Consider the following 72,089-nt stretch of genomic DNA (forward strand, 5'->3'; position numbering starts at 1 on the left):
TGGCTATAAGTTTGATCAAAGTGATAGATTATTTTCAAGGAGAAAGATCAAGTTTGTAATAGTTAGTTATTGGATTATTGTTTAGATTATTTGGTAATTTTTAGCCTTAGCATTTGGGTATAAGAAATATACCTGAGCGTGGCGGTAACACCCAGTTCTTTTTTGTTAGTAAATGCTTCCGCTAGAGTATTAATGAAATTTTAATTGAGAAAAAGTATTATTGTAAAGGAAATTTGGAAATGAAAATTTTGGGGTGTTACAAATTGGTATCAAAGCCGTTCGAACCCTTGGGAGACTAGGCTATTAAAATTTGGATATGGGAAGTATAAGAGCCTAGGTTGTTAAGTTTTGAGGATATAAGAAAATAGAATTGAATAGGAATTTAAGATTGTGGATATTTTGCATAAGGATTTGTGGTGTTGTATAATTGTTTCATGTCTATCTTGTATGATTGCTAATACTTGCAGATGGTGTTATATGACTCGGTGAGAATTGAAAAATTTGGAAGTAATACTTTATGTTATAGTTGAAATAAAATATTTGAAATTGATGATTTTATGGACGTGATTTATTATGGTAAAAGTTGATGATGTTAGCGCGTAATTACTTATTCTTGAGCTATTCTAATAAAGTATTCTTTTAAGTTACGAGGACGTAACTGTATTTTTAAGGAGGGTAGAGTTGAACACCGTGTTTTCTTAGCAAAGTGTGCTAACTTTGTTTGTTATTTTTGTATATCTTGATAATTATATGTATACAGGTAAATGATTTTGGATGATGAAGAAAGAGAGCTTGGCTATAAGTTTGATCAAAGTGATAGATTATTTTCAAGGAGAAAGATCAAGTTTGTAATAGTTAGTTATTGGATTATTGTTTAGATTATTTGGTAATTTTTAGCCTTAGCATTTGGGTATAAGAAAAATACCTGAGCGTGGCGGTAACACCCAGTTCTTTTTTGTTAGTAAATGCTTCCGCTAGAGTATTAATGAAATTTTAATTGAGAAAAAGTATTATTGTAAAGGAAATTTGGAAATGAAAATTTTGGGGTGTTACAAATTGGTATCAAAGCCGTTCGAACCCTTGGGAGACTAGGCTATTAAAATTTGGATATGGGAAGTATAAGAGCCTAGGTTGTTAAGTTTTGAGGATATAAGAAAATAGAATTGAATAGGAATTTAAGATTGTGGATATATTCCATAAGGATTTGTGGTGTTGTATAATTGTTTCATGTCTATCTTGTATGATTGCTAATACTTGCAGATGGTGTTATATGACTCGGGTGAGAATTGAAAAATTTGGAAGTAATACTTTATGTTATAGTTGAAATAACATATTTGAAATTGGTGATTTTATGGACGTGATTTATTATGGTAAAAGTTGATGATGTTAGCGCGTAATTACTTATTCTGGAGCTATTTTAATAAGGTATTCTTTTAAGTTACGAGGACGTAACTGTATTTTTAAGGAGGGTAGAGTTGAACACCGTGTTTTCTTAGCAAAGTGTGCTAACTTTGTTTGTTATTTTTGTATATCTTGAAAATTATATGTATATAGGTAAATGATTTTGGATGATGAAGAAAGAGAGCTTGGCTATAAGTTTGATCAAAATGATAGATTATTTTCAAGGAGAAAGGTCATGTTTGTAATAGTTAGTTATTGGATTATTGTTTAGATTATTTGGTAATTTTTAGCCTTAGCATTTGGGTATAAGAAAAATAGCTGAGCGTGGCGGTAACACCCAGTTCTTTTTGGTTAGTAATTGCTTCCGCTAGAGTATTAATGAAATTTTAATTGAGAAAAAGTATTATTGTAAAGGAAATTTGGAAATGAAAATTTTGGGGTGTTACAAATTGGTATCAAAGCCGTTCGAACCCTTGGGAGACTAGGCTATTAAAATTTGGATATGGGAAGTATAAGAGCCTAGGTTGTTAAGTTTTGAGGATATAAGAAAATAGAATTGAATAGGAATTTAAGATTGTGGATATATTGCATAAGGATTTGTGGTGTTGTATAATTGTTTCATGTCTATCTTGTATGATTGCTAATACTTGCAGATGGTGTTATATGACTCGGTGAGAATTGAAAAATTTGGAAGTAATACTTTATGTTATAGTTGAAATAAAATATTTGAAATTGGTGATTTTATGGACGTGATTTATTATGGTAAAAGTTGATGATGTTAGCGCGTAATTACTTATTTTGGAGCTATTTTAATAAGGTATTCTTTTAAGTTACGAGGACGTAACTGTATTTTTAAGGAGGGTAGAGTTGAACACCGTGTTTTCTTAGCAAAGTGTGCTAACTTTGTTTGTTATTTTTGTATATCTTGAAAATTATATGTATACAGGTAAATGATTTTGGATGATGAAGAAAGAGAGCTTGGCTATAAGTTTGCTAAAAATGATAGATTATTTTCAAGGAGAAAGGTCAAGTTTGTAATCGTTAGTTATTGGATTATTGTTTAGATTATTTGGTAATTTTTAGCCTTAGCGTTTGGGTATAAGAAAAATACCAGAGCGTGGCGGTAACACCCAGTTATTTTTGGTTAGTAAATGCTTCCGCTAGAGTATTAATGAAATTTTAATTGAGAAAAAGTATTATTGTAAAGGAAATTTGAAAATGAAAATTTTGGGGTGTTACAAATTGGTATCAAAGCAGTTCGAACCCTTGGGAGATTAGGCTACTAAAATTTGGATATGGGAAGTATAAGAGCCAAGGTTGTTAAGTTTTGAGGATATAAGAAAATAGAATTGAATAGGAATTTAAAATTCTGGAAATATTGCAATAAAGATTTGTGGTGTTGTATAATTGTTTCATGTCTATCTTGTATGATTGCTAATACTTGCAAATGGTGTTACATGACTCGGTGAGAATTGAAAAATTTGGAGGTAATAATTTATGTTATAGTTGAAATAAAATATTTGAAATTGGTGATTTTATGGACGTGATTTATTATGGTAAAAGTTGATGATGTTAGCGCGTAATTACTTATTCTGGAGCTATTTTAATTAGGTATTCTTTTAAGTTACGAGGACGTAACTGTATTTTTAAGGAGGGTAGAGTTGAACACCGTGTTTTCTTAGCAAAGTGCGCTAACATTGTTTGTTATTTTTGTATATCTTGAAAATTATATCTATACAGGTAAATGATTTTGGATGATGAAGAAAGAGAGCTTGGCTATAAGTTTGATCAAAATGATAGATTATTTTCAAGGAGAAAGATCAAGTTTGTAATAGTTAGTTATTGGATTATTGTTTAGATTATTTGGTAATTTTTAGCCTTAGCATTTGGGTATAAGAAAAATACCTGAGCGTGGCGGTAACACCCAGTTCTTTTTGGTTAGTAAATGCTTCCGCTAGAGTATTAATGAAATTTTAATTGAGAAAAAGTATTATTTTAAAGGAAATTTGGAAATGAAAATTTTGGGGTGTTACAAATTGGTATCAAAGCAGTTCGAAACCTTGGGAGACTAGGCTATTAAAATTTGGATATGGGAAGTATAAGAGCCTAGGTTGTTAAGTTTTGAGGATATAAGAAAATAGAATTGAATAGGAATTTAAAATTCTGGAAAATTGCAATAAGGATTTGTGGTGTTGTATAATTGTTTCATGTCTATCTTGTATGATTGCTAATACTTGCAGATGGTGTTATATGACTCGGTGAGAATTGAAAAATTTGGAAGTAATACTTTATGTTATAGTTGAAATAAAATATTTGAAATTGGTGATTTTATGGACGTGATTTATTATGGTAAAAGTTGATGATGTTAGCGCGTAATTACTTATTCTTGAGCTATTTTAATAAGGTATTCTTTTAAGTTACGAGGACGTAACTGTATTTTTAAGGAGGGTAGAGTTTAACACCGTGTTTTCTTAGCAAAGTGTGCTAACTTTGTTTGTTATTTTTGTATATCTTGAAAATTATATGTATACAGGTAAATGATTTTGGATGATGAAGAAAGAGAGCTTGACTATAAGTTTGATCAAAGTGATAGATTATTTTCAAGGAGAAAGATCAAGTTTGTAATAGTTAGTTATTGGATTATTGTTTAGATTATTTGGTAATTTTTAGCTTTAGCATTTGGGTATAAGAAAAATACCTGAGCGTGGCGGTAACACCCAGTTCTTTTTTGTTAGTAAATGCTTCCGCTAGATTATTAATGAAATTTTAATTGAGAAAAAGTATTATTGTAAAGGAAATTTGGAAATGAAAATTTTGGGGTGTTACGTTTAAATATTATATTGAGCCTAATATTTTTCTAGTCCTAATATAACATGTGCACGAGTATATTTCTCCTAATCATAATATATTATTATATAGGCATTTTTCTAATCCTCCTAATATTTATATCTTCTTAATTATATTATATATGTACGTACTGTATATATATGTAAATGTCTCTAAACACATTAAAAATTTTATATCGGTAAAATAGTAGAATTAAGTTCCTAACTTAAAAAATAAAGAATTCTCTCCCTGTTATCTTGGGTTTTTTCTCTCTCTCCCTGGTATCTAGGGTTTATCAATTTTCAGCTTGATTTTTCGTACGTTTTTGCTCGTTAGATCACCTTTGCGATATACTTGATCGCCATAGACGTCCAGTACGTAGCATCCTGTGCCTGAATCATGGATGTTCGTGATATTGTGCAGAGTTGTGTGGAGATAACGCTAGAAGACGAAGAGACTGGGTTTGTTTCGAGGAGGACCCAAGCTCGGCAGTGGCAGTCGATGTTGAGCAGCAATATTGGCAATTGGTTGGCCGTTTCCTAACCGATCGTAATGTAAAGTTTGATGTGATGAGACAGGTAATGGCGCCCGTTTGGAGGCCGTTAATGGGGATACAGGTTACCGAGGTGCAACCGAATCTTTACTTGTTCACGTTCTATCATGACACGGACATGGCTTATGTTTTGGAGAATGGCCCTTGGGCGTTTGAGAACGCCACCTTAGTATGTCAACCTTTGCGGCCTGGTGAGCATCCTACGCAGGTAACGTTGAATACGATTGATTATTGGATACAGGTTCATGACTTGCTGGTCGGTTACCGAACGGATAAAGTTTTGGAGAAAGTGGGGGATTTTTTAGGGCTGTTTGTCCGTTTAGATGAAAGGAATTTTGTGAGGCCTTGGACTAAATTTTACAGGGTGAAGGTTACGGTTGAGGTAACGGCACCATTGAAAAGGCGCATGAAGATGATTTTGCGAGATAATTCATGGACATGGGTGAATTTTCGGTACGAGCGTTTTCATATGTTTTGCTACTTTTGTGGAAAATTAGGGCACACGGATAAGTTTTGTCTTGATGCTCGTGTATCTGGCCTGAAACCTGAGCAATATGCTTTTAGTGCGAGTTTGAAGGCTGGGGGCAATTTACCGACGAAGGCGATAGGAGAGAGTTGGCTGCAAAAAGGGGAACAGAGACACCGAGAGTTGGGTCTCGGTAGTGGGGAGGGGGGCGCTGTCCACAGTTCACGGACGCAAGTTGTCCACCCGGGTCGCGTGTCGGCTTTACCGGCAGAATGGCGCCATGGCATGCCGGGCGCAGGAGATGGTTCGGCCAGTGTGTCCAGGCCGGTATCGGCAGTGTTTAGGGAGGGGTTTCAGGATGAGGGGGAGGAGGAGGGGGTGTGGGTTGATCCGAAGCGGAGACGGGGTGTGGTGAGGGAGGTCACGGGGAGAGTGGAGGCGGAAGAGGGTGTGATGTTGGTTGATTCTGTTTCTTCTATTCTGGTGGGACCTGTTGATCAGGCCCGCCCTTCCCAATGAGTATTCTAAGTTGGAACTGCCGTGGCTTGGGCAATCCACGGACAGTTCGAGAAATTGTGGACCTAGTGTCCAAAAGGAAGCCGGATTTTGTGTATTTGATGGAGACGATGGTGGATAGGAGTCATGTGGAGAGGCTCCGAGTGAAGATTGGGTTTGAGGGAGGTTTTGGGGTGGATAGTGTGAGGCAGAAAGGTGGCATGGGTTTTCTATGGGCAAAGAATAATAGCGCTCGGTTAATCAAGTATTCTCATAATCATACTGATCTAGTGGTGTCATTACCAAATCGTCATCATTAGAGACTCACTTGCTATTATGGTTTTGCTCAAAGTACAAGGAGAAGGGAGTCGTGGGATCTTCTACGATCGCTTAAGGATGCATCTGATCTTCCTTGGGTGGTAATAGGGGATTTCAACGATCTTCTTTATCAATCTGAGAAGAGGGGTAGACGGCCGCATCCAGCTGGTTTGTTAGAGGGGTTTAGGGATGCTCTTGCTGATTGCGGTTTGACGACTATTCCCATGATCAGGTACCCTTTCACCTGGGAACGAAGTAAGGGGACACCGAATTGGGTAGAGGAGAGGTTGGATAGGGCGGTGGGGGATGCAGCTTGGTTGGAAATTCATAATAGAGCCAAACTATACAATATTCAGACATTAATGTCGGATCATACGGCCCTTTATCCGGATATTAATGGCTCAGCTACAACACGGAGGCCACGTAGTTTTCGCTTTGAGAATGCGTTGTTGGAGGATGAGGGATGTAGGGGGTGATGGAGAATCAGTGGTTGAACACGCAGGGTATGGGGTTGCAAGAGAGGTTGTGGACGTGTGGCCATGGTTTGAAGAAATGGGGAGGGGACCATTTTCAAAAATTTGGTTCCAGGATTGATGCTATAAGGCGGGATATGAATGCTTTGAGAGGTCGTATGGACCCGGATTCTTTGGGGCAGTTTAGACAGTTGGATGGGCATCCTGTCGCAGGAGGAGACTTTCTGGAAACAAAGGGCCAAACAACACTGGCTGCAGGGTGCGGATCGAAATACAAAGTTTTTCCATCAGTACGCCACGTACCGGAAGAGGAAGAATTTTGTTATGAAGCTTAAAGATGAGAATGGGGTTTGGAAGGAGGGGGATGGCCTTGGTTTGCTGGTCACGAGTTATTATGAACAGATATTTCAGTCCAGTGGCGGGGCCGGTGTGTTTCACGTGGATACCCTCACACCACGTGTCACACGTGAGCAAAACGATGATCTTCTTCGTCCATTTGAACCTGAGGAGGTGAAGCGCGCCTTGTTTTCCATGGGGAAGGATAAGTCACCAAGACCGGATGGCATGAATCCGGGCTTCTACCAGGCTTTTTAGGATCTCGTTGGTAAGGATGTTACTGATTTTGTGCTTAATTGTTTATCTCAATCATCCTTCCCCCCTAGAGTTGAATGATGCGAATATTGTTTTAATACCTAAAAAGGCAGCCCCTGAGTTTGTTGCGGATCTCAAGCCTATTGCTTTGTGTAATGTGGTATATAAACTAATGGCCAAGATGATTGCTAATCGTATGAAACCTCTGCTTGATAATATTATTTCGGAGTCGCAGAGTGCCTTTCTGCCAGGTAGGCTCATCTCAGACAATATCCTTATTGCGTCTGAGGTTGGCCATTATCTACGAAGAAAACAGCTAGGGCAGGTAGGGTGGGCGGCCCTCAAATTGGATATGGCTAAGGCCTATGACCGGATGGAGTGGTCTTTTGTGGAACGTATGTTGTTGGGGCTGGGGTTTGATGAAAAATGGGTCAGACTAATCATGCTCTGTGTACGGACAGTCAGGTACAGGGTGCTGGTGAATGGGAGGCCGAGTAAGGAAATAATCCCGTCTAGGGGTTTAAGGCAGGGGGATCCACTCTCTCCGTATCTTTTTATTATATGTGCAGAAGGTTTGTCTCTGTTGTTGCAGGATGCTCAGGCTAAAGGAAGAATACATGGTTGTAGGGTAGCTCGTGGAGCACCACCTATTTCGCATCTTTTCTTTGCGGATGACAGCCTGTTTTTCTTTAAAGCTAACATGCAGGAAACTTTGGAGGTGAAACATTGTTTAGAGATTTATGAAGAATTTTCAGGGCAATCTGTTAATTTTCATAAATCCAATATTTCCTTTAGCCGTAATACTGGTTTGGGGGACAGGAACGACATTGCTAATGGGTTCGGAGTTGAGCAAGCTGAGGATTTTGGGAAGTACCTGGGTCTCCCCTCAGTTATTGGTAGAAAAAGGAAAGTGGTTTTCTCTTATGTTGAGCAAAAATTGAAATAGAGGTTTGGCTCCTGGAATAAGAGACTGCTATCTATGGCAGGTAAAGATGTGTTACTGAAAAGTGTTGCACAGGCAATGCCAACTTATACTATGAGTATCTACCTGTTGCCTATGACTTTATGTGTCTCACTGGAAAGACTGATGAATAGATACTGGTGGGGTAAAAGCAATGTGGTGGATGGCATTCACTGGATGGCCTGGGACAGGATGTGTGTACCCAAGAAGCATGGAGGCATGGGCTTTAAGAGGCTGCATGAGTTTAATTTGGCTCTTCTAGGGAAGCAAGGGTGGAGAATGTTGACTTGCCCGGAGTCCTTAGTGGCCAGGATCTTTAAAGCAAGGTATTTTCCTAACACTACTTTTTATGAGGCCACGCTTGCCCCTGGTTGCCTGACTCCCAAGACCCGTTTGTTCACTCAGATCAGCCTGCGCAACATCCTGATTTGATGGTGGCAGACTTGATAAATTATGATCATGGAATTTGGAATCAGGAATTAATATCGCAAATTTTTATTCCCAGGGATGCTGGCTTGATTTTACAGACCCCGGTGTGTGTGGAGTTTAAAGATGATTGGTACTGGATGGGTGATATTAAGGGAGTATATACGGTCAAGAACGGTTATAGGCGGCTTGGGGAGATTAATGCCCCATGTGATGCAGTGTGGAATAACATTTGGAAATTACAGGTTCCCCCCAAATGGAGAATTTTTCTTTGGAGAGCTATCACAAATATTTTGCGAACAATTACTAACCTGGTTAGAAGAAGAGTGGAGATCCCAAATGTGTGCCCTGCTTGTGGTGTGCTTGAAGAAGATGTTATGCACATTTTATGCAATTGTGTTTATGCTAGACGTGTGTGGTATATTTCACAACTCCAAATCCCTAACTTTGGTGATCATGATTTTATGCAGTGGGTGGAGCTTTAGTTAGGGAACTCAGCAATATCTGCTGGTTTTCTAAAAGATCAAATATGTGGAATACTCTACGAAATATGGAGGGCCCGGAACATGGCGGTTTGGGATCTCGCATTGCCATCCTCGTTGCATCTTTGTGTCTCGTTTCAGCGTACCTGGGCCGCCTGGATCAAGAGTACTGCCCACGGCAGTGCTGCTGCTTTGCCGCCACCAACGCCCGACATGCAGCTCGCCACGCATCATGAAGCCGCCGCATCACTCCCCCATGATGCCGTATTATGCACTACGGACGTCGGTTTCTACGAATCCCAACACGCCCCAACTTTCGGTTTCTATGTGCGCAGCCAGGAAGGTGTTTTTATAGCAGCGATAAATGGCCCTCTCTCTTGCCCGTATGATCCACTTTTAGCCGAAGCTATGGCAATACGTGAGGCTCTTTCATGGATACAGGACCACAATTACCACAATATTGTTATTTTGACAGACTGCGCGGTTCTCGTGGATAGCTTTCGGGACGTCAGTTCATATCGTTCGTATCTTGGCACTATTTTAGATTCCTGTTCACATTTATTTAATTCATTCTCAGCTTATTCCATCAAGTTTGTACGCAGAGGAACCAACTTGGTTGCTCATGCCTTAGCTAAACATGTAGGAGCGGTTCATGCACAATCAGTCTGGAGGGAGTCCCTCCCATCTTTTATTCCTTCTGAGTTAAGTTAATGCAATATATGATGTTTTTGGTTTTCAAAAAAAAAAATGTAAAATGTCTCTAATTCCATGTCACAATATATATTTCCTTAGATAAATCCGGCATACATGGATATATATATATATATATATATATACATATATATATATATATATATATATATATATATATATGTATATATATATATATATATATATTTATATATATATATATATATGTATATATATATATATGTATATATATATGTATATATATATGTACACATATATATATGTACATATATATATATACATATATATATACATATACATATATATATATATACATATATATATATATATATATATATATATATATATATATATATTGTGACATGGAATTAGAGACATTTACATTTTTTTTTTTTTGAAAACCAAAAACTTCATATATATATATATATATATATATATATATATATATATATATAGGAGTGATCACATGTGGCCATGTTGTTAGGTGTGGTCATATAGTCAATTATAGGCCATTAGATTAGATAGATCCAATGAATCATATTAATCAAGATTTTTCTATTATTTTCGCGCACATTCTCCTACCCAGCGAACTGCAAGGGTAAACTCGTCATAAAACACCGAAATATTAATCAAGATGTTGTTGTGTGTTTTATTACACTATTGGTGCATGTTGTCAACACTGTTGGTGTATTCTGGAACCCGGCCGCTATAAATGGCCATTGTAATTACCATAACACGGGAATACACCAGTGGTGTACTTCACTGTGGTGTGTTTTATTACACTATTGGTGTATGTTGTCAACACTGTTGGTGTATTCTGGAACCCGCCCGCTATAAATGGTCACTGTAATTACCATAACACCCCCACTTACCAAAACACGCGAAAATCCTCAGAATTACCACTGCCGTTAGATTAAACTGATTCAACGACACAGATACGACCACACCTAATGACATTACCACATATGGGCGCTCTTCTATATATATATATATATATACTCTCCATAAGTTAACCTAATCTCACCCTAAACTTATTTTGTTTCTGTCTATTTCGCTCTCACGATTTGTCGTCTCTCTCTTCTTCGACAAACTCTGGTTTTCTCACCCTCTCTTCTCGTTCAATTGGGTTTGAAAATTAATTAGAGGATGATGATGATCTTTGATCGAAAATTAGGAAAAAAGGGGTGGAGAATGGTGGACGATTATCGTTGTGCACGGTGACGGCGACATAATGATATTTTCGGAGGATGAAGATGGTGAACCTGCAGATATTGATGATGGTTCGGCAATGAGGTAATAATATAATAATGATGATATGTATATTATTAATAATAAGATGATGATTATGGTTCATCAAATCGGAGATGTAAATTTAAATCAAATGTCCAAAAACATGTGACACCGGGGCATACCCCTGATTACACCAATCGTTAAAACTAAAAAAACAAATAAATACGCATGTAAATAAATCGTTTAAAATAAAACAATAAAATCCGGGATGCACAACTAATCCAGGTCCTGTGCACTATGGTCCTCCGAATCTGCCCCATGCACGGCTCAAACGAAAGTCTTGAAGAGCTGAATGTAAACACAAATCTCCATGGAGACTCGAACCCGGGTCTCACGCCAACTAGTTAGGAAGTCTCCCGCCACGCTAGCTTGAATCATTGAATCCATTCTGTCATGGGTCGACCCGGTCTCAGTAACCATAATCCATGCACGTCCAGCAAAGCCCCACGTGCGTATCTCCTCCAACGCGGTTTGCAGATAATAATATGATCCCTTAAATCACGCAAATCCCATATTCATCGCCCTTTCCATACCGAGGCCAGCGCCGGTCAACCATCGGAGAACCACCACCACCCACGGACTTCCATCGGCGAAGCGACAAATTACCAGAAACATCCATGGCCACAGAACACCCTTGCCGGAAACACCCATCCATGGACGGAATCCACCCAAACTGACCGGAAAAATCAAGGGACGTCGGACAGATGAACGGGAGCACCCTAATCCATCTCCAACGCACTCCAACTCCAGCGCCAATTCAGATTAGAAAAAGATCCACAAATAAGATATATAACAAACAGAACATACCGGACCTGTGCTCACCACCATTGCAATCACCGTAACACAGACGGAACCACCCCCAACATGGCCGGAAAAAACGAGGACCATCGGAAACTGGGAACATCCACAAGCATCTCCAATGCAGTCCATACTCCGGGCGCCATTTCAGAGAAACACCATCCACATACAGGGATCAAAAAACAGAGACGAACACGCCGGAAAAATTCCATTCGCCGGACAAAGCATAACCAGAAACGTACCAGGTCTCCTCCGAGCGGAAATCGCTCACCTCCGGTCACCTTAGGCCATGGATAACATCGTATCAGTAACTTATCGCCGGAAGCACAACAGCGAGCTTTCCCCATACCCACGGTAAATCGGAGCAGGGCGACTGGAATGAGACCACCGCTGGGAGCAGTCGCCGTCGTTGCACAAGTCGCCATCGGGGTTCAGGGAGTCATCGCCATCGCACATCACCGGAAAAACCATAACTCCTTGTCACCGGAAATCTTAAATCCGCCGGAAAACAGGTCGCCACCGAGCAACTAGCCGCCATCAAGAGAACATCTCACCTTCGCGACCGCATCTCTTGAATACGCCGATTACCGGATCTTCTTGTCTTCGACGAAACAAACAACGCCACCGCCAAAGGACTTTGTTGTTTACGTAAAATCCAAGGGAGATGGTCAACGCTGGTTTTCTCCCTATCCTTTACGAAAAACGCAAAACCATGAACAGTACCGTAGCGAGGAAATTCGAACAAACCGGAGAAATCAAAATCATGAACAGTGTTGTAACTCTTGGACAAAACATAAAACGGTGTTTAATCAACAACAATAAAACCGATTATTTTAATATAATCAAAAATCTGACAAATAACCAAATTCCAGTGAGCAATTCTCATCGTTCACCGGAAAGGGAAAACATCCAAACTCATGGTGGTGGCACTCTAGAGAGAAGTCAGAGACTTCTCTCTAGAGAGAGAAACACTCTAACCACCACCACAGATGATTATGGTTCATGGTTGGATAAGTTGTTGGTTTATTGTTAATGATGCTATTCTGACTTAATGATGGTTAAGCTTATGATCTGTTGATGATTAAGGATGGTGTTATAAATCAGTGATGATGATAATGATTTTAGAATGGTGATGAATTATGCTGTTCATGTTAATCGATTTCTCATGGATAATGATATAATTAATTGATAATGATGGATTAGAGTGGATGGTGATTCCGCAACGTTAGTATAATAAAAAAAATAAATTCTATTAATAATTGTAGTAGATTTGTTTGATTCACAGATTATCTATCATGATTGGGATGCTATTATGTGTTGATAGGATAGGAATTTGACTTCTGAGGTAAGACTTCATGTTCACTAAAACTAATATTTTCCCCGAGTACTATATGTATTGTTATTATATGTTATATGCTATTAATGTGGACATGAGTGCATTTTGTTAGTGTTCTAATTGCTCCAAAAAACCCAAAAATATATTTGGAAATATTATTATGGCAAACTAAGATAGGGTTAGCTTGGTGTCGGTTTGTTTTACAGAAGACTGATTGATCAGATACAGCAACAGAGGTACTGACACAGAAGATCTATTTTAGGAAGATGTTTCCTTTTTACTGAACGCGGTTTAAGAAGACAGTTTTGGAGAGAAGATCAGCAGATCTGTCTTGGAAAGGTATGGACCGAATCTTTAAGATTACATTCTTCACATATCGTCCTACCATCTACAATCAGAGATATCTATGGAGAGTGTTCTTACTATGGAAGTATAAGTACCCTCATTCGGTCAAGAATTAGGGCTACGCTTTTGAGAAGAAAGAAGCACTCCTAACTATACTGAAGATCATATCTTTGATTATCATGACTTTTCTCAAGACAATTAGTTCTTGGTGATTATGATGAAGAACTTGAGAAGAGATATCACTGTTTAAACGAAAGGACGCTGAGATCACACACTTGTGGGAACAACATTGGACTGCGTTACTAGGGCTGTCAAAATGGGCCGGCCCGCCCCATCGCGGGCTTTTCTTTTTGCGGATTTTTGCGGGCCGGCCCGCGAAGCCCGCGGGCTATGAGATATGCAACCCAAGCCCGCCCCTTGCAAGCTTGCGGGCCCCGCGGGTTGTCCCGCGGGCTGGTGTTAAAATTTTTTTAAAAAAATTTGGCATTAGATACTAAAATTCGGTAGTATGGCCGGTTTGACATGTAATATTTTTTAAAAATCTATTTCATATATATATATATATATATATATATATATATATATATATATATATATATATATATAAAATACTAGAATAGTAAAATAAAAGCATTTAAATTATTCACAATCATACAAGGTCACACTTCAGACCACAATTCATCATCAATCCACAAATTCACAATCATAAAAATCCAAAACACATCAAAGTCAAACATTATAAGAATATAGTGTCTTAAAATCCAAATATAACAACTAACAACAATATTGTCTTCAATTCAATCCAATCTTCAGTCTTCAAAATTCAAATTAGTGTCTAAGTAATGACAGTGACCTCTGAAATCTCGGATGGAACTGGGACAATTTCTTCATCACCATCATCTATACATTAACAGGAATTAAAATAGTCAAAACATACTAACCATAATAATTGAATCATAATAAAATTAAAAATTTTGAAGTAAAAATCAAATTTACTGTGATCCGGGGCTTCAAAACCGCATATCCAATTGCAAGCACAAAGCAATGCTTGAACATTTGAAGGAAGCATACTCTTTCGATATTTGTTCAACACACGACCTCCTATACTAAAAGCTGATTCCGATGCGACAGTGGTGATAGGAATACTTAATATATCGCATGCCATGTTAGATAACTCACCGAAGCGGTGCCTATTTTCCTTCCAATAGTTCAAAATATCCATATCAGCAAACAACTTCATGTCCTTCTGTGGTTCATCCAAATACACATCCAATGCTGATTTTCCATTATCAACATCATCTTCGTTACAATATTGAACAAACTCCTATATCATTTATAAGTTTAAAAACATTAAAAAGTGTTATAACAACATATAATAAAAGAATAACAAAAATGACACAAATATAACAACTTACATCAATCATTTCATCGCTTGTTTCTTCTATTGTTGCATTTTCACATGGTGGTGTGGTCAAAGTTGAAGAACTAGGGGCCGCAGTCATAGATTTGCTTTTATATGCTTCAAAGAGCATATACAACTTGCTTTTCACATAATTCGACTTTTGCTTGTAAGTATTTGGATCCAATTTTTTGAAGCAAAATTCCAAAAGCTTAAATTTCATTCTTGGATCAAACACCGCTCCCATAGCAAGAATAACACTATATTGTTCCCAATAATTTCCAAGCTTCACTCTCATGCTACTTGCCATGTTTCTAATAACCACATCTTCATTATTCAAATTTCTTTTCAACAAAAGCTCAATTTTCCAAACTTGCATGAAGTATAAGTTGGAAGTAGGATAAGTTGAACCCGAAACTAATTTTGTAATTTCATTAAAAGGCATCAAAAATTCACACATCTTTTCACCCCTAGCCCACTCCTCATTTGAAGGACAATGCTTATAATTTGTGTCAAGCAAATGAAGACTACTAAAAGCACGTCGATACTTAATAGCACTATCAAGCATCTTATAAGTTGAGTTCCATCTAGTGGGCACATCTGTTGACAAGCCAACTTTAAGTTTAAGACCAACTGTCTCAACACATTCTTCAAACACTTGCATCCTCCACTCCGACCCTTTAACATATTTCACACTTTCTCGAATTTTATTCAAAGCATCACCCATCACTTTCAACCCATCTTGCACAATAAGATTCAATATATGTGCTGAACATCTCACATGAAAAAATTCTCCATTACACAACAAATCATTTTGCAAACAAAGTTGTCCCTTCAAGATATTTTGCATAGTATCATTAGCAGAAGCATTATCCAAAGTAAGAGAAAACAATTTTTTCTCTATTCCCCACTCTTTCAAACATTCTAAAAGCTTCTTAGCTAACTGAATACCAGTATGTGGGAGAGGCATAGCACAAAAGGATAATATCTTATTGTTTAACTTCCAATTACTATCAATATAATGAGCAGTTAAACAAATATATCCCTCAACTGTGCAGGCTGTCCAAAGATCAGAAGTCAAGCAAATTCTACTAGGAATTCTTCTCATAAAACATATAAACATCTGCTGCTGCCGTATTCCTACTTATGAATTTGTAATCAGAATTCAAATACTTGTGCAACTCTCTAATTCTCTTATATTCAACAAAAGAATATGGCAAATCATGTTCAATAATGCTCATGCTTATCATCTCACGGACCACATTATGATCAATTTTTTTAGCACGTAACTTTCCTTCATGATCAATTAACATAGAACCCACATCATTATATTTAGGTTTTACTTTGCAAGAAGCTAAATGGCGGGATAAAGTTGATGTTCCATATTTGTGTGACCCGTTCACATAATCTTTATGACAATATTTGCATTTAGCCCTTCGTTTACCATCACTATTTTCAACTATATCAAAATGATTCCACACATCTGAATAAAGACGTCTTTTCGTACCTCTTTGTTGTGATTCTAAATTTTCAATTGATTCTGAAGATTTAGGTGTAACTGGTCTATCCCCCGGCATATCAACTTCACAACCAACATTGATAGTGGTGTTTGGAGAACTTTGTTGTTGAGATGCATCCATCTCCCTGCCATTAAAAATTGATGGTGTCATGGTGAATTGGTGATATACTAATATGCACGGACAAACTAAAATACCTTATTTTGTATTTTTAATTTTATTTTTTCTTTTTTTGAAGCTTTTTCATCTCTGTTAGTACAGAGACACATCCTAATTCCTTGATTTCCTACACTCCTCTTACAAAATAACTAATAAGTAAATATGCAAAATTAGGCATTAGAGTAAATGAGTAATAGTTTAATAGAGTTATTGTTCACAGTTTCACACTAAACACTAACAGTACATTAGCCATTAGGGACTATCACTAAATGAGTAAAACCCTTCAAAAACGAAATATTTCAGACTGTACATAGGCAAAATATTTTCACTGTAAATATATAGTCAATTTTCAATTAATCATATATGAATTACAAAGTCTAACAAGATTAATGTTTGAAAATTTAAAATATTTAAATGAAATATCAAACATGTGAGTTCGTAGGCAGAGTAGCAGAGAGAAGTCGAGAAGAGACGGGCGACTGGGCAGTGGTGGAGCTGTTCGTTTGTAGGCAGAGTCGCAGAGAGAAAAGACGGGCGACTGCGCAGTGGTGGTGATGTTCGTTCGTAGGCACGGGAAGCGGTGGTGGTGATGTTCGTTCGTAGGCACGGGAAGCGGTGGTGGCGCTGTTCGTTCGTTGGCAGAGTCGCAGGGACAGAGGCGAGACCGGAGACTGCGGAGAGACAGTAAAAAGTAGTGGATTAGGGATTTTTTTTCTTTAGTCTTAAACAATTATATTATATTATATATAGACAGAGACAGTAAACAGTAGTCAATTAGGATTAGGAATTTAGGTTTTACCTCTTTTCTTTAGTCTTAAGCAGTTATAACTTATAACTGTTAAATTACATTTTATAATTTATAATTTATATATATATAATATATATAGATATTTTTTTTAAAGGGCTTGGCCCGCAACCCACGCGGGCTATGGCCCTCCGTGGGCTAAGCCTGTTAGGCCCGCGTTTTCACGGGCCTATTTTTTTGTGGCCCTAACCCGTCCCGCTGTGGGGCGGGTGCGGGCCAGCCCGCGGATTTTGACCCACTTTGACAACCCTATGCGTCACTGAAGTGGACTGCATCAGAATTAGCTCTCCAAGTGAAGGGATTTCATTGGACTTCTGTATGCACGGCTCTCCAACTTCAACAATCCACTAAACCTGTGTAGACTGGGTACGTACCTTGTGTGGGGCACTTGGGTGAGATTATTGTTTCTCTACCTTTGTACATTGGATTATGAGTTAGTGGATTGGACGCCACTGTGATCGTCCCTCCGATGTAGATACACACTATATCGAACCGGGTAAACATCTTGTGGGTTTTTTTGTGTTTTACTCTTTCTACAAACAACTCAGTGATCTAACCAACTGACAGACATCATCGTTGAATTAGTTAGTCTATTTCATCAGTCGTTTAATCCGGTTAATTTTATTAAATTGAGGAAATGAAAAATTACATGTGGTATCAGAGCTTTTAAGTCTACATAGTGACTTGATCCGTACGGGAATATTTATTTTGCATTGCTCTCTTTTTATTGGAAGTGTCTCTGGGTGTCGGTTGGCAGTTTTGCTTGCTTGTGTGTTTTAGCTGGTTGTTTTTTTATTCAGGATGGATGCAAGTATGAAACCACCAGAATTGGATGGTCACAACTACTCTTTATGGAAGGCTCGTATGGAGATTTATCTCCAGGCACAAGGTACCAAGGTCTATCGTACTGTCCTCTCTGGATGGAGTCGCCCAACTATTCAGAATGCTGATGAAACCATTGAGGCAAAGCCCATTGAAACTTGGACAGAAGATGAAATGACTGCCTCTGATCTGAACAACAAAGCACTAAACTCTATCGTAAGATCTCTGCATGAATCTGTCTTTACCTTAGTCACTGGGGTAAAAGAAGCAAAACGAGTATGGGAAATTCTTGAAACCAGATTTGAGGGTACCTGTGATTTCAAGCAATCAAAGCTTCAAATAGTACTGTCAGAGTTTGAAGCTCGTAGAATGAGGGAAGAGTAAAATATTTCAATATTTCACAGTCGGGTTCAGAATCTGATGAATAGAGCCTCGATTCTTGGTGAACCATTCACTGATGAGAGAGTAGTCAAAAAGATCCTTCGATCTTGGCCAAAATGCTTCCGAATGAAAGTAACTGCAATTCAGGAACACACAGGCTGGGAAAAGAAGAGTGTGGAAGAAGTTATGTGAAGTTTACACACGTATGAACTTGAAGTGCTGGCTGATGATGATCTTGCTGTCAACAGAAAAGGCAAGTCAGTGGCTTTTGTTGCTGAAGCTGATCGAGAATCTGTCACAGATGACATAGATGGTGAAACCTTGGCCCTGCTAACCAAGAATTTTAAGAAAATCTTGAAAGGTTTTAACAGAAGGAGTCAAGGACAATCTAACAGGACACAATACAAAGGCAGTAACTCCTCATATCAAAAAACAGAAACACCTTCTTCCACACAGAGCAATCAGTCCCAGACTGGCCGAACAAGACAAACCAGAAGCAGTTCGACTGACACAGGTAGACCTCTCAACCAGTCAGTGTAGTGTCGATTGTGTGAAGGTTTTGGACACATACAGGCTGAATGTGCAACTTACCTCAAGAGGAAGAAGGCTATGTCTGTGGCTACGCTAAGTGATGATGAGGAGGAAACATCTAATGATCAGTTAGATGAAAATTTGGGAAACTTTGTGGCCTTCTTTACAGCTACAGAGAATCAGTTAGATGAAAATGAATCCGATGGAGAGAGGCATACTCAATTTGAAATGGAATTTGCTAAACTTGTTGCAAGCTGGGAACAACTGGTGAAAGTTAATAAACATCTGAATGAAGAACTGAAACAACAGGATGATCTTCTGAAGAAACTAAACACAGATCTTGTCACAAAAGAAGATCGTATCACTCAGATAAGATCTCGAGAGGGAAAATTGATAAAGGAATTGGAAGATCTGAAGAAGAACATCAAGATGCTAGACACCACATCAACTCTAGACAAAATTCTGGATTCTGGCTAAAATCCAAATGATAAAAGGGTCTTGGTTTTGAACGAGGAGAACCTTCGAAAACTATTCCTGTGTTTGTCAAAGAGGGTACGTCAATTGGTACACCAGCTCACAGTTATGAACTAGGTCAGTCATCCCGGTCTGTCCAGATAAACGAAAAGAGGAAGGTACATGCTCGAACTACAGAAACTGACTTTGGCAGAGTAGCGCTTCAATCACAGTACTCAAAGTTCAAAACTAAATATGCCAGAGTCAGACAATATACACCCATCTGTCACTACTGTCAAACAAAAGGTCACACTCGACCTGAGTGTTATTTTTTCTACAGAGATCAAAGAAAGGAAAAATATCATAACAAGTTTATTACACCGTTCACAAGACAGGTTTGGGTCAGGAAGTCAGAAGTAATATGCTATCCCACTATAGTTCTAACTGCTTGTACGACTGAAGCGCGATGGTATTTCGACAGTGGTTGTTCCAGACATATGACAGGAAATGTCAAGTGTCTTATGGCTGTTCAATCTAGCAGTGGTTCAGTTACATATGGAGACGGACAAAAAGGTAAAATAGTTGGAAAAGGTACCCTAAATGTACCAGGTTTACCTTATTTAGAAGAATCTCTATTAGTCAGTGGTCTAAAAACAAACCTTATTAGCATCAGTCAATTGTGTGATCAAAACTGGAATGTGTGCTTCAATCGTAACTGTTATAGAGTCAGTGACAAAGCAAATCAACTGGTAATGGAAGGAACACGATCCTCAGACAACTATTATGTTCTGACTAACGAAAATGCTTGTCGCCTATCAAAATCAGATGAATCAAAACTATGGCATAGACGACTAGGTCACATAAATTTCAGAGATATGGATAAAATGATCAAATTTGATGTTGTGCGAGGGATGCCTAAGATCATAATAGAACGGGAAGGAGTCTGTGGTGCATGTGCCATTGGGAAACAAATAAGGACTCCTCACAAAGCAGTAAAAGTTATCACTACTGAGAGATGTCTAGAACTGGTTCATATAGACCTCATGGGACCAACACAGACCGAAAGCATTGGTGGAAAGAAATACATATTTGTGTGTGTAGATGACTTCTCTCAGTTCAGCTGGGTATATTTCCTAAGAGAAAAATCTGAAGCCTTCAATGCCTTTAGAACCTTGTGTATAAGGGTTCAAAAAGAAAAGAACGAGCCTATAATAAAAATTCAAAGACTGAGAAGTGATCATGGAAAAGAATTTGAAAACTCATTATATTCAGATTTCTGCTCCGAGAATGGTATAGCTCATGAATTCTCAGCTCCCAGAACAGCTCAACAGAATGGTGTGGTGGAAAAGAAAGAATCGAACCTTGCAGGAAATGGCTAGAGTTATGTTACATGCATCGCATCTGCCACAGCGTTTCTGGGCTGAAGCAGTACACAAAGCCTGTCATACTGTAAATAGAGTCTATCTCAGACCAGGTACGTCCAAAACACCATATGAGATCTGGAAGGGGAAGAAGCTGAACTTGAAGTATTTTCATGTGTTTGGAACAAAGTGTTATGTGCTGATCGATAGGGAACAAAGAGGGAAGTTTGAACCTGAGTGATGAGAGCATCTTTCTTGGGTACTCTCCAAACAGCCGAGCTTATCGAGTCTACAACAAAAGAACTCAATCTGTAATGGAATCAGTAAATGTTGTTATAGATGACAATCCTGAAGAGTCCATAGAAACATCAGTAACTGATCCAGAGATAGATCCCCCTCTCAGTGAGTTAAATACAGCCGATGACACCAGTCTGCCCAAAACACAAGATTCGTCAGATGAAGATCAAGAAACTTCTGAACAGGATACCCGTCTTGCTGATGATGTAGGTAAGAAGAAGCCCACCAGAACTCAGAAAAATCATCCATCAGACAACATTATTGGAGATCCAACAGATGGGATGAAAACTAGGAGCAGGATGAGAAATAATCTGATAGAAATATCCGGATCTGCCTGCTATACCTCAAAAATAGAACCATGAAATGTAAAAGAAGCTTTACAGGATGATCTGTGGATCAAGGTACACCAATTTGACCGGAATCATGTTTGGGATCTGGTACCAAGACCTAATCGTGTTAACATAATTGGAACAAAGTGGATCTTCAAAAATAAAACTGATGAAGCTGGAAATATTGCAAGGAACAAAGCTCGGTTGGTTGCTCAAGGATACACTCAGATAGAAGGAATTGACTATGACGAAACGTTTGCCCCTGTGGCAAGACTAGAGTCGATCCGAATTCTGTTGGCAGTCGCATGTATTCTGGATTCACACTATTTCAGATGGATGTTAAGACAACGCTTTTGAATGGGTACCTGCATGAAGATATCTATGTGGCTCAACCGAAAGGATTTGAAGATCCAGATCATCCATCTCATGTCTGCAAGCTCAGAAAAGCCCTCTATGGACTCAAACAAACTCCAAGAGCATGGTACGAACGACTGACACAGTATCTGCTACATCATGGATATAAGCAAGGGAGTGTTGACAAAACTCTGTTCGTAAAAACCACTGGAAGTCATGTTACCATTGCTTAGATTTATGTGGATGACATTGTCTTTGGGTCCACTTTACAAAAGTACACTGATGATTTAGTAAAGGTCATGAAGGAAGAATTTGAAATGTCCATGGTTGGCCAACTGACATATTTCCTAGGGCTGCAAGTTAAACAAAGTCCTGAAGGGTACTTTATCTCACAGGAAAAGTACGCTAAGAATTTGGTCAAGAAGTTTGATCTGGAATCATGTAAACCATCCAGGACACCTATTTCTACCTCCACAAAAGTATCTAAAGATGACACTGGTGCATCAATGGATAACACAGTGTATCGATGTCTGATAGGAAGTCTGCTTTACATAACCGGTAGTCGGCCATATATAATGTTCAGTGTTGGAATATGTGCAAGGTATCAATCTGATCCAAAAGAGTCACACCTGATTGCTGCTAAACAGATTTTGAAATATATAGAAGGTACAATTCAATATGGGCTATGGTACTCCAAAGACAGTGAACTCAGTCTGGTTGCATACTGTGATGCTGATTGGGCAGGAAATATTGATGACAGAAAGAGTACTTCGGGTGGATGCTTCTTTGTTGGAAAAAACTTGGTATCATGGCTGAGCAAGGAACAGAATTCGATTTTCTTAAGTACTGCATAGGCAGAATATATAGCCGCTGGAGGATGTTGTACTCAGTTGGTGTGGATGAAACAGATGCTTCTAGACTATGGTCTTACTCAAAGAATTATGACACTCTACTGTGATAATGTCAGTGCAATCAATATCTCAAAGAATCCAGTTCAACATTCCAGAACGAAGCATATTGATATAAGGCATTACTACATCAGAGACTTGGTAGAATCCAAGGAGATAGAGTTGGAATACATGCAAACAGATAAGCAACTGGCTGAAATTCTGACTAAGCCCCTGGATGCTAATCGGTTTGAGATTCTCAGATCTGCTCTGGGAATCTGCAGGATTGACTAATAAGGCAGTAAGTTATACAGAAGGAGAGTATATGGTATTACATTTACGGGTCAAATTTCAGCCTTTGACTTCCTTTTAAATCTCCCTTCTGGTTTTGTTAATATAATATCTTAACCATAGTTACCATAAATTAATTTGCCTTTTTCGAAATGCAAATCTTCAACCCTTCTGTTTCATCCCTAAAAAGAAGGTATACCGTTGCGTCAATCACATCAGTTCTGCATGTATTCTGACAAGCTGCATTGAATAGGGTTCTTCACCCTTGGGATTATATATGATTTTTGGGTCAAGTGTGAAGGAAGAAGAGTTCAAAATATCCGTGCTCTCTACTTATTTTTTCTCTGATCCTCTACCTAGGGTTTACCTTCTCGCATACCCAAATCCCACAACAATGGCGGACTGTAACACCCCCCAAAACAAGACTACTTAAAACGAGTCTTAACACCTGCAGATCAAGCACAAAACTAGCACAGCGGAAGATAAAAAGATAACTGGATAAAAGGAATCCAAAACGGGGTGTTATGCCACGTATACCACACTAGGTATACGCTACGACGACAATATGCAAGTGTAACACTATCCCAAAAATAACCAAACTAGAACAATCTAAAGACATTGGCACACATGCCTCAACAACACTGTCTAAAGATACAGGTGCTAAGCTACCGGCTCTAGACATCGCGCTCGACTACGCATCACCTGAAAGATACAAAGATAAACATCGGGGCGACGCCCGGTCAGCGAAAGATGCTGGTAACCCACCAATACCGTTAAGTATCATAAATAGGTAGATATATAATATGAAAACCATTTTCGAAACGGAATACATATATATATGTCAAAACCAAGATCAAAAGACAACACAAGACTCACCTCTCACAAGGACAAAACCGGGAACACATCCCAAACCACAAAGGTTAACCACACACAAGGATAAAGACTCACCCAACGGCAACACATGCCAAACACCACACCACAAGCCTCCGTGACTACACACGTCACGAGAGAAGAGAACTCACCACAACAACGGCTTCACAAGCCCTCGTGACATCACCCATCACGAGTTGATATGCATTCCTTATGCCATGTTCCAACCTTATGGCTACCCCCAACCCGCCAACCATTACCTCCAGAAAGCCCCTGTACAGCCAAGTCCAACCTTATTCCTCCGGGACCGTCGTCCCCCACCTATAACCACCAACGAAAACCCACCAATTCACGGCAACACATGCCCGGATAACACAATGTTATCCCCCAAACACGTGGACTCAGCCACAACTTCATGAAATCACGTCACGGCCACCACGAGGACCGCTGCAATACCTTGGTGACTAGCGTCCCATACCACTAATCGTGCAATCCAAGTAAAGCCACACACGCACCACCACTCACGCGAAACAAGCAACGGATTGCAACAGAGGTACGAAACATACTCAAATAAGAGACAGGTCACCACCCATCGACAACAACGACGCTAGCATTAGGATAATAACTAGCAAGCTCAGCAACGAGGAAACTCAAGATAGTTCTAAGGAACACACAAGACACCACATGGTTCAACGAAACACAATGTTGAACACTTAGCACGATACACAACACCAAAGATCCTACATGGATACCTACCATAAAGCTCTAGACCTACGAAACATCAAGAAAGCGCTCAAATAGTTCCACAAAAGAACAACGGAAGGCCAAAAGATCAAAGACCAAGACAAACGAAACACGGGGAACAAATCCCACTCCAACATCACTGTGTTCCCCGCGGGTGGACCCACGGGTAGTGCCCCACCCGTGGTCCCGCCCGCGGGTGCAACACCCACAAGGCATACGTTCCCGCGGGTAGGCCGGCAGGTGGTGCCCCGCTCGCCGTTCCGCCCGCGGGTACGTCCCTGTACCACAACAAATTCCTTCGGGGATTTTCTCCTCCAAACACAAATTCAAGTCCAAAACATGCCAAATCTCACCAAGCACAACAAAATGACTTGAACCAAGAAAAATGCCAAGCAATAGCACAAAGGAAACCTAAACATAAGCTCTAGATATGCAATATCACAAGATAAATGCATAAACTCTCACATTTCATAGCAAAACACAAGTAGAAGCCAAGAAATCATATATAGGTAAGCAAAATAGGTTTTGTAGAGCATGGGTTACCTCTTGAAGACCAAAAGACTCTTCTTACACCACAACAAGCTCTCCACTAAGCTCACTAGCCAAACCCACTTCAAGATCAAACCAAAAGATCATAAAGATCCAACCTTTAAGAAAAAGACAACTAAGATGGAACCAAAAAGATTAGACAAGCTTAGATCTTACCCTTCTAGATGCCAAAATAGAGGAAAGATTGAATCTTGGAAGCAAAACTTGGAATCTTGACAAAGGCTTCTTTTGGCTTGAAGAACAAGCTACTCTTGTTTTCTAGAGAGAAGGTAGAGATATTTTCTAGGAAATGTAAGGGAATGAAATCAGGAAGTCTTCTAGGTTTAGGTTACAAAACTAGCTCTTGGTAAAAAGACAAGGATACCCTTACTAACTCGTAGAAATTGTAAGGAACAAGGGAACTCCTCTCAAAGCACAAGGTACAACACCACTTAAAGATTGACTAGTCAAATACTAGTCCTTGAGTATCAAAAATCAGGATTTTAGGAATCAATTCTTCAAAAGAAATAGAATTAATTACTCAATTAATTCATGGTTTGGAGTGTGGATTTTTGGGGTGTCACACGGACGCCGTAAGAAGCATCATAATCAAGCTTGAGAGGAAGATCCATTCACCAGAAACAGCCTCTAAGCATATAAAAACTCTGCTCCAGTTAGCTATGAAGAAGAAGTTAAAGATTGACTCTGCTCTACGCGATGAAATCATGGTCACTATGCTTTCAGATTATCCGGAATTTTATGCAGACTGGTCTGAGGATGACACCAGTTAGCTCTTGTTGCTGGCCTCTAAAGCGAGTGATGAGATTAGTCCTGCATGTATTCCAGAGCCCGCAGATGAAAATCGTGCTGCGGCATTCCTTCAGTATTTTGCTCAAAGGGCTCTTGAATTAGACGAGGTCTCACGACGTCGAGCAGCAGCTCAACCCCTCTACTTACAGGCTGCCCAAGACGAAACCAAACACCGGCTTGAGATTCGGGTTCGGGCCAAAATACCCGAACTTCTCATTGTTCAAAATTTTATGTCATTTATAATTATCTTGTTTGAATTTATTAAATACGAAATAATATATTATTGTTTTATATCAAATTAATTATATTTTGTAAAAATTACTTTTTGAGTTATGATTATCCAAACGTTAAAAAGTTTAGCCATTTAAGTGGATTTTAGACTTTCCCGTTCAGTTCCCTGTACCAATATATATAGCCAATATCGTTGTTCCCAATATATAGCCACTATGGACTGTGCGTCTAGCTGTATAACACTTTAAGTCACAGATTAATTAGCTTTGGGAGCTGTATAAGACTTTAAGTCACACATTAATTAGCTTTGGGAGCAACAAAATCAAATGCAGGTTTAGTTTTTCTAGGCTTTTAATTGTCTACTGCAGCATTTGATCCCACCAATGCACCACTAATTTGCAAATTTCTATTCTATCATCACTGCAAATAGAAATTCAAAAGAACCATCAATCACAATGCAACCTGCAAATTTAAAAATATGAATGAGAAGAAATCAATTGAATTTTAGTTTGATGTGCACTTAAATATGCTCTATTGTTGATGAAAATATAAAATAAAAATATAACATTAACATATACAAAGGTTAAATGGTAAAGCTATTTCATCTCAAACAATAAATACAAATATACTAATCATCAGAGAACAACAAATCAACAATACAAGTCACTTATATACAACTACAAGTCGATCAAATAAATAGAAAGTAATACACTGATATTTTAGAAAATAAGAACTCTATGAACACAACAATAAAATCCCATTATTCAAGAACCAAAAGCAAAATTTCAATACATAGAGCAAAACATATGCCACCCAAAAGTACAAAACAAACAGGTAAAAGTGAATGAAATTTGATAAATAATAGCAAACTACAGCTGAGAATTTCGGCTATCTGCTAAACTGCTAAACAAAATTTTCCGGAAAAATGATTAAAAAAAATTCAAACATTCCCAAAATTTCCCAAAAGAGAAATATTAAAGCAAAAATTTTAAGAATATTAAAGACAGATATTAATATTAAAGCAAAGGTTTGGCAAGATTCGGCTAAACACAAGAAATACTAAAAATATAAAAAGATTCAACAATAACACAAATAAATACATATATAAGGGAAAATTTTCACAAAAATTTAATTTAAAAAGAAAAAGAAAAACTTAAAGCACAGGTTAGTGGCTTACCCCTACCGGATTTTCATAGAACTTCCCAGATCTTGTTGTATGCCACGCATGCGGCATATCTGACTAACTAAGATTTCTTGAGGCTTGAGGCTTGAGAGGGCACATGTGACTCAAAGACGAGAGATTGTGAGAACCTAAGAGGTCAGATACTCAGAGGTGACCGGTGAATGGGGATACTGTGAGAGGGCGGCCAACGGAGGCCGGAAACGGAGAGGTTGAGAGAGTGAGAGGGGTGAGTGGTGAAATTGTGAGAAGCAATGGAGACCGGAGACAGAAAGGATGAGAGAGACAAGGATGGTGAAATGGTGAAATGGTGAATTTGTGAATGGTGAAGTGGTGAGAGGCTGAAATCTGAGAGAATAAGAGGGAGGCGGAACTAAAGAGCGAAGGAGAAAAAGGATAACAAATGACAAGAAACCCTAATCTCAACTTATATATGTAGGATATTTCGGTTTCGGGTCGGATTCGAAATATAATCCAAAGACCCGAAATCCGAACCGTTGTAAATAGAAAAGGCCGTGTTCTGTTCGGATTCGACCCGTTCCGGTTCGAATCCGACCCGATTCGGGCCGGGCGGGTCGAACACGCGAATTTTTCGGGTACAACCCGATTTGTGCCCACCCCTAGCTGAAACAGTAAAAACTGAGGCTGATCCTCCTGTCCAACAGGTGTTCAAAACCCTACGGTCATCCGTTAAGAACAAAGGTCCTGTTGTGGTTCCTACAACTTCTACCCGGTAGGGGAAACCAACTAGTCGCTGCAGAGGACGAAGTATCACCCTTGAGGTTCAACCTCCTGCTGAGAATCCTAACACATCTATCTATAAACCTCAGTTTGTCTCCTCTAGTGCTCAAGGAAAATGGTCCACGATGATCCGGAGAGATCTTATTGTTCAGAGGTCCGTTGATGAACACCAGTTGAACTCTGTTTGCAACATCTTGCCCTTGCAGAGTGATGTGGGCCTGTTAAAGACTGTCACCTCCATTTGTCCTTATTCGAAGCTTCTGACTTATGAGTTCTATTGTAATCTTAATGAGGAGATTGACAATTTGACTGGGACGCGATGCATGCAAATCTTCATCCGAGGTAAATGGTATGTCTTCGGTCCTGATATGATAAATGAATATTATGGTTTGAAGGGTGTTCACGAAGAAGATATCACGGACTGGGATTTGGTGGCAAAGACCCTCACATGTGGACACACTACTGCATGGCCTACGGGTGAAACTGATACTCTGCATAGCTCGCGTCTCACCTCTAAATATGTCATTTTGCACCGGATTGCTCTTCACAACTGGCTACCATCTGCTCACTTTCATACGGTCGACAAACAATTGGCAGCTCTCCTGTTTCGGATTGGAACTAAAATGTCTATTGATCTGGGGTCATGGATCTTTTATCATATCCTCACGTTGATCCATCCGCGAGAGCAGAAGGTAAGGTTACCTTTTCCTAATCTGATTTTTGGGGTTCTGAAAACGCAAGGCCTAGTGCCAATGCCTAGTGAGGTGATAAGTCTAACTCTTCTTTATACTGTTGATCCTCGTCTTCTGACTGGAAATCACATTCGCGATGTTACGCTGGTGAATGCTCCTCCCTCTACTGATGCTGATACTGTGGCTGATGATTCGCCACATGAGAAATATGTTCAACTCTCCCTTCGACTGAAGGCCCGGGTATCTAAACTTGAGACTGTTCATGGAATCATTGCGAAGCAGCTGACTGGGGCCCGTACTGAATTGGCTACCGTTCTTCTCCGCTTGAGCATGACTGAATCTGCTGCTGCTGATGCTGCTAAGTTTGACAGTGAGGACCCCTTCAATGCATGACTGTGCTTTGACTATCATTGGCAAAAAAGGGGAGTGTGGAACTCAGGGGGAGTGTTTTTTATATTCTTGTACCATCTGCCCCTGTCTGGGTGTCTGATTGTGATGGCACCACCATATGAAGAATGTTGTTTTGTTTCAGCATAATTTGTGTGATGTGTGTTTGTTATGAATTGTAATTCAGATCTTTGTCTTTTATGCATTTGCTATCTTCGTCCTATCTATCTTGTGTTTTTATATTAGTTGAGTTGTTAGTATTTTAATTGCTCCAAAAAACCCCCAACATATAATTGGCAATATTATTATGGCAAACTAAGATAGGGTTAGCTTGGTGTCGGTTTGTTTTACAGAAGACTGATCTATCAGATACAGCAACAGAGGTACTGACACTGAAGATCTATTTTAGGAAGATGTTTCCTTTTTACTGAACGCGGTTTAAGAAGACAGTTTTGGAAAGAAGATTAGCGGATCTGTCTTGGAAAGGTATTGACCGAATCTTTAAGATTACATTCTTCACATATCGTCCTACCATCTACAATCAGAGAAATCTATGGAGAGTGTTCTTACTATGGAAGTATAAGTACCCTCATTCGGTTAAGAATTAGGGCTACGCTTTTGAGAAGAAAGAAACACTCCTAACTATACTGAAGATCATAACTTTGATTATCATGACTCTTCTCAAGACAATTAGTTCTTGGTGATTATAATGAAGAACTTGAGAAGAGATATCACTGCTTAAACGAAAGGACGCTAAGATCACACAGTTGTGGGAACAATATTGGACTGTGTCACTAAAGTGGACTGCATCAGAGTTAGCTCTCCAAGTGAAGGGATTTCATTGGACTTTTGTATGCACGGCTCTCTAACTTCAACAATCCACTAAACCTGTGTAGACTGGGTACGTACCTTATGTGGGGCACTTGGGTGAGATTATTGTTTCTCTACCTTTGTACATTAGATTATGAGTTGTGTTTTACTCTTTCTACAAACAACTCAGTGATCTAACCAACTGACTGACATCATCGTTGAATTAGTCAGTCTATTTCATCAGTCGTTTAATCCGGTTAATTTTATTAAATTGAGGAAATGCAAAATTACACATTTATCGATAAATTGTACTATTGTGTGGTGATTCTCGAAATATCGAGAATGGGTTTCGACGTGTCGAACCCGCGTGTTGTGTAAATCTGCGGCTTGGAATTTTTAGTGTTACATATGGTGAAATTTGTATTACATTTTTATTGTGGATTAAAAGTTATGTTTTTGAGAAATTATTATATGTGGAGGAAATTGCAATTTGAGAAATTATATTTTTGAGAAAATGTATTTGGAGAAAATTATATATTATGGAGAAAATTATATTTTTTGTGGAGAAAGTATATGTGGAGAAATAATATGATTTTAGAGAAATCATTAAATTGTGAGTGTTCAGTAAATGTGATTACTGTTCACTAGGACTATTTACTACTCATTGGGCTTGGAATCTCATGAGGGTGTAACACATAGGTTATGATCCAGTTTCCAAATTGTTTGTGTGGTAGTAGGCAGTAAAACCTGACTTCTTGAATCATATACTACCTAGTGGCTTGGAAGCTCCTGCGGGTGTGCACATAGGTTTTAGTCCATATTCTAAGTGAGTTTCAAGAGATTGGTTAATTCTCCACTTAAAAATATTAACTCTCTACAGAAAAAAAAAAAAAAAAAGAAGGTATAACTCCACATGTATTTTGGAAAAGTATACAATTATATGAGTTTTGGAAATATAAAATCCAAGCCTATATTTTACGGGGTGAAGTGAAACTTACTTAGCTTACGCTAATCTTTGTCTATTCTCTATCTTTTTGTGTCAAATAATTTTTACAGGTGAACATGGATAGGAATTCAAGATGAGTTCAAGCTAAGAAGGGATTAAGAATAGACGGATTGGAGATTTATTATTTGAGAAGCTTTATGGTTGTATAGCGTTATACTTTATTGTATTCTTATAAAAGTGCGCAGAGCCTGTTTGAGTCGCTTGAGCTTGTAAGCCAGAGCTCGCATTCCCCCTCCATCTGCCGGCGCAGCCCAACTGCTAATGACTATACGTTTAAAATCCGGATGTGATAGCCACATGTTTTGAAAAAGAAACTGCTTCGGTGTAGACATGCTGCTATTCACTCCATTTAGTAGGATCGGTGCATGATCAGAAGTCGTTCTAGCTAAAACATGAATTCTGACATCTGTGAGATTGTCTCGGAATGCCGGGCTCATTAAGAATCTGTCAAGTCGTTTCCAAACCGCCCCTGAGCTTCGGACTCCATGCCAAGTATACTGATTGCCCAGAACTTCCAAGTCTAACAAAGAATTGTCATTAATAAAGTCCGCAAAGTCAGAGATATTATTAGTATTCGGTAAAGCACTGCCCCGGTATTCTGAAACGCTGGCTATGACATTGAAGTCTCCACCCAGTAGTATCGGCCTTGATTCCACTATTAAGTGGGCGAGCTGTTCCCACATGTGAGCCCTTTCCGCTCTCGTATGTTTGGCGTAGACTGCTATAAAATGAAAAGAGTACTGCCAGGGTATAAACTTCACATTACAAAAAATAAATTGATTATTGTCAAGCTGCACTTGCACATCACATGAGTCGGACCATAGCAGCCAAATTTTCGAAGTTTCAGAGGCATAACCGGACTCGAGATTGAACTCCCTAACAAAGCTGTCCAAACAATTATTTGGGATCATCGGCTCTAGAACTGAAGCAAGGTGAACGTGCTCACGTCGTAAAAGTTGTTTGAGCCTACGTCGTGAGGAAAGTAGGCCCCTGACATTCCAACTTAGCAGGTTCATTTTAAGCGGTGGGAAACAGAGACGCGAGCGATTTTGCCAGCAGCAAGCCTCGTTGTAATAGCAGGAACATTCACCGAGTAATCTTTACGGGGGCGGCTCTTCTTCTTGGTGATCCTTATAAAGTTTTCTGGTTGAGATTTGCCAAGCTTTGAGGCAAATTTCCTACTAGCTTCTTTCCACGAGTCCAAGAGGGACTGGTTGAGAGTATGAGTGATATGGGCTTCGTCCCCATCTGATAAATGTCCAGGTAACGAATCAGAAGTGGATGAACGACGGAGGCAGTGATCATCGATGATGGTTGTCCCTAACTGGGCGTTGGCCTCCGGAATTGCTACCGAGTCCGTTGAGCTTATGGTATCGAGGATTGTCTCATTCGGGGGGTCTTCTAGTGCATCCTGCTGCTGATCAATTGATGGATTGCTTTGGTTATCGGCTTGGGTTTCATCTCTGAGCACTATTGCTTGGTTGGCTTGGCGCCATCTCTTCCTTGGGGGGACAATCTGGGCTTGCCGGGCGGTTGTAGTCTCACCGCCGACAAATTGCGAGTCTGTTGATTAGCCGGCTGGGAACGACAATCTGCTGTTGGATGCCCGAACTTTTTGCAACCCAAACAGTAAGGAGGGACATACTCATACCCAATCTTCTGCACAAAGCCACCATATGATCCATTGTTTATCCAAATCTGATCAGTGAGGGGTGCGCTGACGTTCAGTTCCACACATACTCGAGCCACAGATGGCCGATTGTGCACCAAGGTGGAGGTGTCGACCTTCAGAGGAGTGCTTACCAGATTAGTGATAGAGTAAATGGCTCGTTTGTCGTGGAGGTGAGCTGGCAAACCGTCAAAAGCGATCCAAACAGGGACAATGGGGGATTCAATGTCTGGGCGGAAATCTGGCGACCATTTGAAGACACGCATGAGGGCGCCCCTGATCGACCAAGTCTTTCGAAGCCAACAATGTTGGAAATCAATTTCATGATCAAAGTTGATTAGGATCAGGTTGTTGGTTGCCTAAGCGTTGGTGTTCCGCTATAGTATTAATGAATTTTGAATTAAGAAAACGAGTTATTGTAAAGAAAATTTAGTAGTGAAAATTGGGGTGTTACAAATAATAATCCAATGGTGAGTGTTATAAATATCTCATTCATTATAGACATTATTGTTGATTTGTAACATATGTAACAGTTATGTCATTTAATATAATACTTAATGATTGTACATGTATATATATTCAGATATTGAAATAACAAAATGAGAGGTCTCTCTGGCTTATTGTGTTCTTCATCTCTTCTCTACCTTCTTTATCTAAATTTCCATTGGTCAATATGTTTGAGCTAATAGACTTATTACAACAATAACATTGGCTTGTGGGGACGGGCACTGCTCCAAAATGTCTTTTATAAATATTAAATCTTTTATAAATTTTTTTAGTAACTAAAAATCAAACAAACTTTATAATACATTTTATAATATTTGTAAGTTATCAATTTTTATAATGTGTTAATAAATTAATTAATCTCACATAATTTAGTAGTATAAAAAGTCAAGTTCAAATGATTAGAAGTATTTTCTACATTTGTAATATTACAAGTCTTATTTTAAACAAAAGTATTAACTTTGAAAATGTGTATGTGAATATATATTAATTAACATTATTGTACTAAAAAGTTTAAATGCCTCAATTGGCCCAGGTTCGCCTCGCGGCAAACGCGCAAAATTAGAGATATTCTCTCGGTTTGGTGATATTTTGCATGCAGTGGAATTTTCAATTTTTGGTGGAATTTTCACTTTTTGGCATCAAACACAACCTCACTTGTATTTTGTACCAAACTAGTATTGCACCCATGCAATGCACGGAATGAAAATTACCTATAAAAGAGGTGATTTGATGACTTTGTTTGAACCCAACATTAAAATAGATGCCTACCTAAGATTATGACTAGAAAATTATGGTCCAATTCAAAGCTAATCTACTCACCTCGGTACTCACAATTGAAGAATGTGTTCCATCCCAACTAAAAGCATAAGCCGATAGTTGGATTGCACATTAATGGCTCAACACGCCCCCTCACGTGTGCAGTGGGTTCCAAGCAACACGTGGACCATAGTTGCTTATGGGTGGTGCACACGTCACGACCCATGACCATTGACATGGCTCTGATACCAAATTGAAGCATGTGCTCCATCTCAACTAAAAGCCTAAGCTGATAGTTGGATAGCACATTAATGGCTCAACACTCACAAAGCATGTACTTGATTGTACACCCTCAGAATTTAGTAAATATCTAATCTACTGTGGAAGCTAAGCCCAATTAGTGCTTCTCTTATGGCTAAATCATAGAAGTGTGTATAAGATGTAGACATATATAGAAATTCCCGGGTGCCATATTTTCTGTGCTTGTTTGTTTGTATTGCTGCTAAAACAACAATATGCTGGGTCTGTTGGTACGTATGTTTTGTACAGATATTTAGATGATAGTTTTTGGAATAAAAAGTAGAACCTTGTTGCCATTTACTAGCCAGTGCTTGTGTTACCTACATGTTTAAAGATGAGTTCAAAGATGAGAATACTTGGTTGCTTAGGTCGTTGTTCTATTCTGATGAATTTCATTTCACTACTAGGAGTGTTAAGGTTTGCTTCATGTTGATATGCTCTTTAATCTTAAAAGATACATCAGGCATGGCAAAGATAATTATATAAACCATCACTAGTACATATATGAACATCCGCTACACTTGTACAGGACTTTCAGCTACCCTTGTACAAGGGTAGCGGATCTGGGGGACGTGGAAAGCCTTGTTTAAAATACCGCTCTCTTTTTTTTAAACTAATACACTACCCTTATTTAAAGAAGGGTAGCCTAAAGTCATATTTGTTTGCTCTATTTTGTACTAGTGCATATAATTATAGTATAAGTACAGTCTTCAATTTCATGGAGTAATATACATATATATCTATATCTATATATATATATATATATATATATATATATATATATATATATATATATATATATATATATGTAACTAATGCATGAAACATGAATAAGCTAAGCAAAAAAATACCTATATTAACTTAAATACTCCTTTTCACGCATGCTACAAACGAAACGAACGAATGAATGCTAGCGAAATCAACGAAAGAAAGCCAACGAAACTACTTATTCGTGTGATCCAACGAATTGAACAAAAAACATGCTCCATCAACTCGTTAAACCCGAATCAATGCTTTCGTTAAATTCCTTCGGTCCAAATGATAACTAACGAAATGAACAATCAGCCATCCACTCGTTAAATAACAAATTGATACAACCGAATCTTCCGTTTAATTATGTATTGTGCCACAGTTCGTATTTAAATGAATCAATTCGTCAAGCTCACCGAATTGATTAATACATTCGTTAAATACCAACGATTTGTTAAAACCAACGAATCATGCATATCAATCTAAGTACTATTCCATTTCAATCGTACGCAATATTCATATTTCCAACTTTTTTTCTACTAAACTAAAATAATATTTATAACTCCACAACTCCAAATATTATTTAAGCTTTTCATGGTAGTACATCTGAAACATTAATCTCCATTACTATATAAATTTCTAACAAGTTGAAATCTTTTTATGCATTGCATTCAAAGTACAAATTATGAGTAGTGATTTATTGCTTATAGTCAGTATCTGGGGTTGTGCTTCTTGAAAAGGAAGAAATAGCACGGAAATTGAAATTATGAAATGAGTAACTTAAAAGCCGAAAATGTTCGACTTCAAGAAGAGTGCAAAGCAAGAGAGGTTAGAGAACTTAACATTCGAGAAGTAATCGCATCATTTACACATTCATCCAAAATAATGGATAAAACGGTAAGTATGCAAAAACCCGCTGGAGATAAAGCTAGATTGGGCGACGATCTATCATGTTCTCAAACCCATGAGAAACTGACTAATTCTACTACTACTTTAGTCAATAAAGTTCTAATGGTAAAATTTGTGAATAGTTAGTATAGCACAATGAGATAAGGAGTTGGAAACCAAATTAATGCACGGAAAAATGTTGCGAGGCCGAATCAAAAAAATAATATCTCGATAAGGCAACCAAATTTTTAAAGGAAAAATTTTGTGTCTCAAAGGAGAACCAACGAGTCAAGTGCAATAAAAACTTATAGGAATATAGGAAGAATTCCGGGAATTGGGGCTGGGAGATTATATCCCTTAGAACAAGATTGGTTGCTTGTAGACAAACCATGGACCAAGTCCAGATTTGCTACTTTATATAGGTTGAAGAAACTATCTGCTTCCCAACCCGCACCGAATCATTATTCACAAGTGCGTTATGATTATAGAGTTTTCAATGGTTACAAATCACCTACTCTTGGATCAGTGGGTTATAGGCGGATTTGGATGCCAAATATTACTAATACAAAAGGACCCAAACAAATCTAGGTACCTAAGAACAATTAATCTTTATTGCATGAAATTTGGAATTTCGATAGCGGATGCTCTCTACATATGACCGGCAAAAATGCTAGTCTAGTTGAGTTCAAAAGCATCGAAGGACCTAAAGAAGTTTTTTTTGGAGGAAACGATTGATACGGAATAACAAAAGGAACGAGAACAATTGTGCAGAATGGCTTACAAATTGAGGACGTATCAATCGTTGAAGTATTAAAGTTCAACCTATTTAGCACAAGCCAGATTGCGACAAAGGTTACCTCGTAGAATGTTTCAAAGACAAGTGTCAAGTCAAACACGAATCTACGAAAGAAGTCGTACTCGCCGGATCGAGAAAGAAAAATATGTACATTGTTGATTGAAGTACAAGGAAGGAATCCGTATGTTTGGTGGTGAGCAATTCAATCGAAGCAATTTGGGAATGGCATAGAAGGCTAAATAAATTGAATTTCAAAACCGTCAATAAGCTTGCAAGAAGTAAGCTAGTTGAAGGTCTACCCAACATTGTGTTCAAGAAAGATCTAATTTGCGATGTATGTCTGAAAGGTAAACAAATCAAAGCATCTTTCAAATCCAAAGCTCAAGAATCAACATCAAGACCCCTTAGTCTACTACCAATGGATTTATTTAGTCTAGTAAACCCGGTAAGCCTAAGTGGTAAGAAATACACTTTGGTTGTTGTTGATGATTTTTCCAGGTACACATGGACAATATTCATCAAGAAAAAGAATGAAGTTGAATCAAAGTTTCCGGAGCTACTAAAGCAACTACAAGTCGAGAAGGACATGAAGATTGCAACAATTCGAACCGATCGGGGAACCAAATTTGTAAACAATGTTATTCGATTTTATTACACTTCACAAGGGATTCATCAGCAACTCTCTATCGCACGAACACCGTAACAAAATGACGTAGTTGAAAGAAGAAATACAATACTCAAAAGAAGCTGCACGAGTCACGATGCCAAATGCAAAAATTAAAGTATTTTATTTGATAATACTAGCGCGATTGCAATAACCCAAAATCCATTAATTCTCTCGCGAACCAAGCACATCGACGCTCAAAATCATTTCATACGAGACCACGTCAAAAAGAGAGATTTGATGATTGACCATGTTCCCACGGAAAATCAAATTGCCGACTTTCTCACAAAGCGGTTGTGTGATTCTCGTTTTGCGACCTTAAGGCACGAGATGAGAATGATCGAAATGAACTAAGTATTTCGAAATCCTTAAGTTGTGTACATGTTTTACGTGTGTAATTTCATGAAATTTTGTCACTTGTATGCCCTATGTGATTTAATTTGAAGTAATTTGTTACGTGTTACGTGTAATTTGTTATTTTATCTTACAAATTTTGGGTACGTAGAGTCGACATGAAAATAATTGATTTAATTGTGTTTCTCGAAGGGAGTATATAATTTAGGGGGAACCTAGTCTAACAATTGTTTTGTTGGATACAAGTGCTGAATGTGAATTCTGTGCATAATTGATATTTAAGTATGATCTGCTTAAGTCAAATGTTTTGATTTGCTAAATTTTCATGAATAATCTGTCAAAATTAATTTTGTTAACAGTTGTGCTTATTTGGTTAAAATTGATTATCTGCAGCCAGAAGAAATTATAAGCTTTCTTGGTAATCGGAATCGAAGCAAAAATTATAGCTGGATTACAATTATTGGACTAACAATTATTTTCTCGAAATTTTTGGTCTCTATGTTTTTCTTCTCAGTGCGGTTATATGAAGATTAATTTTTGGCGCCATGTACCTACAAGTGTAGTATTAAAGTTTGAGCGGGAAAATTTAAATTTGTGAAAATCCAAAATTGCCCTCAAATGTTCTACAGCCTCTTTCTATCCACTAAAGGGCAAGATGATAATTTTCTAGGCATTTAATTGCCTCTCCAACGGGTAAAAGGAACATTCTTCTTCCCTCACTCTCACCGCCGACCGAAACTTCAATCCAAAAAGAAATCACTAGAACCGTCATCTACAACCCTACCCATCCAAAATCTTCCACATAAATCCATTCTACACACGAATACCCATAACTAATCCTCGTTGTTACCCTCAAAAACACTTATAAATCAAAACACATTCCCCACCCCTTATCTGACTGCCGAAACCGCACCACTATCAAAACCAACTCAACTCAAAAATTTCCTAAATTTCATCTACAATGGAGGAAGACCCAACTCAAACCGAGACCGAAACTACCACGGAAGGATCAAAGAAGTTTACCCGATTGCTAAATAGGATGATCCTAGACACCAGGGATTTCAACAACCATGTTTAAACAAATGAGTTAGGGGTAAAAATCATCAACTTTCTTGAATCTTGTGGCTTAATGAATGTAGTACTTTTAGTACTTAAATAATGTATTTTCTCTGAATACAATGTATATTTTTAATATATTAAAAGTATATTATTTGCATATTGTATGTACATTATTTGATAGTATGGTCCACATAATAATGATTGAATTACAACTATGTAAGTTTTGATTTATTTTTAAATGTTTGAGAATATGTATAGATCTTAATAATTTTCAATATTAAGAGGAAACCAATAAAAATAAACAACAAACCGAAATTAAAAGACTTCTGAAATGTTTTAAATATGTCGAAAAGTAAAATAAATTTTATAATATTTATAAGTTATCAATTTTTATAATGTATCAATAAATAAATTTATCTAATATAATTTAGTGATATAAAAAATCAAGTTCAAATGATATCGCAAGTGTTGTATAAAATTTTAATATTACAAGTCTTTTATAAATTTCTAATTTAGTAGAAAATATTGTTAATTTTTAATTTTGAGATAATGGTTCAAATCTTATTTTAAAGAATATTAACTTCGAAAGTATGTGTGTGAATATATATTGGCTAATTTTCAGGTGCACACTCATATTAATGTGTGAACGTGTGCATTGATCTGGTGCATTGATCTGATGCATTGATTTCGTGCATCTGACGACCCTGCATAATGGTGCATTCCCTTCCGATGCACCGGCATACATGTTGCACTTACGCCATTTTTAGATATATATATATATATATATATATATATATATATATATATATATATATATATATATATATTACAGTTTATATTAGTAATTTCATTTCATTTTTTTTTAATTTCACTTGGTTTATTGTTGACCATCTAAATGGTTTTATGTAGATGAGTAAGCAATATACATTCAAAGTGCTAATGGATATATTCATCGTCATCATCATCACATGAGTCATCATCATCATTGTCTTCATCATCATTCTTCTTCTCATCATCGTGCTTCTCATCATCTTCTTCATCATCATCCTCATTCTCAGTATCTTCTTCATCATTTTGTCTCCATAATCATTCTTATCATTTTTATCTTCTCCGTCATCATCTTCATCATCATTTGAAGACTCATTTGCTTCAGAGTCAGCCTCACTGCTTTCGTGTTCTGCAGTTGTCCTTTCGTCTTCATCTTCAATCTCCTTCCCTTCGTCGTCCTTGGATCCACTAACATTACAAGCTGGATCATTCTGATGGGTTCTTTCTAATTCTGTCTTGACTTTGAATAGGAGGAGAGCATATCTGAACTCTTATAGAATACAATATCAAGCTTTTCTCCTTTTTTCAAGGGTGCAATTTTTTTTTGATCTTGTTTTCCCCTCTTAACTTTTTTGTCTTTACTTTGAGATGAAACTATTAAATAAAATGAAGCAATAAATATTTGTTTTGGAACATTTTTTGGAGTTAGAAGAGCTCCAATATTAGACGAGCCACGGAAGTTAGATGAGCTGTAACGTCAGAACTACAAGAATTAGATGAGTTATCTGGGAGTTCTACTAGTAAATAAAACCGGGATGTCTATTAACCCTAAGCTTGCGCAGAGTGAAGCTCAATGGGACCATGAAGGCAAATGAAGATTGATGGAGTCACATTTTTTTTCTCTTTATTTTTTTTTTGTTGTATTTTTTTTTTTTTTTGTTAACTAGCTGGCATTTATAGCTACTATATATGTATGATTTTTTTTTTTTTTTTAACTAACTAGTAGATTATGAATTGGGAGTTTATTTTGTTTTGTTCTTCGCAATATATATATATATATATATATATATATATATATATATATATATATATATATATATATATATATATATATATATATATATATATATATATATATATATAGATTTTGGATCCGGTGCACACCCCCTTGGCAGATGAGCTCGTGAGCACCTTTTATGACCCTTAAATATTTTAGATGAATGGTCCAGATGAGTTTGGCTTTTTTGCCACGTGCATCATTAATTAAGAGGACATGAGGGACTATTGAGTAATTTCCGCTATTGCTGTAATTATAACGGGTATTCAATTTTTGCCTCGGTAAAGCGCGTATCTTCTGACCCTTCTCACGCCCACTTCGTCTTCTGCGTGAGACTCAATCATCACTCTCCATCTCCATCACTTTCTCCATCAGAACTCTCACTCTCCCTCTCCATCTCCATCACAACCCTCGGTCTCCCTCTCCATCTGAACTCTCACGCTCCCTCTCAGGCGTTCAACATGGATGGGTCTACTGTCCGCCGATCGAAGAGGCATCGGATGTCAAACAGTGTTCCCATTGAAGGTAATCTCAATCCCCCTATTTTTGCTACTGTTTTCCCCGGTTCGGTTGTTTTGGTTGTGTGCCTCCGGTTCGGGGGATTTTGTGTTTGCTTTCTGTGGTAGTTTGCTGTCTCGACCGCCGGCTCTGGGTGGCGGGAAGGGGGTGGGGAACTGGGGATGCGTGCTGTTAGGGGGAACATACTAGTTACATTTTAGGGTTTGTGTTATTATTTAGTTTTTTTTTTTTTTTTTCGGATAATCATATGTTAGTCTAACAAAGGGGGGTTTTTGGGGGTTTTGGGGGGTTTTGTGGTTCTGTAGCCAAGCAATTCTCATTTGGATGTTAGGGGTGTGTTGCATGTGTTAGATGATGGTGATTTTCCGGCGAAATCCTGTTATTGGGAGGCGGGGAATGGGAGAGGGTACTGGGTAGTTGCGTGTTAGGGTTGAGGATTGCATGTGTGTGATGGTGTTGGTTTTTCCGGCGGAAAATTGTTATCCGCCGGCCTTTCATTCTTTTTTTTTTTTTTTTTTTTTTTTTGTGCTCTCTGGTAATTGTTATAAATTCTAGCTTTAGTATGGAAAATTGGTAATTTTTTTTGTGCTCTCTGGTAATATGGATGTGATTTGAGTGAATGGTAAAACAGGAAAAATGAAACATAAAATTTCTAGTAAAATGTAGTGAATGATGTTTTCTGCAATTCCATATGTTGTTGATGGTGGAGAAGCACGTAAAATTCTGGCTTTTATCATTTTAAATATGTTAAGTTCTTTTGCTTCTTTTCATTAAATGCATTTTTGGTATATAGTACGTGCGTTCTGGTTAGCATGTGCATATAATATCTATACTTAATCTGGCTTTTATCATTTTAAACATGTTAACTTCTTTTGCTTCTTTTCATTAAACTCTTCCTGGATTATCAGGTATAATGGTTGTCTTAAGTTGGATAGGTATAATGGTTGTAGGTATTAGTATGTGCGTTCTGATTAGTATGTTAGTATGTGCATTTAGAGGATCGCGTAGTGCGTTATATATGTTCAAACATGATTGTGTAAATTTTAATTTATGTGCATATTAATTCGGTTGGTGCGTTTGGCTGGCTGTTAGTCTGTATTAACTGGTTTGTGTATTCAGAGGCTTTAGTTTGTGCATATTGCGTATTCAGTCTGGTTTGCACATTGTTGGTGGATTCCTGGTTTGTGCATTCTTTAGGGTGTGTTTATTTTAATGTATTTGTTAGGATTTTCTTGGTGTACCGTGTGTAGGTATGTTTTTTTATTATTTTGTTAGTAATGTCCACGGCTCGTTGGTTTGTTTTTTTTTTTTTAAATTTCATTCCATGTGTGTTATTGTTGTAGTAGATTGGTGGGCTACTGGTTTTGGGTGGGGTGGTTGTTGCGTCATAGTTGTTACCCTATGCAAGTTAGGGTAAATTGTAGATGCTAATTGGCACTAGTTTTTTTTGGGTGGTTTGCGTTATATATGTTCAAACATGATTGTGTAAATTTTAATTTATGTGCATATTAATTCGGTTGGTGCGTTTGGCTGGCTGTTAGTCTGTATTAACTGGTTTGTGTATTCAGAGGCTTTAGTTTGTGCATATTGCGTATTCAGTCTGGTTTGCACATTGTTGGTAGATTCCTGGTTTGTGCATTCTTTAGGGTGTGTTTATTTTAATGTATTTGTTAGGATTTTCTTGGTGTACCGTGTGTAGGTATGTTTTTTTATTATTTTGTTAGTAATGTCCACGGCTCGTTGGATTGTTTTTTTTTTTTTTTTTAATTTCATTCCATGTGTGTTATTGTTGTAGTAGATTGGTGGGCTACTGGTTTTGGGTGGGGTGGTTGTTGCGTCATAGTTGTTACCCTGTGCAAGTTAGGGTAAATTGTAAATGCTAATTGGCACTAGTTTTTTTTTTTTTTTTTTTTTGGGTGGTTTGTGCATATATGTTTGCAGGTTTGTGCAAGTTAGGGATAATTGTGGAAGGTTTGTGCGTAGTACTACGTCACCTTGTGCAAGTTAGGGTGAATTGTAGATGCTAATTGGAACTAGTTTTTTTTGGGTGGTTTGTGCGTATATGTTTGCAGGTTTGTGTAAGTTAGGGATAAAGTGTTGTTGGAAATTGCTTCTGCTTATTTTTTGTTTCCTTTTTGGTTAGTGCGCACTGTTAGTGTGTTGGTGCGCCACTATTATTGTGTTGCTGCTAATGGGTACTACCGATTTTTGGATTGCTTGTGTTGTTTTCGTTCCTTAGTTTTATGTATTATAATGTTTTTTTTTTTTTTTTTTTTTTGTAAAAAGTCAGACATATCCACAGTATGGGGATGCAGTTTTGGGTTTGAGTATGTTTTTTTTTTTTGTTTTTTTTTATTACTCTAAATACTTCTTGTCATTCCCAGTTGATGTTCGGTTTGAGCCGGTTGTTGTTGTAGCAGTTGAGCCAGTGGGTGCTGACAATGTTGTTGAACCTATGCCACAGGCTGATGCTGCCGAAGTTGGATGGAGATGTAGGGCGACCCCGAGATTTTGAATGCCGTTGATGCATGCATTGTTGCTGCACAGCAGAAAAACGTTGGTGAAGTTATTCCTCCGTCCAGCTCAGTTCAGGATCAGCAGCAGTCCACTCTAGGAAGGGTAGATGCGGGAGTTGAGACGGGACATGCTGATGGGGTGGCTGCGGATGCACCGCAGGATGAGCAGACTGTTGTGGATAGCCCCGTTGCAGTAAGTAAGGTTGTATGCCGGCGCAGAAAAGACAGGCGTATTTAGGTTTTTTGTGGTGTTTATCTATGTACTTTTTTTTTTGTGATGTCTTTTGCCACTAACCCGTTTTTATAATTTTTGGTCGATGTGTTGTTATGGCATGCACGGGCGTGGTTGAATATTTACCTAGTTGGTAAATCTGTATATTTTTGGTATGTATATTTTGTATGCACAGTCGTTGAAGCAGGTGAAGGATGGCAATGATTAGTATTTCCTAGTTTCCACATGCTTAAAAGCCCCCCATGCATTCACCATTACGTCCTTACTACAACCATTCAGAGTACCAGCAATTGCTAAAAAATAATGAAACATGCCTACTGGATTTGTAAAATTAAACTATTAATTTAAACTAATTAATTGAAAACTAAACAAAATAGGCACCCAGAATGCACAGACTGTTGTTAGTAGACGCATACGTGAACGCACAAACTAATGTCTTTCTGTGCACCAACCCCATGAGGTCACCTTAACGTTGACGGATTAGTATTCCCCAGTTTGCACATGCTAACAACCCCCATGCATTCACCATTACGTCCTTACTACAACCATTGAGACTACCAGCGTCTACATACTTTCTTTTCGTTTTCGTTTCACACTTTTATCAAACCATACTCTACTTACACACATCCCTTAACTTTGAGTTTGTCCAATTAAAAATATCCTATACGTAAAAATCCAAATGCCCCAAAAAAATCAATGTGATTACCATTGCTGCTTCACGATACGCACATACTACAGTTCGTCTGTGCACCTACCACAGTAGCTCACCGTTATCGTTGCCAGATTAATATTCAAAGTTTGCACAAGCTTAACTGCCCCACGCACCCACCCTACCACCTTTCTACCACCACTCAGACTGCCCTCTACCACGCTTTTTCTAGTACACGAAAAACCCACAACCAACAAAAAAATACACATTCATCTACGAATGCACAGGTAAAGCACTGTTTCTACAAAACACAACACGAAATGCACAAACAACTATTGTGGTCACTGATGTTTTTCCCCATTGCGCACAGACAGTGCCATATGCAACCTTCACGCGTACAAACCAGTTTTTTCTTCAAGATCGCACCATGAGTGTTCTTTTTGTCTGAACTTCGTCGCACATCAAAGCCACTCATAGAGGCGTAGTTGTTGTAGAAGCAAACACCTTCTTCCAAAGTCGAAAACAACTGCCCTATCACCGGTTTCATGGATTGGTCGCATTCCGGTAACCAAAACTGTGTCCCATTCGGTGACGAACCCATAACACAATGATCTGCATCAACTGCTTGTTCCATACCTAGCGCACCTGCCACACATGCCATAGTTAATAACGTTATACGCTACAACCAGCCATACAAAGAAAAAAAAAAAAGAAGACATATATGTATAATGCGAAATGTTGTCAGCTTACACGCACTAGCTCTTATTCGTTTACGCACCAACCTTAAGATGTTAAATTTGTTTATATGTTCAACATTCATTTCCCCTTCAAATCATTCTGAGTGGTGAACTTAACGCACTTACCGGACAGTACATTCTGCCCCCATCGTCAACAATCAATCTACCTTATATGCACATACAATAACTCGGACGAGCGATAAACATCACACAAATTATACTGCGCCCAACTAACGACAACACCCTACCACGCCGTCCACCATACACCACCACACTTTGCGGGTTACCAATATCTAATTTGCCCGTGGACAATAAGTAAGCAATATATGCACAAGCAAGAGATCAGGGACGCACATACCTATGGTGGGGGTCGCCGGAGATTGTTGGTGTTCACTCTGCACTTAAAGCCCTGAGTTCTTCTCGTCAGAGCTTGTTCACGCCAGGGTAAGTGCATCAGCCTTTGTAAAGATGAGAACCTATTAATTTCCATTGAAGATACCAATGTGTAGGATGCTTCACATTCCAATCATAAAATAGACATTAAATACGATTAATCAATCAATTACCATTATCTCCCTGTGTTTGGGGAATAACCTTAATTCCCACATAAATTAACTACAATCTCAGCCATCCATATTAATAAGATCAATGGATATTAGGAGGGCTCATGGGCTCATCTAATATAGGGGGTGCACCGGATTCGAAGCCTATATATATATATATATATATATATATATATATATATATATATATATATATATATATATATATATATTGTTGGTCCCAAAAGAGGTAAGGTGAAAGTCTAGAAGGGGGGGGGGGGGGGGGGGTGAATAGACTTTCAAACTTTTTCGCACAGCACAACAATTGCTAAGCCAGAGATAAACCAAAACTCTTAACTAGATTGTTAGAGTATGGTGCACAGCGGAAATAAATAAACACAAAGTGTGTGTGAGATTGTGTGAGCAGTATATCTCGTGTAGATCGAATATGTAAAGAGCTGTAAGTAAAGAAAGCAGTAAAGAACACAAGACAATTATAGTGGTTCGCGAGGTGGTGTAATCCTCCTACTCCACTTGCTCTTATCTCCAAGAGCAATTCACTATATCTACCACTCCTTGGTTCCAAGATACAATGAATTTCCGTGATCTAGTGCTTTGATCACAAAGCCCGCACTAATCACGCCCAGTGACACCACACTGCTACTTCGGGTTTCACGTCGCCGCGCTACTATCCCAGGATTTCACGACTCCGCGTTACTTTCCCCCCGTCTTCCACACTCCGGTAGAAACGTATCCCGTGATCTGGTGCTTTGATCACCAAGCCCACACCAATCACGCCCAGTGCCTCCGACACTGTTGCTTCGGATCTCACAGCTTCGTGTGACAATCCAGGATTTCACAGCTCCGTGCTACTTTCCTCCCTTCTCTTGTTTTGCTCCAAAACAAGTGTTGTCTTGCTTCCAACTTCTGAGACTCTGTAGATGATCTTCAATGATGCGCAGGTCTCTTTGATGAAGATAAACACTCTGGAATGATTTCTCTTGATAGCTCTGAGTGTTTTCTCTCTTTGAATATATCAAGTAAAGCACTTGATATTTTTGCTCTGCTTTGCTCTGTTTAAGAACTCTCAGAATATTTCTCTTTTGAAGCTCTCTGAGTTCTTTTTCTTTTCTCACTTCTCACTTGAAGATTTTTGGTATGCTCTGTACCAAAAGAGATTTTTGCTCTATACTCTTTTCAAGCTTAATTGCTCTATTCGATCCTTTTGATGGATTCGAATTTTTCTCAACTGCTCTTATCTCTTTTCAAGTTCGTGTTATGCTCTTCTGCTCTATTGCTCTTCACGCTCTTGTCTTCTTCAAGTCTTCATATCTTCATCATTTTATAGCTGGTAATGAGAATCTGTCCGTTGGAAAGAGACGCTCTCATTTTTGAAATCTTGTATCTTTTTGTCAGAGATCTTATCTTATCTTCTGCAAAGATGTCAGAAAGGATAAGCTAGCCGTTGTTAGAGCTTCATCTCCATGTAAATGGGTTCTCAAACTTCATCTGATATTTCCTCTGGTTTTACGTTGAGTGGGAATATCTGGGTGTAGAACGGCTTCTCTGATTAGCTCTGAAGTGGTCCTTGTATCTTTGGGATTTAAAAATATTCATTAATTTAATCTCATACTAGTTAAACTAGTATTTTTCCTTGTGAGAATATTTTCACTGTAAGTTCATCTTCATCTTCTTCATACTCACGTCTGGGTGTTCTCAGACTTCAAACTGGCTTTTGAACTTTCACCCAATTTGAATTTCTCCTTTCTAATTGACACCCAATTTCAATTGGCTTGTAATTGGCACCCAATTTGAATTTCTCCATTGTAATGGCTCCCAATTGACTTTGACTTGTAATTGGCTCCCAATCTACTCATGGTGCTTTCAATTGCTTCCCAATTTGAATTGTTGACTTTGACTTTGAAATTGCTTCCCAATTTGAATTGTTGACTTTGACTTTGAAATTGGCTCCCAGACTTCTCCTGGTATTGAATTTCATCTCAATTCAATTTGATCTCCATGTCTTCTTTGAATCGGTCCCCAACTTGAAATTGCATCCTATACTACAACCTCAATTGGCTCCCAATTTCAGACTTCTCCTGGTATTGAATTTCATCTCAATTCAATTTGATCTCCATGTCTTCTTTGAATCGGTCCCCAACTTGAAATTGCATCCCATACTACAACCTCAATTGGCTCCCAATTTCAATTCAATTCAATATTCAATTCAATTTGATCTCCATGTCTTCTTTGAATCGGTCCCCAACTTGAAATTGCATCCCATACTACAACCTCAATTTCAATTCAATTCAATATTCAATTCAATTTGATCTCCATGTCTTCTTTGAATCGGTCCCCAACTTGAAATTGCATCCCATACTACAACCTCAATTGGCTCCCTGTCTTCTTTGAATCGGTCCCCAACTTGAAATTGCATCCCATACTACAACCTCAATTGGCATCCCATACTACAACCTCAATTGGCTCCCAATTTCAATTCTACATTGGCTCCCATCTTGAATTGATTCCCAATTTCAATTGATTACAACCTCAATTGGCATCCCATACTACAACCTCAATTGGCTCCCAATTTCAATTCTACATTGGCTCCCATCTTGAATTGATTCCCAATTTCAATTGATTTCAATTGGCTCCCAATTTCAATTCTACATTGGCTCCCATCTTGAATTGATTCCCAATTTCTCTGAAACTGGCTCCCAATTTTAATTGCTCTCCCAATTTCCACCCCAACTTGAAATTGCATCCCATACTACAACCTCAATTGGCATCCCATACAACAACCTCAATTGGCTCCCAATACAACAACCTCAATTGGCTCCCAATTTCAATTCTACATTGGCTCCCATCTTGAATTGATTCCCAATTTCAATTCAACCTCAATTGGCTCCCAATTTCAATTCAACCTCAATTGGCTCCCAATTTCAATTCTACATTGGCTCCCAATTTCAATTCTACATTGGCTCCCATCTTGAATTGATTCTACATTGGCTCCCATCTTGAATTGATTCCCAATTTCAATTCAACCTCAATTGGCTCCCAATTTCAATTCTACATTGGCTCCCATCTTGAATTGAATTGATTCCCAATTTCAATTGGCTCCCAATTTCAATTCTACATTGGCTCCCATCTTGAATTGATTCCCAATTTCTCTGAAACTGGCTCCCCCATCTTGAATTGATTCCCAATTTCAATTCTACAATTGCTCTCCCAATTTCCACTTGTAATCGGCGCCCATCGGCGCCCAAAGCTTAAACTAGCGCCCAACTCCATCAGATTAATTTAATTTGACTTCTCAATTCTACAATTGCTCTCCCAATTTCCACTTGTAATCGGCGCCCAAAGCTTAAACTAGCGCCCAACTCCATCAGATTAATTTAATTTGACTTCTCAAATTTTACCTTGTAAAATTATTGATGGTAAGTTTTGAACTTGAGCCATTTCGCATAATGTATCAAACATCATCCACTTCGTCCATACAGCTTTTGATTAAATCTCCAATCATATTTGATGTACTCCTTTCTTTCCATAGATGCTTGATCTCCAAGTCAATTTCATGCATTCTTCCAACATTAATTTTCTTCACGAAAATTCTTCTGGGAATATCTTCTTTGAGTAGCATTGACTTGAATTATTGTATCATTCATCTTCTTCTTCAATTTGTCATTTTCTCCAGACAAATTCTTGATTTTCTACTTTATATCTTCTTCTTCTATTTTCATGCATCTTCCTCTGTTTTTCTCTTTTCTAATTTAAATAATTTCCCGATCACGGTCTAAGACTCTACTAGACTCAGAAATAAAATTGGGTGATCTACAAATACAAATTTGGCATATCAAAACCATTACACTTTATTCCTAACAATTTCCCCCCTTTTGATAATGTCAAAACCTATACTCAGTCATTGGCTTTAAGTCTTTGAAAAATAATCTTTTTGCTCAATTTTATTTGACAAAGCCAAGATGAGTTTAACAGATGGTTTTCTAGACACAATCAAAAGAAAACTTGTGAATTAAATTTTTAGACAAGCTCCTAAACGCATCTTGAATTATTTTTATTTTGATCATCATCAATTTTTAATTTTGTCGTGCGTTTGACATATTTCTTATCTTTTAATTCACGAAAGTCTAATTACATTAAACAAATAAAATTAAAGACTCAAAATAGACCATGGGAAATTATTATTGATATGTTTCGAATTTATAGAGAAAAACGCAACAGAGGTTCGAAAATAGAGAAAATATCAGCTTAAGAGAATTTTCAGATTACCTTCTGGGTTTCTTCACACCAGAGTCTTTCTTCAAAATTTCCTTGACATGTTCTCTGAGCTTGAAGAAATCATCTTTGAACTTTGCATTCTAAAATTTCTTTGTAAGCTGTCCGGCCATGTAATGTGCATAAGCTTCTTTGATATTGTTGCCCGGAAGAACTCCGTTTTCCCACCATAAGACACATTCTTCGAAGCTTCTTTCTTCTCCAAGATTCATGCCCATATTTCCGGTGAAATCTCTTAGTTCATACCACATCTCGGTTCTTTTCCTTTTGCCTTCTTCTTCTTTATTTTTCTCCGAGATCCATTGGGCTTGATCGGCTGCAGGCCATTTCTTGATCATGCTTGGTAGATTTTCCTTAGTCCATAGTGTTGTCTGAGTGGCGGTACCCTTAGAGAATTCAAACCAGCCACGTTGTTCAGCAACCTTTGATGTACTCGTACCAAGACTAGGATTCGCGAACTAAGCAAAACTAATCTGAGATGGTCTTTGTGAGGATTGTCCGCGGCTTCGGCCTCTACCTTGAGTAAACACTACTGGCTGTTGTTGACTTCCAAGAATAAATTCTTGTTGTTGCAAAGCCAAGTGACTGAGAATTTCTTCCCCCCTTTTGGCGTTATCAACCAAAAATGCAAGGGTCTTAAAATCTCAATCTTGATTTGCCTTCACAGTTTCAACACTGTTGTGTGTTTCAATGGAAACGGTTTGCACGTTGTCAAGCTTGTTTGCTGTAACTGCGAGTTCAGCTTCAAGTTTGTTGATTCGGCTTTCTTGATCTTGAATCGCTTTGATTTGTCTCAAGTGACGTTCGTTGTTAATCTTTTCAGCTGCATCACGTTCCTTCTTCATGAGCTGAATCACTTCAAGTAAGCCTTTTGTCAATTCTCCTTTCAAAATTCTTTCTGCTTTGTCAATCTGGGTCTTCAAAATATTTTGATGCTCCATTAATTCCTTCAGATTGACTCGTACATCCGTGTGTTGTTGATCTAGCTTTTGGTTTTGTTCAACCAACTTTTCTCCAATTGTTTGACAAACAACATCACTGGATTCGGCTACTTTGGCAAATAAGGATGAAAATATGCCATCATCTTGATCATTCATCTGCACAAAGTTTTGAGGGGATCCGAATGGACTTCTATTCGGATCTGTGAAAACAACTGTATCAATAAGTTGCATCCCTTCTTCTTCAGGTGATTCGGCTTCTTGGTTTAGATCACCAACTTGTTCTTCTAGGACATCTGTTCTTGTGTAATTGTCTGCAAATAATTCTTAATTTTCTAGAACAGGGTCCATGGTAGGCATGGTAGACTCGGTATGGTGTACCGGCAATACACTGGATAAATCCTTTGTGATTTGCAGTCTACTCTCAGTAGCAACTTCTACTGCAACTTCCACTGGTATATCTCTTCTTCTTTCTTCTGACACTTCTGCTTCATTGGATCCCACAAGTTGTTCATTGTACTCCAGATTCACATTAATTGGTGTGGGGGTCAAATCAGATATTAATAGAGAAGCATCATGGACTTTCACAGGTATGTCCATATGATTTTCAGTGCTTATGATTGGTACATCAATGAGTGCCATCCCTTCAGTTCTTTCATCAAGAAATTTCATTATCCACAAGAGATGTGTTACCTGGATAATGATGTGTGTCATAAACTGACCTTTGTAGAGCTAACTGAAGTGAAATTTCATTCTGTCGTTCTTGTTCGGCTAAACGATCTTGAGCCGTACTGCCTCCCTTTATTGGTGCCTTTCCTTTTTGTCTGGCTGCCTTGTCGTGTAGTTTCATGTGATACACTTGATTTAAATCCATGTTGAGTGCATCTAGCATTACGTTCGTTCTGCACCATTCCAAGGAAAATTCTTCACTCCGTATCAATTCTGGGGTGATTTTTGACATGAAAGAATGATATCTTTCAAGTTTCCATTCTCTCCAAGTTTGCACCATTATCAATTCTTTCAACAACTCCGGATCATCTTGAATGAGAGCTGAGTCAAAAACTATAGGTCCTGCACTTCCTTCGGCTGCAGATTGACTCGAGAGCCTTCTTTGTAGATCATTTGAAATTTGCACATCAACTCCTGCAAATTCCATTCTTGTAGTATCGTCAACTCCTTCGGCCAACACGTTTGGTTCGGCATATTTAATCGGAACAACTGCCATAGCCGTACTGATGGCTTCTTGATCTCTTCCTGATCGATTGCTTGATCCCATTTGATTACTTGAGGTTGAGATTGCTTTGCTGTTTCTCGGTCTGGAACTCTGAGGTGTTTTTGAACTTGTAGAACTCCCACCTACTTGTCCTCTTCTCTGGCTTGACCTTTTTCCAAAATTAGGACTGAATTTTCTGAAGAGAGCTCTGTAAATTCCAATATTTTTGTGTTTTCTCATTGGAATTGTCTTCTTCCTTAGCAGTTCTCCAATGATGAGACCATATCCAACATTTTGATAGAATCGATCCACTACAGCAGGTTTCTTCATTGGTTTGGCAGCATGAACAAAAATAACCATCTTCCTGTAGATAAATTTTGCCCATTTGAATTTTATTCCTTTCATGATTCCGTCCATCAGGCACACTGTCGGTGCAGTCAAATCTTCAGTACTTCCCAGTTTGTGTTCAAGAATCTTGTAAATCATGTCCACCAACATCTCATATTCAAACTTCAATACATTCTTATGAGCGGATACATCAGAGAAAATTGGAGCCGTAGGACCACGAATCTCGTTCCAAAAATTTCGAACAACATAGCTGTGAGATTCTGGCATTATCTGAGATTCAGGAAAGTTGAAGCACTTGTGTATGTCATCTTCTGTGATTGAAACTTCTGATCCTCCAACTTTAGATTTAATCGAGTCCTTTTCAACGACTGCATGTAGATAAAATTCGGCTACATCTTCTTCAAAGGTTCCAAAGTAGTTGTAGGTGAAGAAATCAAACAGTCCACAGTCTTTTAAAGCTTGAAGAATTTTCTCGGCCGTGTCCTTGTCGGTAGAACCTAGTTTGAAAAACTCAGGATTGAGTACCATCCCATTCATCACTTGTTGAGAGAGGGCAAAAATAGGATCAATTTGCTTTCTTCCAGATTGGACCATGATGATCAGATCGATTGATCGAGGAGAGATAGTTTGAAAGAGTTTTCTGATTTTCTGAAGGTCTTGAAAGAGTTTTTGAGATAAAAGTGAGGGGTTTATATGAGGAGGATGACTCGAAGGGGTTTTTCGAATTTAAGTGAGAGAGATGGGACTTCTCAATTGTACCCTTTGGTTGAGGTGTGTCGATTGGGTGAGTTTAGGGTAGATGAGTCATCTGATAGATAGTGTTACGAGGAAAGGGAAAATATCATCATGAGCAGACAAGAGCATTTAATGCTCACACCTCTTTAGAAATACCCAATGCACGTAAGGTGTAGAGGGTGGAGATTTGAAGAGACACTTAGGAAGGATTTGGGTTCTGATCTCCTTGAGATTTGTTTGTGGGGATCGATTAAGAGTGTAGATTTCTGACAGGTGAGATGGGGGTGTCGATTCAGAGAGGGGGTAAATCTTGTTTGGAAAGATTTGATTTAGGAGAGGATTATGGGGAGAGGTTTAGGTTGGGTGGAGGTTTAGAAAGGGTAGGAGTTTATGGGTGGAGGTTTGATGCCCAATTAAACTCTAAATTTTCCTCCTTTATCTCCTGATTTCCTTCTCAAATTCGTGTACCACAAACATAATAACACTCAAACATCTCGTTAGTAGCAAAAATTATTCCACAAATAATTAATCACACATACCAATTATATTAAACTCATACACGGTAATTTCCAATCAAAGATTAAACACATTTTGGAAACTAACAAAATTAACACACACATTCCTAAATTATAATTAGAAACAACTTTATATAAAAAGCACATTAATCAGATTCCAAAATATTTTAGAAACTAACAAAAATATTAACTTCTAGATTTCTAAAACAATTTATAGCAATTTATATCACATATACTGCATCTATACGAAACACATATACAATTAACACTTTAAATCACATTTTGCAGATAACACGTATATATTATCAAATAAACACGGTAAATCATTTTTAGAGCAAATTGTTCATGCAAACAAGTTAGTTAATTTACAGAAACATGAACACATACTCAAAAACTGATTAACACATTAAAACATACAATTTTAAACAAATTATCAAATAAATCACGAATTGCATATTTTATCAAATTAATTTGCATGGCACATGATCTCACGTTAAATAACACATGCAAATACACAAGTAAATTCCTAACACATATTGCAATTTTATCACATAAAAATTTCGAATAAAAACATACATGCAAATACGTAAAGTAATTTATTCATATAAAACGATTTATTTTGAGCACAAGTATCAATTTAAATAGAGAGATTAAGTTCAGTGATACTTAGCTCATTTCGATCATTCCCAACTCGTGCCTTAAGGTAGAAAATCTCGTTTCGCATAAAGGCTTCGTGAGAATATCAGCAACTTGGTTTTCCGTAGGGATATATTCGATCTTCAGATTTTTCTTTTCAACGTGATCCCTTATAAAATGATGTCGAATGTCGATATGTTTGGTTCTTGAGTGAAGCCCCGGATTGTGAGTGATAGCGATTGCACTAGTATTATCACAATAAATACTAACGTCATCACAATTAACTCCGTAATCCTTCAATTGTTGCTTCATCCACAAAATTTGCGCACAACAACTTCCTGCAGCAATATATTCGGCCTCGGCGGTACTAGTTGCGATAGAATTTTGCTTTTTGCTGAACCAAGAAACAAGCCTTCCCCCCAAGAACTGGCATGTCCCGGAAGTGCTTTTTCTGTCTATTTTGCAACCTGCAAAATCCGCATATGAAAAACCCGTTAGAGTAAAATCTGTACCTTTAGGATACCACAATCCAACATTGATTGTGCCTTTCAGATATCGTATGATCTTCTTTGTTGCGGTGAGGTGGCTTTCTTTTGGATTTGCTTGGAATCTTACACACACGCCCACAGCATAAGAAATGTCCGGCCTGCTTGCAGTAAGATATAGAAGTGAACCAATCATTCCTCTATATTTTGTTTGATCGACATCTTTTCCATCTTCATCTTTGTCTAGCCTTATTGATGTGCTCATTGGAATTTTGATCGATGATTTTCCATCAAGGCCAAACTTCTTTATCAAGTCGCGGGTGTACTTTGCTTGATTGATGAATACTCCTTCTTTCAGTTGTTTGACTTGTAAGCCCAAGATGTAATTCAATTCACCCATCATGCTCATTTCGAATTTATTCTGCATAAGCTTCGAAAATTTCTCACACAAAGAATTGTTAGTGCTTCCAAAAATAATATCATCAACATATATTTGCACTAATAAAATATGATCACCATCTTGAATTCTAAATAGAGTTTTGTCAACAAGGCCTTTGGTGAATCCACAGCTTATCAAGAACATCGACAAAGTATCACACCAAGCTCTAGGTGCTTGTTTCAACCCATACAATGCCTTTTTAAGTTTGTAGACTTTATCACCTTCGCCTTTTACCTCAAAACCAGGGCGTTGTTCGACATAAACTTCTTCTTCGAGTAGACCATTCAAGAATGCGTTTTTCACGTCCATTTGATAAACGATGAAATCTTTGTGTGCGGCGTAGGCTAGGAAAATTCTGATTGCTTCAAGTCGAGCCACCGGTGCAAAAGTTTCATCAAAATCTATTCCTTATTCTTGAGAGTATCCTTTTGCAACGAGCCTTGCTTTATTCCTAACAATCACGCCTTCTTCGTTTGCTTTGTTCCGGAAGAACCATTTGGTTCCTACAACATTGTGGTTCGCCAGTCTTGGAACAAGTTCCCAAAAATCATTTCTTTTGAATTGATCGAGCTCCTCTTGCATAGCATTTATCCAATCCGGATCATTGAGAGCTTCGTCAATTTCTTTTGGTTCAATCTGAGATAGATAACACGTGAACAATGCTTCCATGGTAGATGATCTTGTTTTCACGCCTTCATGAATATTCCCAATAATTAATTCTGGAGGGTGATTTTTGAGCCATCTTAAATCTAGTTCAAATGGGTGCATGGTACTGGGTGGATCCATTTGTTGTGTACTGGGAGAGTTGGTTCGAATTTCCACATTTAATTCATTTTGTAATTGACCACCAACTTCACCAGTAACTTGATTACTAATTGGATCACCAACTTGTACTGCATCCTCATTCTCACGTGAGGCATCACTCCCAAAATTATTATTAAAAGAATTTCCAACTTCTTCTAGATGAGGGATGGGATTTTCTAAAGAATTAATTTCCAACTCATCCATTCCCTGCAAAACATCATCTTCACACGTATCATTAGTATCACAAAAATCAATATGACACTTGTTACCATTTTGTGCCGTTTCTTCGTCCAGTGCATCATTTTTGATCTGTGATTTTTCATCAAATACCACGTGTATGGATTCTTCAACCACCATTGATCTTTTATTCAAAACTCTGAATGCCTTGCTGGTAGTCGAATATCCTAGAAAAATTCCTTCATCTGCACGCTCATCAAAAGCTTTTAGATGCAATTTATCATTAATATGAATAAAACATTTGCATCCAAAAATATGAAAATAACCAGTATTTGGTTTTCTCCCTTTATATAGCTCATATGGCGTCTTCTTGTACTGCTTATGGATCATGCTTCGATTTTGCGTGTAACAAGCAGTGTTGATAGCTTCCGCCCAATATCGTTTCGGGAGACCGGCAGCACTAATCATCACTCGTGCGGCTTCTTTGAGCGTCCGGTTTCTTCTTTCGGCAACACCGTTTTGTTGCGGTGTTCTTGCGGCAGATAATTGATGAGAAATTCCATGTGAATTGCAAAAAGCTTGTATAACTCCATTCACGTACTCGGTTCCGCGATCCGTTCATATTTTTGATATTTGCAATTCTTTCTCATTTTGTAGTTGCTTCAACAGCTTCGGTAGAACTTGCTCAACTTCATTTTTCTTCTTGAGAAACACGGTCCAAGTGTACCTGGAAAAATCATCAACAACAACAAGAGTATATTTCTTACCACTCACACTTATTGGATCAACCGGTCCAAATAAGTCCATATGTAGTAAGCTTAGCGGTCTTGACGTTGACTCGTGTGTCTTTGATTTGAATGATGATTTGATTTGCTTTCCGCGTTGGCATGCATCACACACTTGGTCCTTCTTGAAGATAATATCTGGCAAGCCTTCTACTAGATTCTTCTTTGCAAGCTGATTGATAGTCTTGAAGTTTAAGTGGTTGAGCTTTCTGTGCCATTCCCAATTAGCTTCATTCAAATTTCTGGCCATTAAGCACACTGAATTTTTGCTTGTGCTCCAATCAACAACATACATATTCTTTCGTCTTTTTCCAGAAAGAACAATCTCATTTGTGAGCTCATTTTTTATTAGGCTATTATCTTTAGAAAATTCTACAAGATAGCCTTTATCACAAAATTGACTAGTGCTCAACAAATTAAATTTTAATCCTTCAACGAAAGAAACATCTTCAATATTCAAACCATTTTTCTTGATCGTGCCAACTCCTTTTGTAATTCCATAATTTTGATTTCCCTTCGAATATAACTTTTGGTCCATCGATTTCTTTGAAATTCACTAGATATGATTTATTTCTAGTCATGTGGCATGAGCAACCACTATCGATGTACCAAACATCCTGCAAAAAAGATTAATTAATTTTAGGTACCCATACTTGCTTGGGTCCTTTACTATTAGTGATTTTTGGTAACCAAACCCACCTTGATCTTATTGAATTAAGATGAGGCGATTTTTAACCATTTGAGACACGATAATCATAACTCACGTTAGAAAATATTTTTGGCGCCGGGTTTTGAAAATTATTTTTATATTTTGGCACCTGGGAAGAGAATGGTTGCTTTGGTCTATAAAAAGCATTACATCTATTACACAACCAATCCTTTTGAGTGGGATGAAATTTCCCAACTTTATTTCTAGAAAAGCTTCCCTCTTTTCTATGAAATCTTTTTGCACTTGACTCGTTGGCATATCTTTGCTTGTAGAATTTTTGTTGCTTTGCCGTAGTATAAACTTGTTTCGTCCTTTCAACATTCATCTTTGCATTTGTTTGATAGCCAAGTCCTTGTCTCATCGTGCTATTCTGACTTTTAACAAATTTTACCACTTGAACTTTATTATTTAAAGTAGTAGTAGAATTAGTCAGATTTTGAGGGGTTTGAGAACATGTGGAGTCATAACCAATTCCGGTTCTATCTCCTGATGGCTTTTGCATGCTCACCATTTTATCTATAATTTTAGACGAATTAGTGAACGTAGCAATTGTAGCTCTAAGATTATGTTCTCTAACCTCTCTTGCTTTACACTCTTCTTGAAGATGAATATTTTCATTCTTCAATTTACTCACTTCAAGTAAAGCATCTTGCAGTTTTTTATTCATTTATTCTTTTTTCAAGAATTAGAATATTATTGCGCTTCTTGAGTTGAGGATGAGTGAGCATAATCTCTTGACATTCTCGCATTAGATTGTCAATAGATTCACGAGAAAAAGACGAATTAATAGAATTGAAAGAATTAGATGTTACATCTTCTTCCTCTGCGTCAAGAGCCATAAGACAATCTTCACTTGTACTCAACTCAATTGACTTGCATATTAGCGCCGTATCATCATCCGAATATGAACTTTCATCGCTTGATGATGAATCCTCCGAATCATCATTTTCGTTTGGTTTGCTGCTAACGAGAGCTTTTCTTTTGTCGCGCTTGAACCTTTTGCTTTCGGATTTGTTTGGCGTAGATTCAACATTTTTGCCTTGATACTTGCTAACGATCGGATATGGACAATTTATTTTAAAATGTCCGGGTTTGCGGCAATTGTAGCACAAATCCTTATTTTCTTCGACTTTTTCTTCTTGTGTTATGCGAGAGATGAATTTTCCACGAGCAGAATTTTTGTTGTCTCCTTTTCGCATAAACCTTCTAAACTTTTTGACAAAAAGGGCAAATTTTTCGTCAATCATAAATTCAACATTATTTTCTACTGACTTGGAGGTTGACGGTTGTTCGGCCATTAGAGCAGCATTTCGAGCTTCATGAACATCATCATCTTTGGCCTTCATTTCGAACTCATATGCTTTTAGATCACTAAATAATTTGTCTGTTGACAACATTCTTAGATCTCGGTGATCGCGCATAGCCGTAACCTTCATATCCCATGCAGATGGTAAGCCTCGTAGGATTTTGAGATTAATTTCTTTTTGGCTAATATTTTTGCCAAGATCACTAATCTCTCCAAGAACTTTGATCATTCGAGCTTCTATGTCTGCAACACTTTCATTTGAGAGCATTTTGAAATCTTCAAACTTCTTCATGGCGATTGTGAGCTTATTGTCTTTTTCTTGTTCATCTCCTTCGCCAATCTTGATGAGAGTTTCCCATATTTCTTTGGCAGTGGCACACTTTCGGATCTTCGGAAATATTGTATCACCAACGGCTTTGAATAGAATATCCTTGGCAATATTGTCAGGATTATTCCGCGTACTATCGTCCGATTTCCATTCCGGTTTTGGCTTTTGTACGTACTGTGGAGCATCCGGGGATATAACAAACGCCGTATTGATTTTTAATATTTCTATAGGGCCAGTGGAAATAACTTCCCACATTTCATCCTGTAAAGCCGATAAGTGTACCTGCATACGAACTTTCCAATCATCAAATTTATCAAGAGAGTAATAGATTTTGAGCTAAATCTTTCTTCATCATCATCACGAGAGATATGAAAGATTAATCCAATTCACACACTTTGTAGAATGGATCAGCCTAGCAGTAAAAAACAGTTAACCCAGTTAGGCAACGTGTTTTAATACCAAAGGTTGGTATAAACTGACTCAAATAGGCTACAGGCTCTGATACCAATTGTTGGTCCCAAAAGAGGTAAGGTGAAAGTCTAGAGGGGGGGGGGGGGGGGGGGTGAATAGACTTTCAAACTTTTTCGCACAGCACAACAATTGCTAAGCCAGAGATAAACCAAAACTCTTAACTAGATTGTTAGAGTATGGTGCACAGCGGAAATAAATAAACAAAAAGTGTGTGTGAGATTGTGTGGGCAGTATATCTCGTGTAGATCGAATATGTAAAGGGCTGTAAGTAAAGAAAGCAGTAAAGAACACAAGACAATTATAGTGGTTCACGAGGTGGTGTAATCCTCCTACTCCACTTGCTCTTATCTCCAAGAGCAATTCACTATATCTACCACTCCTTGGTTCCAAGATACAATGAATTTTCGTGATCTAGTGCTTTGATCACAAAGCCCGCACTAATCACGCCCAGTGACACCACACTGCTGCTTCGGGTTTCACGTCGCCGCGCTACTATCCCAGGATTTCACGATTCCGCGTTACTTTCACCCCGTCTTCCACACTCCGGTAGAAACGTATCTCGTGATCTGGTGCTTTGATCACCAAGCCCACACCAATCACGCCCAGTGCTTCCGACACTGCTGCTTCGGATCTCACAGCTCCGTGTGACAATCCAGGATTTCACAGCTCCGTGCTACTGTCCTCCCTTCTCTTGTTTTGCTCCAAAACAAGTGTTGTCTTGCTTCCAACTTCTGAGACTCTGTAGATGATCTTCAATGATGCGCAGGTCTCTTTGATGAAGATAAACACTCTGGAATGATTTCTCTTGATAGCTCTGAGTGTTTTCTCTCTTTGAATATATCAAGTAAAGCACTTGATATTTTTGCTCTGCTTTGCTCTGTTTAAGAACTCTCAGAATATTTCTCTTTTGGAGCTCTCTGAGTTCTTTTTCTTTTCTCACTTCTCACTTGAAGATTTTTGGTATGCTCTGTACCAAAAGAGATTTTTGCTCTATACTCTTTTCAAGCTTAATTGCTCTATTCGATCCTTTTGATGGATTCGAATTTTTCTCAACTGCTCTTATCTCTTTTCAAGTTCGTGTTATGCTCTTCTGCTCTATTGCTCTTCACGCTCTTGTCTTCTTCAAGTCTTCATATCTTTATCATTTTATAGCTGGTAATGAGAATCTGTCCGTTGGAAAGAGACGCTCTCATTTTTGAAATCTTGTATCTTTTTGTCAGAGATCTTATCTTATCTTCTGCAAAAATGTCAGAAAGGATAAGCCAGCCGTTGTTAGAGCTTCATCTCCATGTAAATGGGTTCTCAAACTTCATCTGATATTTCCTCTGGTTTTACGTTGAGTGGGAATATCTGGGTGTAGAACGGCTTCTCTGATTAGCTCTGAAGTGGTCCGTGTATCTTTGGGATTTAAAAATATTCATTAATTTAATCTCATACTGTAAGTTCATCTTCATCTTCTTCATTCTCACATCTAGGTGTTCTCAGACTTCAAACTGGCTTTTGAACTTACACCCAATTTGAATTTCTCCTTTGTAATTGACACCCAATTTCAATTGTAATTGACACCCAATTTCAATTCGCTTGTAATTGGCACCCAATTTGAATTTCTCCATTGTAATTGGCTCCCAATTGACTTTGACTTGTAATTGGCTCCCAATCTACTCCTGGTGCTTTCAATTGCTTCCCACTTTGAAATTGGCTCCCAGACTTCTCCTGGTATTGATCTCCATGTCTTCTTTGAATCGGTCCCCAATTCAATTTGATCTCCATGTTTTCTTTGAATCGGTCCACAACTTGAAACTGGTATTGAATTTCATCTCAATTCAATTTGATCTCCATGTCTTCTTTGAATCGGTCCCCAACTTGAAATTGCATCCCGTACTACAACCTCAATTGGCTCCCAATTTCAATTCTACATTGGCTCCCATCTTGAATTGATCCCAAACTTGCTCCCAATTTCAATTGATTTCAATTTCTCTGAAACTGGCTCCCAATTTCAATTGCTTCGAACTAGCTCCCAATTTCAATTGCTTCGAACTAGCTCCCAATTTCAATTGCTATGAAATTGGCTTCCAATTCTTTTGAATTGGCTCCCAAGTGCAATTGCATCTCAATTGCCACCCAATTGCTTCGAACTAGCTCCCAATTTCAATTGCTATGAAATCGGTTCCCAATTCTTTTGAATTTGATATGATCCCAAGTGCAATTGCATCTCAATTGCCACCCAAGTGAAATTGCTTCCCAATTTCCACTTGTAATCGGCGCCCAAAGCTTAAACTAGCGCCCAACTCCATCAGATTAATTTAATTTGACTTCTAAAATTTTACCTTGTAAAATTGTTGATGATAAGTTTTGAACTTTAGCCATTTCGCATAATGTATCAAGCATCATACACTTCGTCCATACAGCTTTTGATTAAATCTCCAATCATATTTGATGTACTCCTTTCTTTCCATAGATGCTTGATCTCCAAGTCAATTTCATGCATTCTTCCAACATTAATTTTCTTCACAAAAATTCTTCTGGGATATCTTCTTTGAGTAGCATTGACGTGAATTATTGTATCATTCATCTTCTTATTCAATTTGTCATTTTCTCCAGACAAATTCTTGATTTTCGGCTTTATATCTTCTTCTTCTATTTTCATGCATCTTCCTCTGTTTTTCTCTTTTCTAATTTAAATAATTTCCCGATCACTGTCTAATACTCTACTAGACTTAGAAATAAAATTGGGGGATCTACAAATACAAATTTGGCATATCAAAACCATTACACTTTATTCCTAACATATATATATATATATATATATATATATATATATATATATATATATATATATATATATATATATATATATATTATAGTTTATATTAGTAACTTCATTTCATTTTTTTTTTAATTTCACTTGGTTTAGTTGTTGACCATCTAAATGGTTTTATGTGGATTAGTAAGCAATATACATTCAAAGTTCTAGTGGATATATTTATGTGGGAAAATACTAAACAAAAAAAATTAGCATTTCTATAAATTAGGAAAACTAGAAAAATACTAAACAAAAAATTGGCCAAAAAAATATAAATTCTCGAAAAAAAAATTGAAACATTGGAATTGAAAGTTTGAAAAAGTAAAAATTATGAAAATAAAGAGAAGAAAATTATGGTTTTTTTAATATAATAATTTTTGTTTTTTAAATTTTAAATATGTAAATGCTTACATGGACAACATAAGGTAAAGAGAAATGCCACATCAGGCGCCATGTTAGCAGGAAAATATGATAACCTGCTAAAAGTTCTAGGTTATTTTTTTTTTTTTTTTTGATTTGTGGCTTGATATATACGATATGAAAGTTCATGGTGCGAGATGAATAATCAAATATGGTTCATGGTGCGAGATGAATAATCAAATATGGTTCATGGTGCTAGATGACACTTTAGGCAAGTGTAAATTATATATATATATATATATATATATATATATATATATATATATATATATATATATATATATATATATATATATATATATATATATATATTGATCTATATAGGGGCGCACTCTCATGCGAACGGCCGCCTAGGAGAGAACTGAGGACCATCCAACACCCGCCATATGTCCAGATATAAGGGATGAGAAACACTGATTTGTTTTAAAAACGCGGTGGCATTTTCGTAAGTAATTGAACATCGAAATTCAATTAAAATGTATTACAAGTGCAAGTAACAATTTCATATAATGCACCTCAGTGCATGTAAAATGTATTTCAAGTACAGGTAAAATGTTTACAGGTGCAAGTAAAATTTATACTGAGCATCAAAACAAAGTGCATCTGACGTTTTAATTAGGTGCACCTATAGTTATAATTAGTTGCACCTATGTGCATGAATGTTTACAAGGCAAAATTTCATGCACTTGTAAGTGATTTTACCTGCACTTTTTACAAGCCATCTTACGGGTGCACCTATCCCGCCAACCCCTCCCTAAAGGTCGTCACACTTGCTTAGTCTCCCGCGGTTCGTAACGCTCTAATACCAACTTGTAACACCCCAAATTTCTAAAACCTTATAACTAAATATTTAACTTAAATAAAGAAACTAAGCATTCACAATAATTTACTAATCATCGAATAAGGAGTGTCACCGCCACAATTACCATACACGGTGACTGCACATGCTCAAAAGGAACTAACCAATCATAACTTACTACATTAAAGTAAACTTGGGGTAAAGTGCCCCGGTGTCTATCACCAACAAAACGAAAGATGTCTACATCCATAATCTCAAAAACAATAGTAATAGACCAAAGAGTTTAGACTAAATAGCAACTAACTAAACTAGCCTAACTCGAGCACTCTCAAGAGCTAGGCCCACCTGAAAGGGATTTTGCAAATAGACAAATAGTAAACACCCGTTAGCACGAAGCTAAGTATAACTCCACTCAACCCTGTAAACTATTACAGTAAATACTTTGGAAAAACATTTGATCACATTCCCAAATTAAGCATTCTCAACCACTGAGGCAAAACTTTAATATAATCCACAGAACTTTCTATATGCTTACAACCTATAATATCAAATTGGCAAATTTAACCAATATCTAACATATCAACAGGCTCACACTATCACATACTTAACATACCAAATCTCAATCCTATATAACATCTTAATAACAATTTCATGCTAACACATAAACTTATCAAGCAATTTCGTGCTATCAATTAATAAGAAATTAATCTCATGCTTTCAAGTTCTCATCATGCAATCTAGAATTATCATACATCAATATGCAAACTAAGGCAATCATACTCAATATACAATCTCGAGTAATCATTCTCAATATGCAATCTAGTGCAAACATTCACATTATGCAATCTCGTGCAATCATTCTCAATATGCAATAAGATGCTATAGGAGAAGTATAGATAGATGTACATAAAAACTCGTTTGTAAATAGAATACTTTTGTCTTGAGATTTCTTAGAGCCACAAGGACTCGCTTGCTCTTTCTTTTTTAGAGTCGCTATGACTCGCTTTCTTAGAGTCGCAATGACTAACTTTCTTAGAGTCGCAATGACTCGCTTGCTTTACTCATGGACAAGGTAGGAACTTCACCGTAACGTGAACGAACCTATCCGGGCATGGCGTCTAGCCAGCCTAATACTCTCTTGGTTCTATTCTCAAACTCTGTGGAATCAGGTATCGAACTATCAGCGTGCACACCCCCTGACCAGGATTCCAAGCCTAGCGGGAAGTTTCCAACCACGTAGCATGGTATACGCCGCGTTACATGTCATCGGATCGCAATGTCCGTTACTTTCCTTTCTTCTCCGAAAGGACATAGTCCCAACGGGTCCTCCAAAACCTCACTTATATAGATAGCATATATATCTCATGCAACTCCTCTACTTATGCAAACTTATGCATGAAACTTCTCAACAAATTCTCAATGCAACAAGATAATCACTCTCCACATGTTTATGAGCTTTGGAAAATAAGATTTCGACTCACGTTGGCCAATTATGCACTTTTAAAACATACTTCATTTCTAAATTACTGTGAACTCTCAAAGAACACTTAGATCATGCTTGAAATTCACAACTTGACAAACACTCTCATCAAACACTTAACAAATAATTATCACGCATTTGGAATTCAAATTGCTCAATTTAGACTCATTCACTGGGTAACAACATTCAAGACTAACATGCTCAATTTGGAACTTGACAATAGTCTCTATGAATCATAATATACACTTTAGGCATGTTTTTCTAACAAAACTTAATCAATTAGTGATCATGTTTCTCAATTGAACAATCAAATAACAATAGTTCACATAGGCAAAACCAAGGGTGATACTTCTCAAATTCATACACTGGAACATTACTGTAACACAATTGCTTAACAAAATCTATCACATAATGCTCATTTCTAATCCAAATTCAATGAAATCAATGTCCAAATGTGCGTCATAACGGGCCCAAGGTTCTGAGCCACAAGGGCCATCGACTCCCGGTCTGAAACGACACGTAGATGAGCCACAATGGCCCGGCCACTGCATAGACAAAGCTAGGCGCAGCATGCTACGGGGTTGAGGAGCCACGCCGCCTGGGACCGCCAGGCGGCGGTCTAGGGCCGTGCCCTAGGGCCGCTCCATCACGGCTCTAGCCAACGGCTCCCCATGTGGGACGTTAGCTAGCCCCGTGACTCTAGCTGGTGCACACTGTGTTGTGCACTAGAGACTTCTTCTTCACCTATAGAGCATTTTCAGACAATTTTCCACTTCCAAATCATCAACACATTATACAACATCAACAAGTTATCTACTAGCTCAAACACGCAATATTCTAGCATTCCTACTCATTTCTACCTATGAAATAGTGACTTTACAGCGTAAAAAAGAGATTGGGAATCCATGCGGTTGTACCTTTGTAGCTTTCTTCCTTGAGCTGGGATTCCACCTTCTTCCCAAGCTAGATACCCCCTTCTTCACCTCCTAAACAACTCAAACAAACCATACCACAACTCACTACAAGACCTCAGAGAATAAACTAGGAGAAAGATTAGAAGGAAGCATATGAATAAATGGCAAAGGATGCTTTTTCAAAAAAAAAAAAAAAGATGGCAAAGGATGCTAGAATGCATACTGTGATTTCTCTTGTTTGCAGTGAGAATTGGAAAGCCAAGAATGGAATCAGGGAAATGGAATAAGCTTACCAATCATTATATCGGGGTAAAAAACCCTAGGAGGATTCCCTAAGATTAGTGGGTGGCAAAATCGTAAATAGGACTTGGCAGGAAAATGGCATCAGACATGTTTTGGATGGCTTGTGGTCCACCATACTCCCTGGACCATGGGCTAGAATTGATATTTAAGGTAGTTTGGGGTTGAAAGGTAATTTTTCCAAAAATGTTTTCTAGTCAAACACTTGATTTAGGCTTCTCGGATTTCTCCAGGTCTCACTTAGATAGGTTTCTCAGTTTAAAACGTGGTACGCGAAGTACCCGAAAGTTTAGGATTTTGGAATTAAAAATCTACGTGTTGAATTTTATTTTAAAAAGTTCCACTCGAAATAATCCATTCAAACACCGTTCTTTTTGCAAAAACTTTTAGGGAGTAAAAATGGCTATTTTGGAATTTCTTAAAATCAAATTTATAAAATTAAATTTTGGGTTGTCACATTCTACCCCCCTTAAAAGATGTTTCGTCCCGAAACATAGAATAAACGAATGGATCAACTCCCGAAGGGTAACAAGAGTTACAAAGATAGGGCTTAGGATTTTATATTGGAATACTTTTGGAGGTTTAGGAATCTCTGAGTTCTCAATTACTTGAACTAAAACTTACTCGAACTAATCGCGTAACGAAACTATTAACTGTACTTTAAATCTTGACAATTTACCTTGATCGAAGCCTCCTGGAGAACTACCCGGTGGCATAAAGCTGGGATCCCATCCATAAGGGGTCCACCTTTATATGTTTTCGATCCCCATCCTTTCTTCTATCACCGCTACCCTTTGGTCGAAGTTTGCAAATCCATAGTTAACTTGAGCACTTAGGTTATCGAATCTAGTATTGATCATTGCATACAAATCCTCGTACGTAGGCCCTCTAGGTCCACCTACGTATCCTCCCTGTGCTCCCGTCTTGGGTGCTGCAACCGGTGCTTCTTCATTAATCGTTCCCATTCCTTGATCTGTCCCTACAGCATTCCCTTCGCCACTAGCCTCAACTATGTGTCCCTACAACATTCCTTGATTTGTGGCACATTCAGACTGAACACAAGTACAATCTTCTCATCAATAGGCTTTTTGGAAATATCCGCCAGAGTTAGGTACTTGTTGTCGGTGGTTCGGTACAACTCATAGTATCTCAGATTGGTGTCATTCAAGGCCGTCCTGGTAGTTCTTTGTACTCTTTCTCGTCTCTCGGGCAAGTTCATCTTGACAAAAATGGCGTTTTGATGGAGATGGGTTTTTGCTTTGGGGTGAGGCAGTGTGCAATTGCAAAAACTAAAGAAGAAGATGAGGGTTTCGGCATTTGATTTAGGGAAGAGTTTGGAAGAAGACCAAAATGGCCTTGGTGGGGCTTGGTCACAACTCTCTTCATGGTCCACCACGCTGATCCGCTACTGCTCATCTGCCATGGCTCCAGGTCATGGGCCATTACATGGTCCATGACCGCGTTCCGTCTCGCTCCGTGGGCATGTCCTGCCGCTGGGCGGGTACTCGGGTCGGGTATCCAGGTCCGGTATCCGGCCTCAATTCATTAGGTCCTCCAACTTTGTTCCAATCCCAATTAGGGTCAAAATTGCGTGTAATCCTTGACTTTATAAAATCCCAATTTCTTAGCCAATCCTTTATCCTTTCCATTTCTCTTCGGGATTGCTTGATCCAACGTAAACGCGGATTAGATTCTTGTCTAATTCTCTCTTAACAAGAAGGAACTCCATTCGTTCTTACTTCACATGGGGATTAGACGCTACTTTTGGAATTATCCCTTCTATTTAAACCTTACTCGATCCTTAACGATTTCACTATTATTTTATACTAACTTGTTCTTAAAAGTTTCACTTTTTATTCTCACTCGTCTTGTCTATACTTTTTCAAAAGTATTTCTAAGCAGCATTTTGATCTTCAAGTCTCAAACTAAACACAAAATTGCACCACACTTTCTCAGGCACACAGAATTAGCAAGTATTATGCCAGAAGCAATAACACTTATTTTCAAGTTTAAAGTGTTACCTTTCTCCAGACCATGCCCTCCAGCATGAGTCTGTCCCATGACCATGATCCTCCCTGGTCCTACTCCTCCCAGACGTCCCTACTGAGTTCCTCCTCGTCCACGATTCCCATTTCGGTGCGAACCTCCCCTCGACTGGTTCCCACGACCAATCCCTCGATTATGTATATGACTGTTCGGGTCTCTAGGAGGCTGACTCGGGGTCATACCATGGGATTTCTCCATCTTCGGATACCAACAGGCGGCAGCTCTATGGCCCGGCCTCCCACACTGGAAGTAAATCACATGCGCTCCTCCACACGTGGTCCTAGGGTGATCCTTACCGCATCACGGGCACATCATGCTCCTCTCACTAGATGATCCTCCAGGTTCAACTCCCTGTCTCATCACTAGATTCCTCCTTTCCCCGCTTCGGTTGTCATTTCTGCTTGTAGGATTGAACCTATGCCCCTTGCTTGACTGCAAGTCCATACCTTCATTCTTCTTCTTCTTCGATCCATACATGGCATCTCGGTGTAGCTGTTGAATCCTAGAGTGACCTGCAGCTGCATCGTAAGCCTCAGCCAATGTAGGAGTGAAACGAGACAGCGCCACAAAGCGAGCGTGATACTCTTGAACCGTCGAGCTTCCTTGCTCAAGATGCAAAAACTCCTCGTACTTGGCAGCTTTAACATACTCCGGATAAAACCTCTCTCGCAATACTGTCTTGAACACCTCCCAGTTAAACCCTTCTTTTGCTTTGACAGTCGGTCCCTCCATTACCCACCAATGGTCAGCTTCTCCTTGAAGGTAGTACACGACATCCTCTACTCGTTGATCTACCAGACAACCTACTACGTCGAACAGCTTGTCGAACATATGGATCCAACTCTCGAGGATCTCCGTGTCCTCCTGGCCCAAGTAACTCGGCAGATTGCGTCCCGTGATCTTTCTAGACACATCCCCGCCACTATTGTTCCCATTAAGTACAGCGGCTCCTATAGTCTAAGTCAATTATGTCAGCTGGCGTAGGCTCTTAGTCAGGTCGGTAGAAGATGATGCTCCGGGTCTTGTGGAACGAGGAGATTCCTCCCTAACTCTTCGCGGTGGCATGGATGGTCCTCTAACATGATCAGAACAGATCATTCTTGTTAGCACAACTAGGGGTTAACTTCATCTAACTTCCCTTATTCTTAAAGCAAGGCTTTCAGCACAAAAGGCACGAACAAGCACAAGTAAAAACTCTTTTACTTAACTACTTTAGCAACTTCTTCAGAGATTTCTCTTCCAAACTTTAACTTTTAAGGTTAACTACTACTAGCTTTCTTAGATTTTCACTTTCAACATTCACTTCTACTTTCAATTTTCAAACTCTTGGTTTTTCTCTTTCAACTTCTCACTTTTAACTTCTCTACTTTACTTTCAAAAGATAAACAAAACCACTTTAAACACATTGATAAAGCACATAAGCAATTAAGCAAGCGTAAGGAAACTCACAACCTCACCCCGTTCCTAATTGATACTTAGAGTTCTTCTTAACCCTGATTCACATAATTAGACATTGAACTTAGAGTCTTTCTCATCTCGATTTTCATAACATAGGGTTCTTTCCCTAATCATATCCCTCCTAGGATTTTACTTAAAGTTCTCTTCTGTGCTTGTCCTACCTAGGACTTCAACTCAAAGGTCTTTTCTTAACTGGTCCTTCCTGGGATTTCCACTTAGAGTTTCTATACTCAATCTTAAAGGTCACACTTGCTTAGTCTCCCGCGGTTCGTACGCTCTAATACCAACTTGTAACACCCCAAATTTCTAAAACCTTATAATTATATTTTTAACTTAAATAAAGCAACTAAGCATTCACATTAATTTACTAATCATCGAATAAGGAGTGTCACCGCCACAATCACCATACACGGTGACTGCACAGACTCAAAAGGAACTAACCATTCCTAACTTACTACATTAAAGTAAACTTGGGGAAAACTACCACGGTGTCTATCACCAACAAAACGAAATATGTCTACATCCATAATCTCAAAAACAACAATAATAGATCAAAGAGTTTAGACTAAATAGAAACTAACTACACTAGTCTAACTCGAGCACTCTCAATAGATGGGCCCACCTGAAAGGGGTTCTAAAAATAGACAAATAGAAAACACCCGTTAGCACGAAGCTAAGTATAACTCCACTCAACCCTATAAAATACTACAGTATATACTTTGGAAAAATATTTGATTCACATTCCCAAATTAAGCATTCTCAACCACTGAGGCAAAACTTTAATATAATCCACAAAACTTTCTATATGCTTACAACCTATAATATCTACCAGGCAAAATTTACCAATATCTAACTTATCAACAGACTCACACTATCACATACTTAACATACCAAATCTCAATCATATATAACATCTCAATAACAATCTCATGCTAACACATAAACTTCTCAAGAAATTTCTTGCTATCAATTAATAAGAAATTAATCTCATGCTTTCAAGTTCTCATCATGCAATCTAGAATTATCATACATCAATATGCAAACTAAGGCAATCATACTCAATATACATTCTCGGGTAATCATTCTGAATATAAAATCTAGTCCAAACATTCTCATTATGCAATCTCGTGCAATCATTCTTAATATGCAATAAGATGTTATAGGATAAGTATAGATAGATGTACATATACACTCATTTGTAAATAGAATACTTTTATATCGAGGTGACTTAGAGCCACAAGGACTCGCTTGCTCTTTCTTTCTAAGAGTCGCAATGACTTGCTTGCTTTACTCGTGGACGAGGTAGGAACTTCACCGTAGCGTGAACAAACCTATCTGGGCACGGCGTCTAGCCGGCCTAATACTCATCTCATCCACAGAACCACTCTCTTAGTTCTATTCTCAAACTCTGTGGTATCTGGTATCGAATTATCAACGTGCACACCCCCCTGACTAGGATTCCAAGCCTGACGTGAACTTTCCTACCTCGTAACGTAGGAATACACCGTGTTACATGTCATCGGATCGCAATGTTCGTTACTTTCCTTTCCTCTCTGAAAGAACATAGTCCCAACGGGTCCTCCAAATCCTCACTTATATAGATAGCATATATATCTCATGCAACTCATCTACTTATGCAAACATATGCACGAAACTTCTCAACAAATTCTCAATGCAACAACAAAATGATTCTCCACATGTTTATGAGCTTTGGAAAATAATACGTAGGCTCACGTTGGCCACTTATGCACTTTTAAAACATGATATGTTGAAATGAAAACTATTGTAAAACATACTTCATTTCTATATTACTGTGAACTCTCAAAGAACACTTAGATCATGCTTGAAATTAAAAACTTGACAAACA

The 72,089-nt window shown here is 38.1% G+C and overlaps 2 protein-coding genes and 1 long non-coding RNA gene across 3 annotated transcripts; 2 read left to right on the top strand and 1 right to left on the bottom strand.

Annotated features, from left to right (window-relative positions):
• Positions 1-7,295: 7,295 nt before the first annotated feature.
• On the top strand, positions 7,296-8,995 carry LOC109172938. Its single transcript, XM_019322188.1, has 3 exons — positions 7,296-8,019; positions 8,110-8,410; positions 8,590-8,995. Exons 1-3 carry the CDS (start codon positions 7,296-7,298, stop codon positions 8,993-8,995), a joined length of 1,431 nt encoding a protein of 476 aa, XP_019177733.1.
• Positions 8,996-26,420: 17,425 nt separating this feature from the next.
• On the bottom strand, positions 26,421-27,796 carry LOC109172928. The gene is made up of 2 exons (XR_002052815.1): positions 27,419-27,796; positions 26,421-26,703 (listed from the first exon to the last, which is right to left on the bottom strand). It is a non-coding gene; the product is annotated as an uncharacterized LOC109172928 (long non-coding RNA).
• Positions 27,797-28,287: 491 nt separating this feature from the next.
• On the top strand, positions 28,288-29,247 carry LOC109172939. The gene has a single exon (XM_019322189.1). It carries the CDS (start codon positions 28,288-28,290, stop codon positions 29,245-29,247), a length of 960 nt encoding a protein of 319 aa, XP_019177734.1.
• Positions 29,248-72,089: the final 42,842 nt, after the last annotated feature.

The sequence above is a fragment of the Ipomoea nil genome, unplaced genomic scaffold (assembly GCF_001879475.1).
Source record: "Ipomoea nil cultivar Tokyo-kokei standard unplaced genomic scaffold, Asagao_1.1 scaffold0457, whole genome shotgun sequence".
NCBI lineage: Eukaryota > Viridiplantae > Streptophyta > Magnoliopsida > Solanales > Convolvulaceae > Ipomoea > Ipomoea nil.

What these genes read in the sequence shown, in the direction of transcription:
- LOC109172938 (XM_019322188.1), top strand. Translation starts at nt 7,296, where the DNA reads ATGGCCAAGATGATTGCTAATCGTATGAAACCTCTGCTTGATAATATT. An exon ending in GGGTCTCCCCTCAGTTATTG is followed by an intron (nt 8,020 to 8,109) that starts GTAGAAAAAGGA and finishes TATCTATGGCAG; the next exon opens with GTAAAGATGTGTTACTGAAA. An exon ending in GCCAGGATCTTTAAAGCAAG is followed by an intron (nt 8,411 to 8,589) that starts GTATTTTCCTAA and finishes TTTTATTCCCAG; the next exon opens with GGATGCTGGCTTGATTTTAC.
- LOC109172939 (XM_019322189.1), top strand. Translation starts at nt 28,288, where the DNA reads ATGATCCGGAGAGATCTTATTGTTCAGAGGTCCGTTGATGAACACCAG.